The sequence below is a fragment of the Nicotiana tabacum genome, chromosome 15 (assembly GCF_000715075.1).
Source record: "Nicotiana tabacum cultivar K326 chromosome 15, ASM71507v2, whole genome shotgun sequence".
NCBI lineage: Eukaryota > Viridiplantae > Streptophyta > Magnoliopsida > Solanales > Solanaceae > Nicotiana > Nicotiana tabacum.
In genome coordinates this window covers 88,790,229-88,862,317 of record NC_134094.1, presented here as the reverse complement: position 1 = coordinate 88,862,317, position 72,089 = coordinate 88,790,229, and the positions used below count along the sequence as shown (strand labels likewise).

General features: G+C 37.6%; 2 protein-coding genes and 1 long non-coding RNA gene across 6 annotated transcripts; 2 read left to right on the top strand and 1 right to left on the bottom strand.

The window, feature by feature from the left end:
• Window positions 1–4,290: 4,290 nt before the first annotated feature.
• On the bottom strand, window positions 4,291–6,380 carry LOC142169469 (uncharacterized). The gene is made up of 2 exons (XR_012699348.1): window positions 6,039–6,380; window positions 4,291–4,620 (listed from the first exon to the last, which is right to left on the bottom strand). It is a non-coding gene; the product is annotated as an uncharacterized LOC142169469 (long non-coding RNA).
• A 27,675-nt stretch (window positions 6,381–34,055) lies between these two features.
• On the top strand, window positions 34,056–36,252 carry LOC107762160 (two-component response regulator ARR8-like). The gene is made up of 4 exons (XM_016580488.2): window positions 34,056–34,602; window positions 34,681–34,862; window positions 35,490–35,560; window positions 35,650–36,252. Exons 1-4 carry the CDS (start codon window positions 34,497–34,499, stop codon window positions 35,966–35,968), a joined length of 678 nt encoding a protein of 225 aa, XP_016435974.1. The 5' UTR covers window positions 34,056–34,496; the 3' UTR covers window positions 35,969–36,252.
• A 10,238-nt stretch (window positions 36,253–46,490) lies between these two features.
• On the top strand, window positions 46,491–58,787 carry LOC107762159 (uncharacterized). 4 transcript variants are annotated; one of them, XR_012699347.1, is made up of 8 exons: window positions 46,493–46,742; window positions 53,444–53,589; window positions 54,578–54,749; window positions 55,126–55,299; window positions 57,500–57,985; window positions 58,067–58,153; window positions 58,231–58,355; window positions 58,515–58,787. XR_012699347.1 is itself a non-coding variant. In XM_075230983.1 (7 exons), exons 2-7 carry the CDS (start codon window positions 53,542–53,544, stop codon window positions 58,290–58,292), a joined length of 1,029 nt encoding a protein of 342 aa, XP_075087084.1. In that variant the 5' UTR covers window positions 46,491–46,742; window positions 53,492–53,541; the 3' UTR covers window positions 58,293–58,477. The 4 variants fall into 4 exon arrangements, 3 of the variants coding, with proteins under 3 accessions (XP_075087084.1, XP_075087083.1, XP_016435972.1); XM_075230983.1 differs by lacking the exon at window positions 58,515–58,787 and having other exon boundaries at window positions 46,491–46,742; window positions 53,492–53,589; window positions 58,231–58,477; XM_075230982.1 differs by lacking the exon at window positions 58,515–58,787 and having other exon boundaries at window positions 46,494–46,742; window positions 58,231–58,477.
• The last annotated feature ends 13,302 nt before the right edge of the window (window positions 58,788–72,089 follow it).

The window sequence follows — 72,089 nt, the reverse complement described above, 5'->3', positions numbered from 1 at the left end:
AAGATATATGAAGAAACAACCTAGTCAAGGTGTTCTACTATCTAGTAACATTAGCAATACAGTCATGGGATTTTGCGATGCTGATTGGGCTTCCTGCCCACATACAAGAAAATCTGTTACAGGCTATATGATTAAACTTGGGGATTCTTTAGTTTCTTGAAAATCTAAGAAGCAAACAACTATTTCAAGAAGCTCAGCAGAAGCTGAATATAGAAGCATTGCTGTCACAGTTGCAGAGTTAATTTCGATGATTGGCTTACTAAAAGAATTTGATTTTCAGATCAAACTACATGTTGATATTTACAGTGATAGTAAAGCTGCTATGTAAATTGTAGCCAATCCAGCATATCATGAGAGAACCAAACACATCGAAATTGATTTTCACTTCATTCGAGAAAAGATATTACAAGGACAGATCACAACCAAGTACATTTCAACCAGAGAACAACCAGCAAACATCTTAACTAAAGGGCTCAACAAAGTTCAATATGAATATCTCAATTTCAAGCTAGGAGTTTATAATATTTTTTCACTACCTAACTTGAGGGGAAGTGTAGAAAAGGGTATTACATAACAAGGAAGAAAGGGTAGTTTAGTCATTAGCTATGTATTCGTTAGTATTAATGAATTAGTTAGAAGTTAGTTAGGATATTAAAATATTGTTAATTCTGTTTTTAGTTCATATAGATTTTATATGTATGGGCTTGTACTCTCACCTTTCTTTAACAAGATGAATAACAGATTATCATCTCCGACCTCCTCTCTTCTCTCTTCTATCTCTGCAAAGTCTGTTACATTTCTTTATAATTGCTTAAACAATTTCAAAAACTTTTCACCAACATTTTCCTATTTTGGTTAAATAAATAATTCAAAAAGCTCTCATAATTACATGAAAGAATCACTAACTTAAATCAAAGAATATAATGCCGGATATTCACCAAACTATTCCTCTTTCGATTAAAATAAAATAATGAATAGCATTGCAAATTTGCAATTCAATTCAAAGCTCCATCGACAAATTCAAATAATAAACGAGAGTTAAATCCATAAATAACGCTCAAAATACCATGTTGGTTAAAATCCTAAAGGAAAACTACTACTCAGATTAAAAAAATGCCCATCGTCTTAAAGGTATATAAGAGAAGTAAAAAATATTACAATCAACTTTTAGTCCAAACTCGAGTATGAATCAATTGTTGATTGAAAAAGTGATGGATCCGTATGTTCCCAAGCCTTAGCCGCTCTCCCAGTCTTCCGTAGATTAAAAGTTCTTTTAAAATTATATTTTTCATGTACTTATACCGTATATAAATAACCTAGAACCAAACTATCCTTAATGAAGCAAAGTAGAAAATCATGCCCCAAAATAAGCCTGCCGCGACCGTGGTGCGTTGTATCAAAAGGCTTTAATTAGAAGCCTTTGCAAAGTTCCTTCTGCCAACGAATTGCCTTGCTGCATGGTGCAGCACATCGCGGCAGGCTTAGTTCTAAGCTTCCAACTTTTTCCTAAACCTATCAGATTCGGTCTTTGAAACCCGAACTCGATCTTGGTTGAATTTTTTGGATTTCTACTCGGGTTTTGAAGCTCCAAATTATTCGTTTTAGTTCCAAAAATATTTTTTTGCTTAGAATCAAGTCCTATACAATAAAACTCACGTAATAAGCATAATACACTAATATTTTAGATCAAATTCGATTAAAATATAGTAATTAAAAGGCGAAATGTAGCCAAAAACTCACGGAGTATTGTTACTCAATATATGGCATAATAAACGTTTTTATTTTTTATGGTTTAAGAGAGCAAGAAAATGTTTCTCTGTGCGCATGGTAAAGCACTAATTAAGTCTTTTACCATTCTTGCTTGATATTGAGTGTCAAAAGCTAGTACTTTTTAACTCTTCGTTTATATATGTACCATATTTGGTTGCACTATTAGTAACAACGAGGAAATTATAAAAGAATTATAATTGAGAGTTTGTCTTTTGGATGTAGTTATAGTATGTAACTGCCATCAATTTTTACTCACACTCTCCCTTCTTGAGAATTTGAAAGGTACAACATGTCAAATCATGTAATTAACTCAGTTTTATTGTTTTAACATGATTTTTCGAACACACCCTTTGAAGTAATATAGTATGAAAAAGATAATATTTATTAACGAGCTTAATGAGGCTTGAACAGCTTAATTCACCTACACCTCTTATGATATTTTACTTAATAGAGAGTTTAGACATGAACGCAAGATAAACATTGAACTTTTCCCAAGCACGGATCCTCTTATTGTTTTAGAAGCTTGCACTTTGTATTCATTTATTGTATAGTTTAAAAAGAAGGATTAGTCAAGTTCTTTATTTGATGGAGAGTATAAGTGGAAGATTCATTTTCTTTTTTCTTTTTAGGTGGGGGTTGGGACTTGGGAGGGATCTAAAAAGAAAAGAAAAAAGTCAAAATAATCAAAGTCGTCTAATTTCAGTGCAGAAATTTCCTTGGCTCACCATTTCAACCCACGACAGATTGAAATAAATAAATAAATTAGGAACCCCCACGACTGATTGAATTTACTAAGTATATATTTTGAGAATTGACTTATCGACGCTACAAGGTTGATGTTGTTATAAGAAAATTAAATTATGATGGATGTCTACTCTTCTCCATTATCTCCATAACTCTCAATACTCTAATAATTATAGAGTTATGATTGTAAATCCATAACCTCCTCCGAAGCTTTATACTTAATCTTATAGATCCATTTGCATCCTATTGGATGTTTGCCTTCTGGTAGATTGACTATGTCCCATGTGTGATTGTCTTGCAATGCTTTAATTTCAGCTTTCATTGCTTCTATCCACCTAGGATCCTTGATAGCCTCTGAGTAGTTAGTAGGCTCTATAATTGAAGAGATAGATGTAGTGCAAGCTTGATATTTAGGTGATATATTTCCATATATAAGATATTTAGACAATCCATAGGGTGTGTCTTGATGATTAATCAGAGAGGCAAAGTCTCTGAGCCAAAGGGGTGGCCTTTTTCCCTTTGTGACTTTCTGAGCTCATCTTGATTTGTCGAGGCTATAGTGACAGGAGATGGTTGAACAGAGGATGACATAGTTGGTGGTTGAGGTTCAGTGATTTGATCCAGCTGATTTACCTTGCCTTGTTAATCCATGAGTTCTATTTCTAGATTAAACTCAGCTGGTTGAACAAAGAAGTCAGGAGAAGCAGCATCATGGTTCTCAGTTATTTCAGGAATTCTCTGATTTAGAGTTGTAGATTATTGACCACCTGTCTCATAGAAAAATTTATGGAAATTGTTGTCCTATGTGAATATAGTGGTAGATATGCTTTGATTTTGTTTGAATGGGAATATGTCTTCCCTAAAATTGACATCTCTACTTACGAGAAATGATCTATTTTCTAAATCATATACTCCCTCAGTTCCAATTTATGTGAACATGTTTGACTGGGCACGGAGTTTAAGAAAAAAATGAAGACTTTTGGAATTTGTGGTCCTAAACAAGTCAAAAAGGAGCCAAGAGTATTTTTGTGGTTATAAAAGCTTCTCATTAAGGGTAGAATTGTAAGTTTAAGCAAAATTATTTCCAAATTTAGAAATGGGTCATTCTTTTTGAAACGGACCAAAAAAGAAATAGATTCACATAAACTGGAACAAAGGGAGTAGTAAGTATCCCTTCTGTTCAGTTGAATATCCCATATGTACTGTCATTTTTTATCTAGGCATCATTTTGTCATGTTCCTGAACTATCTTTGCATAGGCTAGACATCCCAATACTCTCAGATGAGTTAGGGTAGGCTTGTTATCAAACAGCCTCTCATAAGGTGTTTGATTGCTTATGACTATGCTTGGCAGCCTGTTGATAAGGTAAACTGCAGCTAATACACAATGCCCCCAGAATTTGATTGGTATATTTGCTTGAAATCCGATTGCCCTTGTGACCTCCAGAATGTGTATGCATTTTCTCTCAGCAACTCCATTTTGCTGAGGCGTATAAGCACATGATTTTTGATGAATAACTCCTAGATTGTTGAACATGATCTCACATACTGAATTTACAAATTCAGTGCCATTATTTGTTCTTATTACTTTGATTAACTTATCAAACTGAGTTCTGACTAATGTAATAAACTTTTGTAGCACAATGCTCACATCAGACTTTAATTTCAACAAAAATATCCAAGTAAATCTAGTGTAGTCATCCACTACTATTAAGAAGTATTTGTTTCCATCGGTTGTAGATACTTTGTAAGGCCCCCATAGATCAACTTGTACTAATTCAAAACAAACAGTAGTTTTTGTATTACTGATTGGAAAAGAAAGTCTTGTTTGTTTTGCATATGGACATACAATACATTTATCTACTCTTTCTGCTATTATTTTAATCTTTTCAAGTAGTAATATTTTAAGTATTGAAGTTGATATATGTCCAAATCTTTTATGCCACAGATCTATGTCTTCATTGGTCTTGAGTTCAATGATCATTGGTGGTTCTTTTGCTGCAAATAGAACTTCATCACTGGATCCAATTGGTTGAAGATTTTCACTTATAATGTATAATCCACTGTCTTCTCTATCAATCGCTCTCACCTTCCCATTGAAGAGATCCTGAAAAATATAAAAATCAGAAAAAAAGGCTACTGAGAACTTTAGTTCTTTGGTGACCTTAGAAACAGATAGTAAGTTGTACTTGAACTGTAGAGTATGAAACACATTTGTTACTGTGATTCTATTAGTAATATTACTAGAACTAGTGTGAGCCACATGTGTTATATCTCCATTAGGTAAGAACACTCTCTTTGGATATTCTGGTTGCACAATGAAAACTTGGTTCAATAGACTTAAATCAGCTACCATGTGATTGGTAGCACCAATGTCAATTATCCACTCTTGTGGACTAGTGAAGGCTTAACACCTGAAGATTTACTCAATATTTGCAGGATTTTCTCATATTGTTCCTTTAAAAAAGTGTAGTTGGTTATTGGAGGCAACCCTTGTAAATTTAGCTGAGTAATAGGCCCTTGTCCCATAATGTAATTGAATTTTTCAGTGTCTGTATTCGTATACATTGGCACTTGATTAACTGAATTTTCTGATGCTTGGAATTGATTTGCCTGGGAGTTTATATCAGTTGAACCATTGTAACTTGTATTCCTGACATGTACATTGTTCTCAGTCATCATATTGTAGGCTGCATTTCCAACTCCCCCTTTCTTCCTATTCTTGAATTCGGGAGGATACCCCACAATTTTATAGCAATTTTCTTTACTATGTCCTTTTATTTTGCAGAAATCACATTGTATGTTATAATTTTTCTTGAACTTCTGATTTCCTCCATGTCTAGTTCCAGTATACATAGCCACATCATAATGATTTGCAGACACTGTTGGATTTTCCCCCAATAGTCCTGAGGCAGCAGCAACAGATTTTTGGCCTTCATCACTGACGGTTAATCCATAAACTTCGTTAACAGTTGGTGTGGGACTCATCATCAAGATTTGACTCCTAGCTTGACTGTATGAATCATTCCACCCCATCAAAAATTAAAACAACTTTAGTTTCTGTAATTGCACTACAAATTCTTTAGACTTTGCACAGTCACACCCAGAAGCTGGAACTAAAGTTTCAAATTCTTCCCACAAATCTTTGAGTTTTGAGAAGTACACAGAGACAAAAGTTATTCCTTGACTTAGTGTAGTAATTTCTTTATGCAAATTAAATGATCTAGACCCATCTCCGTTGTTAAACCTTTCATGTAAATCATTCCACACAGCCTGTGTACTAGGCGCATACATAATACCACCAAGAATATCACTGGCAATAGAATTCATAATCCAAGATAGCACAATAGCATTCACCATTTCCTAATGATTCTGAGTACACTCTGGAATCTTTCTTTAGAACATGACCCATCAACCAACCCCAATTTGTTCCTACCCAGCAATGCTACCCTCATAGAACGATATCAGATAGAGTAATTTTCGATACCTGTCAAATTAAAATGAAATAATATGAATTCCACTCACATCTGCCGGTGACAAGAACAATGGATGATTGTAGTCGATTCCTGGGGCTTGATTCATGAAACCTTGGGTTGTACCCGCTGCATGTGAAGTTTGACTCACATCTGGGGGTGCCAAATCTTCAATCGCCATTGATGACAAAGAATTTCAAGAATGCACTTGCAGAAGATAGCAGTGAAGAATTGATTTTGCGGAAGAACAAAGATCGAACACCGAGCTAAGAACTCTTGCTCGACACCTCTGATACCATGAAATTGTTTAAGCAATTACAAAGAAATGTAACAGACTTTGCAGAGATAGAAGAGAAAATTGGTGATAGAGGATGAAGGAGATGACAATATGTTATTCATCTTAACTTGTTAAAGAAAGGTGAGAGTATAAAACCATATATATAGAATCTATATGGACTAAAAATAGAATTAATAATATTTTAATATCCTAACTAACTTCTAACTAATTCATTAATACTAACGAATACAAACTTAATGACTAAACTATCCTTTCTTCCTTGTTATGTAATACCTTTTTCTAAAGTTTTACTTGAGACCATTCCTGTCAATCCGTTCTTGCATCTATTCATAGGATTTTCCATTAGGTTATTTTCTAGAGATTAAATTTCTTTTTAACTTTGAAAATAATTTAATCAAGCTAGGGTTTTCACAAAAATGATTCATAATATAAAAAAGTGAATACACATAGAGCTTACTTCCTCTATTTTAATTTAGATGATACATTTTTCTTATTGGTCCGTTCCAAAAAGAATAACACATTTCTACAATTGAAAATAATTCAACTTTAAACTCTTCATTTTACTCATTTTACCCTTAATGAGAAGCTTTTATAATCACAAGTTTAAGACCACAAGTTTTAAAAAAAAAAAAAATTCTTAATCTCCGTGACAAATCAAACTACATCTAAATTGAAACGAAGACCGAATGATTTTTTGGTAAAAAAGATTTGGATGAACTCCTAGCGCCCTTAGCTCCGCCCATGATAATACCCTAGGCTAAAAGAGACCATAAGTTGGTTTTTGTGGATCCACAAAACATGGGAATGTCCGTAAAACATTTGGTGGGGTCAAAAGGGATGATAAAAAATAGGAAGAGGAAACATGCAAGGTTCCTCAAGGGGTGGACACAATCTGCTGGAATCTATCTGTTGTAGTATTCATAATACTCTGCTTGTCTTAAAAATCAAAGGATAGTGGCCTAGAAAGGTCCAGCTCTAACCCACCACCCACCTTTATAACCCCACCCCATTCAGCGAAAGTGCTAGAAATTTAAAAATATTTGTACATATATATCCATTTCATCTTTAAGTTTCGGAAAAGGACTCCTTAATCTTCACCAGTATTGCCCTAGCTGTTTGGCTTGTTTGGTGACAAGTAATGTTATTTTCTTTTCTTTCTTTTTGGGATTTGAGATTGCTTTTACTTCAAAGCACAGTACATAATGCTTATTCATATACAGTGAAAGGGTGGTCTGTTGGATATTCTTCATCGATAAAGTATATTGTTATGTATAAAAATTAATATTGTATATATATATCAGAATTAATTTTTATATATGTATATTAAATTTTAAACACCATTAATAAAAAAATTATACTGTGTATATATTTGCTCGCTCTCCATTGTGAACATCAATGAGACAGCTTGTACCGGATATTATACTGAGTCCGGGAATCTTTTATTAGTAGCTACAAACTGCAATAACTGGTGTACGTTACATGTGGGCTTTCTGGCAGGACGTCTTTGTGATTCTAACGGGTAGCTCACAAATAATATTCCCTCTGATTTTAAATACTCCTATTAATAAGAAATAAAATTTACTTTAAAATAATATGCACTTATTGCTTTTTCCATATTTATCTTTACTATTTAATTAGCATAGTATTAACTTAGACATATATTTCTGTAATTAAATCTACGAAAAAGGGTCAGAAATGTCCTTAACATATTAGAAATGACTCAAAAATACCTCCATCCACCTATGGGTTCAAATTTGCCCTTAATGTTATTTTTAGGCTTAAAAATGCCTCTCTCTTAACGGAAAGATGACATGGCATTGATGGGTATTTTAACATTAAGGGCAAATTTGAACACATAGGTGGAAGGAGGACATTTTTAAGTCATTTCTAATACGTTAAGGGCATTTCTAACCCTTTTCCGTTTTAATTAAATATGTAGCATTTATTTAGTCCGGAAAAAAATAATTTTTTTTTACTAAAAACTGAAGGAAAAAAAATCCAGTTTTTACAAAAAAAAATGCTTTAAAAAGCTGAAAAATATTTTCTAAAACAATATTTTTGTAAAAACTAAAAAATAATTTTCTAAAGCAATATTTTTGTAAAAGCTGAAAAAAATATTTCCTCTTCTTCTTCCTTCCTCGTTTGTCCATATGCTTTTTGAGTTAATTTTTTTTATATATATATTTTAGATCTTCTGATACATTGGTGTAAAATGAGGGGTGAACTCTCGAAGCTACCTCTTCATTCCAGCGATTTCCGAACCTGCGCTCATGGGGCCGCATCTATGGTCACGCACTTGCGAAAAAATCATCGCAGGTGCGAAGGTCACTTATCTGGGCTGGGTCCGCACCTGCGGATGCGCTTCTGCGCTCAATCGTCCGCTTCTGCGGAACCTTGGGTACTTCTCGCCTCCGCATCTACGACTGCCCTTCCGCAGATGCGGCTCCGCTCCTGCAGCTCACTCGTCGCATCTGTGACCACTGACTCCCCGACCTAAAAGCGCACCTGCGATACCAGCCTCGCTTCTGCGGGGCCGCACCTGCGGACTCCCCACCGCAGGTGCGAAAATACCAGAACCAGCAACTCAAAAATTCCTCTAAGTCCAAACTTTCGCCTATTAAGCACCCGAAATACACCCGAGGCCCCCGGGACCTCAACCAAACCTACCAACCAATCTTATAACACCATACGAACTTAGTCGAGCCTTCAAACCACACCGAACAACACCAAATTCATGAATTAAGCACGGATTCAAGCCTAAGAATTTAGAATTTTCCAAATTCTACAAATGATGCCGAAACACGTCAAATTGACCTCAAATTTTACACACATGTCACAAATGATACTACGAACCTACAGCCACTTCCGAAAATCTATTCCGAGCTCGATATCAAAAATTTCACTATCGGCCGAAATCGCCGAAAATCTAACTTTCGCCAATTCAAGCCTAAATCTACTACACATCTCCGAAACACATTCGAGACATACTCCTAAGCTCAAAATCACTCAACGGAGCTAATGGAGTCGACGGAATTCCATTCCGGATCCGTCTTCACACAGTTTCGACTACGGTCTAATCTCTAAGGCTTAAACTCACAATTAGGGACTAAGTATCCCAAAACTCCCCGAATTCCATAACCAAACACTCTCGCAAATTCCAAAAGCAGAAACAAATATGGGGAAAGCAGATATTAGGAGATCGGGGCTCAAATTCTCAAAATGACCGGCCGGGTCGTTACACTCATTCACCCCCGAGCCCAGATATATAATTAGTTTTTGAATCCGACCTCAAATTGAGGTCTAAATCCTCAAATTTCCGAAATTCCAAGTTTCTACCCTAACCCCTAATTCTACCATAAAAACTCTAGATTTTAGGTTGATAATTCATGAAATGTAATGGGTAATTGAAAGAAAATGGTTTAGAATCACTTACCAACACTTTGGGAAAGAAAATGACTTTTGAAAATCGCCTCTCACCGTTTGATTTTTGAGAAAATGATTTTTTTTGGCTAAATCCCATGTTTGGATTCTGTTAAGTGTTGGGCGACAGTGTGCATCGCATTCGTGAGGCCACTGTCGCGTTCGCGAAGAGCATTGGCTGCCAATCCTTCGCGTTCGCAAGACAGTATTCGCGTTCGTGTAGGCTACCCCCTGGACTTCGCGTTCGCGAGACATTGCCCGTGTTCGCGATGAAGGAAAGGCTGACTCCCCCTCCCCCCAGTGCCTAACACTATGCGTTCGCGAAGGGTAAAATCCCCATCACTTTGCGTTCGCGATGAAGAAAATGCTGGCCTCATCAGTTTACTCTTCGCGTTCGCGAGAGGACCTTCGTGAACGTGAAGAAGGACATGCGAGAACACCAGAATCTGCAGAAAACCAGATTTTTCAAAGTCCAAAATATCCCGTGGCCTATCCGAAACTCATCCGAGCCCTCGGGGCTCTAAACCAAACATGCACACAAGTCTAAAATCATCATACGAACTTGCTCGCGCGATCAAATCGCCAAAATAACTCCTAGAACTACGAATTTAGCACCAAATCAAATAAAATTCTCAAGAACACTTTAAAATTTCTATCTTCACAACTGGACATTCGAATCACGTCAAACCAACTCCATTTCTCACCAAATTTCACAGATAAGTCATAAATATTATAATGAACATGTACCAAGCTTCGGAACTAAAATACGGACCTGGTATTAACAATGCCAAACATCAATCAATTCTTAAAAATAATTAATTTTTAGACTTTTAATTTTTATCAAAAATTCGTAACTCGAGCTAGGGACCTCCGAATTCGATTTCGGGCATACGCCTAGGTCCCATAATTCGATATGGACCCACTGGGACCGTCAAAATATGGATCCAGGTCCGTTTATCAAAAATATTGACCAAAGTCAACTAAAATTAACTTTTAAGGCATAATTTTTTATTTTCATCAGTTTTTAACATAAAAACTTTCCAGAAACATGCCCAGACTGCGCACACAAATCGAGGAGGGTAAAAATAAGATTTTAAAGGCTTAAAAGTGTAGATTCAAATTCTAAAACATAAGATGACCTTTTGGGTCATCATAGTGAGGTGACTGTGAGGTGACCTATAATGACCTCATGTTGCTCTTGCAAGACCCTGACTGCTTCGATGGCGTGCTCTTCTTCAGCATCATCAGGAGTTGCCTCCTAAACATGTCACGGATATCGGCTGCCGTGGACCGGCGTGGCCTTGTTTCCCTCGTTGCGGGTATCACTGATTGAATCCTCATGCTTAGGCTGATTTCCTTAGTCCTCAACATTGTGTGTGCTGTTAACACCATTATCTGTCATTTTAAATAATTTTTGCTAAGAACAAAGAATCACACAAGTTAGTAACAGATGCAGGGATCAATTCAATTACACGACTGTCTATGCCCCATGGTGGGCGCCAAACTGTTTACCCGTAAAACGGTATTGTTGAATTTATACGTGGTTAATAGACAAGTGTATTAATTTGATCCAAAAATAATAGATGAATTAAACAAAAATATAAGACTAAGCCTTAAAATTGAAATAGACGGTAGATATCTTGATTCCGGGCGCAGAGATATCAGGAGCAATAAGAACAATGCAAATAAGTAAGAGAGTAAAATATTATTGAGCTTTTGATAGAAAATAACGTATGCTTGTCAGAAAATTCGTGTCCCTTCCAATGATAGTAGAGCTCACTATTTATAGTTGCACCTAGGGAACAAGGTCCTAGGATTAAGCTCCTTTTTAATGACAATTATGAGGCCCATTGAAAGATGTGTAACGGTGAGCAATGAATGTCATATTCTCTGTAACAGATCATGCACTTAATGCTGTAAAATATTTTTCATTGAATGCTACCGGATAATGGCATTAATTTCGTCGTTATGAGTATCATTCTCTTTGGTGACAAGCGAAATCATTGCCTTCAGATTTAGGTATCTTCTGCCTTCGGTTTCACGTGTCGCTCTCTCATGCGATCATTAAATATGAACATGTTTTATCCCTATACAGTAATTACACTTTGGAACCAAACAGTATGCTTGTACTTACACTGTGATTACGTTATGACGAATAAATAAGTCATCGTAATTACTATATTATGTAATTACTATCCTAATAATTACACAAATTTCAATTAGTAGGTAACTTTTCAAACCGACCCTAAAAGATCTTAGTGCAATGTACATTCTTAATCTTAATTTTCGCATTCAATTGACTTCTCATTAAACAAAATAAATATTGTCAATGGTTTTCATCATTGTTACAAATTAAGTGGCTGCAATCTCGACAGTTATAGGACTTCATATTTTGAAGAATTTTATGTGGGTCCATATCTAATGTTATGTACATATTTTGCTATATTGATTTTTTATTTTTATTGTTTTGCATGAGCAAATCCTTTTTCTTCGTATGGTCAAAAGTTAGTATCTTTTACTTGGCCTTAGTGCACCCAATTAGGGGTGTTCAAAACTGAACCGAAACCGAAACTTAATAATTTATTGGTATCGGGTTAACGGTTTAACGGATGGGGAATAGATTGAAAATATTTTATTAATGACTTATCGGTTTGGGGGCGGATTATTCAATTTTCTTAATGGATAATCCGTTAACCCGTTAAGAATATATATAATTTTTATTTTTATTCATATATATATATATTAAATAATCAAAAACCCTTCTTCCACTTCCAGTACTCTATCTCTATTCTCTATTACTAATTTACTATTAGACATTTAGAAACCTTAATGCCTAAATTTCAACCAATAGCCACCAACACTCTATCTCGTCGACTTCCAGTACTCTATCTAACGCCAAAAATATATATAATAGTTTAGCCACACAAATTTATTTTTTTTAAAAATATTTGAATCCAAAGTGACTAATTTTACAATTGTTTCAAACCCATTCCTTTAAAAGCCCAATTTTCATGACCCGCCTGGCCCAACCGGATCTCCCCTCTCTTTAAAACACTCATTTTCCCAAACCTTAAGAAAAAGACAGACGGGTCCCCCTTTGAAAACCCTAGCCGTCTGGTCTCCTTCCTCACTCACCCATTCCCTTTCACGCAAAAGGAAGCCGAGAATTCGCCATCATGCACACACATCTCACCTATGAAAAAAGTTAAATCCCTGAATTTTCATTTTTCTACATCCGGATCTGAAGAAGAAAAACGAAAAAAAAGATTAAAAAGGTTTTCTGATTTCTGTTGTGTTACTTGGAGAATTTATGGGTTTCTCATTTGTTTTTGGATTGAAGTTGAGGTCGACATTGCTGTTCTTCTGCTGTTTGCTATCAAAATCGTAGCTGAACTTCCTTCATCTCCATTTCTGCCCATTATCAGCTGTTTCAAGCTCTATTTGTCAAGTATTTTAGGTACACATTCCTGACTCTGTACTATTTCTCCATAAAAATGGCTGAAATCATGAATGAATTTGTTTCTGATGTTCCATCTCCATTTATGTGACTGTTTTTCTTAATAAATTGCTCATTAGACTTATATATGATTTTGTTAACGAACCAAAGGGATGGCTGCCCATTTCAATTAAGTTTAGACCGTTGGAGTCTTGTTAAATATTAGTTAATTGAGATTAATTTTTTTTATTTTTCGGAGTTGTTAATGGGCTTTAGGTGTATGCATACTAGTTAACAGTAGTATTTATCACAGTCTCTACTTCGTTGCCTAATGCTGAAATTTAGTGTATGCATATTTTTTACAGGGATCTACTCACTTATGGATTAAGCTGTTGTTTGAAATTTGAAGCTGCAGAAATTCAAGCATTGTTAGGCATTAGCTGCATGACAAACATTTTTGTGTAGTCTGCTCACTTATAGATTAATCATTTTGAAGTATGTATTCTGGACTCACTTTGAATATAGACTGGAATTTTATCATTTCAGAATTAATCAGGGAGTATTGACTTTCCCTTTGCAGTTGTGGGCGGAGGAAAGACATATGTATTCTGCACCCATCTGTAATGTAGTTTGTTTTGGGATGTAATGGACTCATCTATTGTATTCTATAGACTGGAATGTAGTCTGCTGAGCATAAGAATTTTAGTTTGAGTCACAATGGTCAGCAAACAATTAATGCACGCAATATAGATTGAATTAGGCCGATAAGAGGTAAACCGATATCAATCCGCCCGATATCTTATCGGGTGACTAGCGGATTAATACATTTAAAAGCCGATAACCGATAAGCCAAACCGTTAAGAGTAAATAACCGCCCAATCCGCCCGATAAGCAGCCCTATACCCAATATCTATTTATCTATGTGTGTGCGCGTGTAATAAATATTTTGTAGTACTTAGACTTATGTCCACGGGTGAAGCTATGTACGTCTAAGGGTGGTCAATCGAACATCATTCGCCGAAAAATTCTACAATGTATAAGATAAAATATTACTTATTATTGGTCAAAAAATATACTTTGAATATTCTTGCATAGCCCACTAACAAAGAATATTCAAAATTTAAATATTCTTATTGAATTTTCTGGATTCGCCACTGCTCATGTCATTAAGAATTCTGAATAACCACGACTTATAGTGTGGATTGTGAAATACTTACGCATGTCGTGAGCAACTTGAATTATAAATCCAAATATTGATATGTGAATACAATTTAAATCTTACAAATATACAAATATGTATTTCTTGAGTTATAGTGTACCCATGTTAAGTTATAATATCGCCATCATATGCCAAAGGCATCCAAAATTGGATTTATAACGGTTTTTAGCTAGTTCACCCATTGCATTAACGTTTTTAGATCAAATTCTCTCACAATATTCACAGTTTTACAAAATTTCTCCAATATAGAAAGTCATTAGGAGGAAACAAAGGAGACATAATGAAAATTAACATAATATTTTTTTTCTATGATAAAAACGAAAAGTTGAATAAATTGTTTTTATTACAAAAAGATACAGTTTGAAGAATTCCTGTGATACTTATGCAGAATTGAGTGATTTTTTCGTTACGAAAAATAACTTGATGACTTTGCTATAACAAAATAAAAATTGAGAAATCAACCGTAAATTTAATTTTCTTCTATTATGAGAAATAACTTAATGACTTTAAGGTAATGAAATAAAATTGAGTAATTGCCAAGGAATTTATCCGACTTAAAAAGGAACTAGTATTAGTACTCACGCGATGCACGAACATAAGTCATGTCAAATTATGATTTGGGTTATTTTGATATGTGCAAATAACCTTAAAATTAAACCTTCTTTATAGAAATTATAAATAATTATTAAATATTAATTAAAAAGCATGACATGAAACTATTTTTCAAATCTCGAAGTGGATAACTTATTTTCTTTTTTCTATACCGTAATAACCCAACCTCTTGATTTTGGCACTTGAATTTTATTTTACGGTCAATATTAAATAATACTAAACATATAACGTTGTGATCTGTCTTGTTTGAGCATATTACATCATACTATTTTAGCAAAATTCTTACTACCACTTTATTTTTCTTCTCAAATTCAAATAAGTCTTATTCTTCTACACTTTTAGACAGAACTTTTGTTCTCTTTTTGTTCTTTGCTTATATTTATTGCATTATTTATTACTTAATATTGTTATATTGTAATGTGATATTTTATTAGCTTATAAATTGACGTAATGTCTTGCTTATTACCCTATTAATAATCATCAATAAATGTAAATATTTTTTATTCTTTAAATTTAATATATATTTACACTATTATCATCTTACTCGAAACTCTTTCATCATTAAAATCTATCAATAATATTTTTGAGTATTATTGAATAATTTAATTTATATATTTTAAATAAATATAAATATAAGTATCATAGCACTATCTCTATTTTCCTCTTTATACATTCTCTTCCCTGATAAGAAATTTTAATTAGCTTTTTACACAAATATTTTGACATGTACTTAAAACATCATTTCATTTTATTTTAAAATATAACTTTGAATTAGTCTAAAAAATCATACATAAGTTCTTTTATAATGTTTCAAATCTATTGAATTTTCCTATAATTATTTTTTTATTACATGAAATTAAATTTTCTTTCTCTTTTAATCTCAAGATACAAATTTAGCTTTTAATTTTCATTAGTAAAATTACCTACATGAGATATTTATTTAGAATATTTAAATTTGTAATTTGGTATCAAATTTTTATTTTTCTTTATCTAGCAAGACTTCAATTTTTTGGTCATATCCATATTTTGAGCGTTCTCATCATAACTTTAAGAACTTTCTAATCTCAAGTTTAAATAGTCTTTTCCTTTTATTTTTAATATATTTTTTTAAATGTTAATTATTTTTCTTATTTTTTCTATAACATTATCTAATACGTAATATCATCACATTTTCATGCGATTTTTTTATTAACTTATTGTAACGACCCGACCGGTCGTTTTGAGCCTTAGCGCGCCATTCAGCAGTTTGAGTCCATGAGTAGCTTCACTTCAGGTATTATGACTTGTACGTGTGGTCAGAATTGAATTTCGGAAAGTTCGGAGTTAATTTAAAAAGAAAATTCTCATTTCGGAAAATTTAAGTTGGAAAGATTGACTAAGGTGTGATTTTTGAGTAAACGACCTCGGATTCAGGATTTGACTATTCTAATAGATTCGTATGATAATTTTGGACTTGGGTGTATGTCCGAATCGGGTTTAGGATGACCCGGGAGCGTTTCGACGCCTATTGTGGAAAGTTGGCATTTTGGAAGGATTTCATAAATTTGGGTGAAAATGCATTTCAATATTATCGATATCCATTTGGGATTCCGAGCCTGAGAATAGCGCTGTATGGTAATTCTGGACTTAAGGGCACATCCGGAAGTGAATTTGGAGGTCCGTAGGTCGTTTCGGGGTCATTTGGCGAAAAATAGAAATTTGAAGTTTTTGAAAAGTTTGACTGAGAATGGACTTTTTGATATCGGGTTCGGATTCCGGTTCCAGAAGTTGTAGTAGGTCAGTAATATTATTTAAGACTTGCACGCAAAATTTGGCGTCATTCCGAATTGATTTGATAGGAATCGGACGCGCCGGAGTATTTTTAGAAGTTTTTCAGTTCATGAGTTAATCCATGCGTTTTGGCGTCCGATTCGTGAGTTTTGATGTTATTTCAGTGTTTCGATCGCTCGAACGAGTTCGTATGATATTGTTAGACTTGTGTGTGTGTTTGGAGTGGATCCCCGAGAGCTCGGGTGAGTTTCGGACGTTCGAGAGGATGTGAAAAACTTCAGTTTTTCTGGTGTTTCTTGGCAGCTGTTGCAGGTCTCGCAAATGCGATAATTTGTTCGCATTTGTGAGAAAGGCTTCGCAATTGCGAAGAAGCCTGATCTGGGCAGTGTTCGCATTTGCGACACTTTGGTCGCATTTGCGACCTTAGCAGTAGAAGCCCAGGTTCGCATTTGCGATGGATTTGTCGCATTTGCGACCTTCACATTTGCGAACCAGGTATCGAAAATGCGACATCTGAGACCTGTGCATAACTCTATTAAGACTTAGGCCATTTAGCTCATTTTCTTTCATCTCTTGGGCGATTTTTGAGCTCTTGGAAGGAGGAGTTTTCACCTAGCACTTTGAGGTAAATAATTTCTACACAACATGAGTTAAATACATAGATTGTGGGTAGATTAACATGTAAAAATTGGTGAAATCAAGGATTTAGATGAAAAACCTAGATTTTTGATAAAAATGGGATTAACCCACGAAAATGATTATGAAATTAAATAAAATTCATATATTTGACTTCATGAGGTTGTGGGTAACAATTTTCTTCAAAAAGTTCCAGAATCCGGGCACGTGGGCCCGGGGGTAAATTTTAGGAATTCCTCTAATTGGGTTGGAAAATCACTTTAATAGTTAGTAAATGAACTCTTAAACATGTATTGACTAATTTAAATGCCATTTGACTAGTTTCGGATCGTTTGGCACCGAGTTGAGGGTTTTAAGCACAATTGTGGATCGGAAAGTAAGCTTTGAAGCGAGGTAAGTCTCTTGTATAATTTTGTGAGGGGAAAACTACCCCTAGGTGATATATTTAATATGTGTAACTTGATACGGGGACTACGTACGTACGAGGTGACGAGAGTCCCTACGTAGCTAGATTCATGTTATTGTCCGAGTAGACTTAGGTTCACACCATGCTATACTTGCACTATAGAGATTATCTTTGCTCGTTTAATTCTTTTATTTCGCATTATGACTTAAGACTAGACATGCGTATAGTGATAGACTCGTTATTGTAGAGACTTCACGAGTTTCATGATTAGTCACGAAACAATTGTACTCCTTTTATGAAATTGTGTCTGTGATATATATATATATATATATATATATATATATATATATATATATATATATATATATATATATATATATATATATATATATATGTTTCATTGAAAAGTTTTTCGTTAAAGAAATTATAACTCACACGTTTATTCGTGAGTGGGGGTCAAAGACCCGTTAAATATTCTTACTCTAATAGGATCGGGTCGTTCGCCTCGGCAGGATTTATGTACCATACTCTCATGGGAGCATGTCGTTCGCCTCGGCTAGTTAATAGATGCATCTATGGTTCATGTCGTTCGACCATCGGCATTGCATAGATTATGATGGGATCGGTCCGTACGCCTCGACATTTCTATAAAATATCCTCATGGAATCATGTGTAATATTTGGCAAGAAGCCAGTGTATATGTGTGTTCTTCCTGATTTGAAGTATAACGACCCATTTTGGTAAGGTCTACTATATTTTTATATAAATGCTCCGGTTGAGGAGAAAATGTACTAATTGAGAGCTTGAGTCTATTGTAAATAGGAGAATTGTACCACGGATTTATACTTATTTATTTTATTTATTTATTCAGCCTCATATTTGTTCACCTTTTTACTGTAACTGATATTATTGGACCACTAGTGAGTGTCGATGTCGACCCCTCGTCACTACTCCTCCGGGGATAGGCTAGATACTTACTGGGTACACGTTGATTTACGTACTCATACTATACTTGCTGCACATTTTGTGCAGGTACTTTTATGTCTGGTGGTCCTTTGGGGAACGGAGGCACGAAGGATGCGTGGACTTACCGTGAGCTGCATTTCATGTTACGATCCGCAGCTAGCAGAGTCTCCTTCAGAGTTATTTATATTCTCCTGTCCAATTTGTATATCGGGCAGATGCTGTATTTTATTTTACTTCCTAGTAAATGCTCATGCACTTGTGACACCAGATTTTGGGGATGATTATGAGTTGTTCCGTATTGATGTTGTGAAGATATTATCATTTACTCTGTAAAATTTTTATCTCTTACTATTTAATTGAAGGAAATTTACGATTTCAAAAATACTAAAATGAGTAATTAAGTTAAACTTTTATTGTTGGCTTGCCTGACAATGGTATTAGGCGCCATCACGACCTTTAATGGATTTTGGGTCGTGACACTTATACACTTTATTAACTATTCTTATCTACTACTATTTTTAATATATTATAGATAGATATGCATTTTTTGTATTAAAATGAATATTTATTTTATTTTTAAAATATTGCTTGAAATTTTTAAATTTTTAAGTATTGTATACTTACTTTATTTTATTTTCTAAAGTAATTCTTAGTATAAATATCCTCACATTACCTCTAATTTATTTTTATTATTCAAAATTTTAAATTGTTTCTTTTATATATTAGACTTTAGTTATGTGGCCTTATCCACATGCATGCCATTTCCTATCATACTGAAATAAAATTTTCTCATCTCAAATTTAAATAAGTTTTATCCTTCTTCTTTTGTATTGTAATGACCCGACCGGTTATTTTGCTTTTTAGAACTCCGTTCCCTTAAATAAGACTCCACGTATGTGCTTTTACTGTTTTATGACTTGCGGGAGGTAGTTAGTTCGGGTTGAAATCGGAGCACTTAGTTCCATTATATTTGGCTTAAAAAGGATTAAGTTTGTCTCGGGTCAATAGTTTTAGTAAACGACCTCGGAACCGGGATCTGACGGTCCCAATAGATTTATATGATGATTTTTGGACTTGGGCGTATGTTCGGATCGGTTTTGGATGACCCCGGGACGTTTTAGTGCTTAATATTGAAGATTGGAACATTGATGATTTTTTAGGATTCTTTAAATTTGGTTGGAGTAGGTTTTAATATTATCGAGGTTTATTTGGGATTCCGAGCCCGAAAATAGTTCCGTATGATAATTTAAAACTTGCACGCAAAATTGGGTGTCATTATGAGTGAGTTGTAAGAACTTGAAGTTCATAAGTTGATTTGATTTGATTTGGAGGGTAATCCTTAGCTTTTATGTTATTTAACGTGTTTCGAGGGTTCGAGCGAGTCCGTTTTATGATTTTGAACTTGTTGGTATATTTGGACGAGGCCTCGGGGGTTTCGGATGCCATACGGGCGATGCGCGAAACTCGTTTGGACTTGGAAGAAATTGCTGAAGCAGCAGGGCTTTTGGTGCGTTCGCACATGCGAAGGATTGGCCGCAAGTGCGGCACCGCAGAAGCAGCTGGTTAGCCGCAGGTGCGAAATTGGGTTGTGTGGGCTGAGTCCGCAGGTGCGGACATGGAGGCGCAGAAGCGCGACCGCAAAAGCGGTCAGTGGTCCGCAGAATCAGCCTTGAGCTGGAGGGACAGGGGCGCAGGTGTGAAGGCTCGACCGCATTTACGAGCCCGCAGATGCAAAGAGGGCGCCGCAGAAGCGGAAGGAGGCTAGCTGGGGAGGGCCGCATCTGCGATGCATTTTCTGCAGATGCGGAGCCGCAGAAGCGGAACCACTGGGAGGCAGTGGGGTTAATTTAAGACGGGAGTTAGGCCATTTTGGTTCATTTATTTCACTTCTTGGGCGATTTTTGGAGCTTCTTAGAGAGGGGTTTCCACCTAGCTATTAAAGGTAAGTAATTCCTACCCAATGTAAGTTAAATACATAAATTATGGGTAGATTTTAATATGTAAAATTGTAAAAATTATGGGTTTAGTTAAAAAATCTAGGTTTTGATAAAAATGAGATTTGCCCACGAAAATGATTATGAAATTGGGTAAAAATTATATATTTGAGTTCGTGAGGTTATGGGTAACAATTATATTCAAATATTTCTGGAATCTGGGCATGTGGTCCCGGTAATAAATTTTAAGAATCTTCCAATTTGGATTGAGTAATTACTCTAATAGCTAAATTATTAACTTTTGAGCATATATTGATTATTTTATATAATATTTGGCTAGCTTCGGATTGTTCAGCACCAAGTTGGGTCTTTAGAGTGAATTTGTGGCCGGAAAGTGAGCTTTGATACGAGGTAAGTCTCTTGCCTAACCTTGTAAGAGGGAATTTACCCCATAGGTGATTTAAATTGCTATTTGATTCTAATTGTGGGGGCTACGTACGCACGAGATGACGAGAGTCCATGCGTAGCTACTAATTATATTTAAGTCCGGATAGTTTAAGACCCAAATTATTAAATACTTGTGATGTTTGCACCCTACTTGTTAATTAAAGTGCTTAAATTATATTGAAACTTGTTAAGGATTTGTAAAGACCGAATTTTACTTACTTAAATTTTGGCGGGCTACTTGCTCGTTAATAGAAATTGTGCTTCTTTAAGTATTAGCATTATAATAGATTTTAAATCGGATGTTCATAATGTATCCTCTCTTCTTGTGGAGCGGGCCGAACGCCTCGGTAGTATAATAGATGCATCTATGGTTCGTGTCGCTCGACCCTCGGCAGTGTACACATTATTCTGTATCGGGTCGTACGACCTCGATATAAATCGTGCGTGTTAAATGCTTGAAGCTCGGACACACTTGATATTATTTTTCATGAATTGAGAGATTATAATTTATTTATTTGTTTGGAATTTATTTGAAATTAGTATGTGCTAATGGAAGACTCTTGGAATTTACTATTAGTTAAAGAATTATTTAATCATTGTCGTCATCGTGTTAATATTATTATTCACATACTCTATGTCAGTTTAGCATTTCTGTATTTTATTGTTAGTCCACAGTAAGTGTCGATGTCGACCCCTCGTCACTACTTCTTCGAGGCTAGACTGGATATTTACTGGGTACATGTTGTTTATGTACTCACGCTACACTTCTGCACTAATTGTGCAGGATCTAAGGCAGGTGAATTTGGCAGTCATTCCGACGCGTACCCCCATTACCCCGAGGCCTAGTGATGAGCTGCTCTTCTGAGTTCATTCCGCAGCACCCCGAGTCTCTCTCTTTTGCATTTATTTTCTGTCTACCCCTATTTCAGACATTAGTGTAGAGTTTTGTATATTTTACTAGTTGCTCAAACACATGTGACACCAGGTATTGGAATTATTCTAGTAGACATTTGATGGCTTTTGAGTATTTATTTTACCACACTTGTTCTTATATTAATTTACACTTTATTTTATTATATCTTTTACCTCTTACTTAATTAATAAATAAAAATCAACTATTTCGAAATGGTTAAAAAGAATAAATACATAGCTAGTTCACCGTTGACTTACCTAGCAGTAACGTTGGGCGCTATCACGGCCTATAGGTGAAATTGGGTCGTGACATGTATGATAAAATTTTAAATTTTTTTTTTCTCTAGTTGTTTCTTAGTTTTACTATTATATTATTCAATACTTAATATTATTACATTGTCATGTAGATTTTCATTAGCTTGTCTGTAATTGATATTCATTTTTACCATACTCATTCTAATACGATACAAATAAATATAATAATTATTTCAATAGTAACTTTTACTATGTTTCTCATATTCTAAAGTGTGATTTTTCTTATCATACTTTTTTATAATCTCATCTCAAATTTTTACAACAATGGTTTCATTATCACTTTTTTCTACATAATATTTCTAAAAATTAAAAACAAAATTATGAAATGAAAGAAAAGGATCATATTGTTAGTAAATAATTATTAAAATAGTAATTCTTATTTTTGAAAAGTTTTGGAATCTATTTACAATGAAAATAGAAGTCAATCTTAGTTGATTTATACATTTAAATTAAATTTTCTCAAATTTAATTTGCCTTAATTTAGATGTTATTTAAATATTTTTAGATTTTATCCTAAAAGTACCAAGTGACTTTTTTTCGGTATGCTACTTAACTTAATAATAAGTTTGACTACACTCTTTTTAATATAATATAAATATAGATGTAGATACCTATTTTACAAATGTTTAACTTTAAATTTAAATTAATGATTTGAAATATATATATATATATATATATATATATATATATATATATATATATATATATATATATATATAGAGAGAGAGAGAGAGAGAGAGAGAGAGAGAGAGAGAGAGAGAGAGAGAGAGAGAGAGAGAGAGAGAGAGAGAGAATGCGAGTGGATAAGATTTGTTTTCATTAAGTTTAAATTTTGTTATTAAATAAGAAATATTTATTTACGTATAGAATATTCGCTTACCCGATTTGTTAATATTAATTGACTTTACTATTCTTGTTATTAAAATAAATTTTACTGGTTATTTAACTTTTTTGCTTACCTTATAAATAATTTGTATATTTTATGTAAGATCTTATTTTGTTGCTTGAAAATTTTTAATTTTTAAAGTCATTAAATCTTTAATATCTCAAGTAAATTTTAGTTTTATTTTATATTTTAACTTACTCCAAAGTATAAATAGTCATAGGTTATCTCAATTTATGTCTTTCTATATTTTTTATTTTTTTATTCTAGTTTTTTAATTAATATTTTACCTCCATATTTCTAGCTAATATAGAAGAAAATTTATGAATGAATCAATATATAGATATAGATATGGATATATATGAAGATATAGATATAAACATAGATATAAATATAGATAAAGATATCAATATAAATATAGATATATAAATTAGATTTGTGATTAATTTAGATTATGTATAAGATCTATTTCATTCAACTACTTCCATTAATTATGTTTTCGTTTTTAATTTTTAATTATTAATGTTGTATTAAAATTGTCAAGTGGCTTCATTTTAGCTTGTCACTTGGCTTAATCACAATGCATACTACCCTCCTTTTAATATAATATAGATATACTATAAACCCTACTTGGTCTTCTAGTCTACCTCAACATGGATCTCTCACAATTATAGGCCAATAAATTGGAGTTATGTAAGTTACCAAATCTCCATGTTCAAAACAACAAATTTGTACTTGCACATGTTATCTCTCCTCAATAAAATTGCAATAGTACTATATCAGCTAACTAATGAATCATTAAATAGAGAACAATGGAAGTAAACGAAATCAACTGCGACTCAGCTTTATGAGATTATCAAATAGTTGCGTAAGTGCAAAATGAAAAAAATAGCATCGTACACGGGTGAACTCGGGGTCAGCACACACCCCGAGTTTTCGGTGAGTCAGACAATGTACGAATGTATAAGATAGAAATCGAATTTGAGAACTCATTGGTTCGAGGTCGGAACGGGGTGCTCGCCACCGGCCCCTATGAGTCAACACCCCCGAACTCGGAACGAGTTCCAAGACCTCGAAAACAATTACAAACGGTTGCACACGATTAATAGAGGGTCGTGATATCCGCACCCAGCCGAATATCACGGCGCGGATCTCGCTCGATACCGGTAGCGTATCAGTGATTGATGTACAAGAGGATTTTTACCTTTTTTAGAGTTGTACTAGGGGTAAAATTCCCCTACTATATAAAAGGGAGGTTTCATATTCAATACACAGATTGTAACACGCATATCAAGGCAATACCAAATTATTTCTCTGCTTTCTAGCTATTGAAAGGTTCTTATTTTAGTCATAGTTCTTCATACATATTTGGCTTCGAATCGAGGGTCCGGTCGAGGGCAAAACTATTGTTAAGCTAAAATCCGAGCCTGAATTCAAAGTCACAACTGATTTGGTTATTCATCTCATCTTTAATTAGTTTATCTAACATTCTTGATTACTTGTGTTGAATCTATCCACATATCCTTAAAACCGCGTACAAATTTAATTGTTATCTATTTTAAGGGTAAACGGTTTGGAGCCCACCGTTAGGCTAAGGATAATAGTGGTGGTTTGATACAAATCTCCATAACACACTATATTTTACATTTGTTCTTTAAGGTCCCAATTTTAGGCCAGTTTAAAAAAAGTCAAATTCTCAGTCTGCTCACTTGAACGTCGAGGTTGAGTCTAGCATCTTGGCGAAAACAACAATCCGGTGCTTAGCAATGAGGTACCTCCTGCTGATATCAACGGATTCCCAACAGCAGATCCAGTCGATGCCAACTCGCATGTGGCCATCAACGCCAACCTGCCTATCGACCCCGAGAACAACATTCGCGAAGAGCCCGGACAATGGCTTAATCAGCGCCCGAAGGCGACGGATTCAGCCTACGAGTGATTTTTGAAATGTTGCAGGCTCAACATGCGTCAATAGTGCCGCTGCAAAATCAAATATGCATCCCTAGCAGAGTTGAGCCCGAACCATCACGAGAAATCAAATGAAGAAATGAGCAGATCACCGAAAGGCCAGGTGGAGCTGTGCCCGGTGTCAGTCCCGAAGTAATGAAAATGCTTGAAGCATTAACGAAACGGGTGAAGTCAGGTGAAAAGGAAATTGAGGCTAACGACAAGAAGGTAGAGACATATAATTTCTGGGTCGACCAAATCCCAGGAGCGCCCCCCATATTGAAAGGCCCGGACTCCAAACAATATTTCCAAAAGCCTTTTCCTCCAAGTGCGGCACCAAAGCCAATCCCGAAGAGGTTTCATATGCCCGATATTCCAAAATATAATGGAACCACGGATCTGAATGACCATGTGACCTCCTATACGTACGCCATCAAAGGTGACGACTTGGAAGACGACGAGATTGAGTCAGTGTTATTAAAGAAGTTCGGGGAAACTCTGTCAAATGGAGAAATGATATGGTACCACAACTTACCCCCAAATTCCATTGATTCATTCGCTATGCTCGCAGATGCCTTTGTAAAGGCTCATGCCGGGGCCATCAAGGTCCAGACTAGAAAATCAGTTCTTTTCAAGGTGAAGTAAAGGGACAACGAGATGCTCATTAAGTTCGCGTCATGATTTCAAATGGAACAGATGGATTTACCTCCGGTTGCGAACGATTGGGTCGTTCAAGCATTCACCCAGGGACTTAACCCCCAAAGCTCCTTGGCTTCACAACAGCTGAAGCAAAACTTGGTAGAGTACCCGGCTGTAACTTGGGATGACGTCCACAACAGGTACAAATGGAGAAGGATTCGAAAGACTTCGTATGAAAATGCGACGGCTGCCAGAGACACGCACCGATGATCCATCAACCGGTGGAGCTACTACACTCGGTCCTGTCCCAAAGGCCATTTACGAAATGGGAGACGGATATCATTGGTCCCCTGCCATGGGCACCCGGTAAGATGGCTCGCCTGCTTGCTTGGTTATAGGGCTATAAGTGAGCAGGGCTTTTGAAAATTGAGAGGTAGAGCAGCTAGGAGCTAAATATTAGAAGAGCGCCCTATCATTTCTTCGGGAAATCTAGTTCGTTGGGCTGGTTCCATGTCCCCGATATGTAACGAAAAGATTGATTGGTTTACCGCATTCATGAAAACACTTGCCTCTCTCGTGTTTGTATTGGTAGTTTGGTACTGAATGAACATATCAAACAAAGGCGAGCAATATAAGCTCTTCTCCGGCCTGGGAAAAACAGTGAACTCTAGAAGCTAGGCCCTGTCTCTTTCCCTATCAAAAAACCAACCCTACTTATTTTGTTCTACAAATGCTAACCAAGTGACACATTGGGGATCTTCATCTTGCCCTATGAGTTTATGCAGTGAGTGCTGATGTTAAGGATCCTTTAGTTCTGAGCAAGGGCTTGACCCGTTGAGGAGGACATCTTCTTCTGCATCTCTCTTCTCAGATCGCCTATGATGGGACCCCATGTCTACGTCGTCGAAGAGATGGCCTTGGGACCCCATCTCTCACAGTAGACATAACAATTTGATTACTTCTATTAGATATGAGATAGCTTTTTATAGCCGCTATGAGGCTCAATTCATACTATTCAGGACTGACTATTTTTCCAAATGGGTCGAGGCCTAAGCATTCTAAAAGGTCCGGGAGAAAGAAGTCATTGACTACATCTGAGACCACATAATATGTCGATTTCGAATATTGGCCGAATTCGTGTGTGATAATGGGAAGCAATCAATTCATCGGCAGCAAGGTATATAAATTTTTCGAAGATCACAAGATTAAAAAGATACTATCAACACCTTACTACCCTAGTGGAGGTGGACAGGAGGAGTCAGCAAACAAGACCATACCTTAAAACCTAAAAAAGAGGTTGACCGATGCCAAAGGGAAATGGCAAAAAATCTTGCCCAAAGTCCTATAGGTATATCCTACAACTTTGAAATCTAGTACCGGGGCTACTCTATTTTCGTTGGTCTACGGGGCCGAAGCCTTGATACTAATCGAGATGGGAGAACCGAGCCTCAGATTCCAATATGCAACCGAAGAGTCAAATGTCAAGGCCATGGTCGCGAGCTTAGAACTATTGGATGAAAGGTGTGAAACAGCTTTAGTCTGGTTGGCCTCCCAGAAACAGCGGATAGAAAGATACTACAACCGAAGATCCAACCTCCAACACTTCAAGATCGGGGACTTGGTGTTGAGGAAAGTGACATTACACACCCAGAACCCGAATGAGGGAAATCTGGGATTGAACTAGGAAGGACCGTATCGAGTCATCGGAATTACTGGCAAAGGCTCATACAAACTCAAAGTGGGAAACGGTGTGCAACTACTGAACAATTAGAACGTGACGTGCTTAAAATGGTACTACTGCTAAAGTACGATCTCAACTAATATTTAATCATGTTATGAATTAGACTAATGCTTGCAGGTAACGCCTAAGGATGGATGTGGATATTAGGCCTGAAAGCACACATTGCACTCTTTTTTCCTTGAACCAGTTTTGACCCAAAATGGGATTTTCGGCAAGGTTTTTAACAAGGCAACGGTAAAACGTGCTAACTTAGATTCGAAGGTCGGTCTCAAACTGGAGTCAATGGGCGTTCATTTCGCATCAATAATATCCGAGCCCTCTCAATCTCGACCTCGAATACTGGGGGTCATTACCCTCATATTAAGGTTTTCATCAAGGAAAAATTTAGCAAAGGAAAACCTTATATGCTAGAAGCTAAGGCTCGGTGGTTAGGATTCGTTGTAAGGGCCAAATGGTCGTGTGAATCGTGCCCACATAGTCCACTTTAGCCACGACACAAGCTTTTACGCGATTTTGATCAAGTACTTTACACACATAAATGAAAGAAAGTTCCGCTTTGCTATTACCATTTTCTTGCCTCTTAAATTCTAGATCCTAAGAGCCCACGGGCTACCCCTATTCGAGGACTATCGAGCCCAAGGGCTACCCCACTCGGGGACTGTCATCTGAAAAAAGTTCGGACAAGTAGGGCTACTAAATCATGGAGGCACCAAACTTATTAGGCGGTGCCTAAATACAAAAGGCTACGTCAGCCCAAAAGAAAAATGGCTCGGAGACGTCTGAAGCTCGTAATCAGAAAGTAAGGCCTTTCATAAAACTTCTAAACCCGCTAAAAGGTTACCCTCGGCAAAAGTATCGTCTAAAATCACCTAAGCATCTTGAAAAAACTTTCGGTCACATCGAGCTTTCAAAGCCTCGAGCAAACAAAGTTGTATCGAAGTCAGGCTCTATTCGGGACTCTGAAAATTGAATGCACTATAACTACATTTGATTCTACGCTAAGGCATTAGAAACATTGCATGAATAGAAATTATGAAAAGATGTTGAAAAGGTAATGACTCAAAATTGCCAAAAAGGAAAAACTTTATATATATTCCGGAATATACTTCTAAAGGCCCAATAAAAACGACCTCAAAATAAAAAAAAATGTACATAAGACAAAAACTAAAAAACGTACTAAGGCATCTACGCCTAATCTTCACTAGGGCCCAACTCGTCGCCGGAGCCGTTAGAGCCTTCAGATCCCTCTGAGCCCTCCGAGCCTTCGGCACCCTTAGGCTTGTAAAGCTTCTTCGCCTCGGCCTCGGATTTCTTGGCTACCTCAATCTCAGCTACCTCCACATCGAGGGATCTCCTCGAGGGTCTCTCTTCGGGATAACCTTTTCATATATCCGGCCTTTGCCTTCAGGTGGACTTCGGCTGCCTCAACATCGGCCTTGTATTGGGCCACCATTTCGTCGGCATCAGCGGAGGTTGTATCCAACTTGGACTTCACTGCCTCGTATTATATACCGAGGGCGTCCCGCTCTGCGATTGCCGATCTCAGTTGTGCTCAGAGATTGTCATTCAGCTGAGACCACTTGTCAGCTTTCTCCTTTGCCACCCAGAGTTGGACCTCTACCGACGCCAGCTTTGCCTTGGCGGTTTCCTTCTCTGAAGCCAGCAGATCCATTTTTCTTTTCCACCCATCAGCTATGGCCTGGACCTCGTTAATCTCGGCTCGGAGTTGGTCGATCAGGTCAATCTTCTGTTGGACCTCCGAGGTTGTGTTATTAGTCACCACGACTAACTCCTCGTTTTTAGCTTTGAAGACCTTTTACTTTTCAACCAGGTTGGCATGTTCCCGCCTCAGGGTCGAAGTTTCCTTCTGAGTCCTGTCCAGCTCGTCATGAAGGTCCTTGAGGGCCCCGTCCTATTGCTCACTGAGGAGCTTGAACATGTCCTTTTTACGGGCCTGCTCATTAAGCTCGAACTCGAACTGGCTGATTTTGAAGCGGTAACGGAGGAAGCTCTCATGGTGAAGTACTGAGACCTACAAGACAACGAAAATAATAAGAGGTATAAGAACCTAAGTAGAATTCAAGAGGGATTATTGATGCCTTACCTGGTTCAGCGCCTGCTGCGCTTTGTTGAAGAGATACGACGCCCCCACCTCATTCATCTTTTCCTGGTCGTCCTCGGTCACCAGGTATCAAAGGTAGCTAGCTATGCCCACAGGAGCAGACAAAACTCGATCATCCTCCGGGACTATAAGAATGATTGTTCTCTTGCAGCGGGTGTCCACAATCGGAGTAGGAAACTACTTCACCAATTTTGGACTCGACCTCGACCCACCAGCTTCCGAAGACACGTCCTTCCTCGGGACCTCCAGGTCACCCAGACTGGAAAGGTCTTCCAAAGTGGAAGAGTCCATGCCATCAAAGAAGGAGTGAAGAGGGTCGTTCGCGCCATGAACTCCTTCACTTGACTTCTCTTTTCCCACTTGGGCCTCCTCAAGCATGGACTCGGTGTAGGAAGGCGTCTTTATGATGTCTATTACACCGGTCGCCTCCTTCGGAGCAGAAGCGACTTCTCGGGAGGTCTCAGCCCCCGTCTCCATCTCGACCTCTCGAGTTGGAGGGAGGTCGACCTCATGGCTCTTCCCCTCGGCTGAAGCCTGCTCCCGGGCAAGGGTCGATCCATAAGCAACAAAAATGTCATCTTCTTCAGACTCATCCCTGAGCCGGAGAAGAGAGTCAGAATCCGACATTCGGGAGTTGGTGCTTTTCTTGGGCTTACAAGGCCGGGAAGCCGCCCTCTTCTTTGGCTTTACCTCGGGACCTGGGGATCCCGAAGATTTTATTTTACTCTTCTTCTTCTCCCCCACGGCAGCCCCGGGCTGTCCTGTAACGGAGGAATCAACGGATAGGGACACATCCTCATCCCCTTTCAGCGGCCTAAATTCGGTGGTCTTAGGCAAACCTGCGAATGAAAGAGAAAGGGTTAGCGTTTTGTAAGTTTGGGGAGTAATAATAATTATTCCAAGAAGTGCCTTTCCATGTGAACGGGCTTCCCATTGGTCCTTCGAAAGCTTGAGCCACGAGCGCTCAAAATACGATATCTGCTTGTAGATGCCTTCGATCCACTCCTTGAGCCGAGGGACCGTATTGGTAACCCGAGCAATAGCTGCGCGATCACAAATATTGATGATGAGAAAGGGAAGACTTGACACTTAGGGAAAGATTACACTTACGAGATACATTCCACTTCTCGGGGAATGGAAGAAACTAACAGGGATCAAATCTTCAGTCTTCACCCGAACAAAGCGCCCTTGTGAGCATCGGTCTCGATTCTCATCGATGCTCGAAAAAGAGACATTGCTGGTCCGGCGAGTGAGCTTAATTAGTCCCGTTCAGAAAATTCGGGGACTGTATAGACACAACATGTGGTCGAGGGTGAACTGAGGAGACTCGGTGTTATTCAAATAATAACGAAGGAGGATCACGATCCTCCAAAGAGATGAGTGGATTTGCCCAAGGCATACCTTGTATCTCTTGCAGAAGGCCAAAACAACTGGGTTTACTGGGCCCAGCATAAAGGGATAAGTGGAAACACTTCAATACCCCTCCACATGAGTGGTGATATCGTCCTTAGGCTCGGGGACTACCACGTCCTTACTTCCCCAGTTACAGTCCTTTATGGACAATGGGAAGGGTATCTTCTGTGACAGAGCATATATATCTCGATGCCCATTCACCTCGGTCTTGTTTAGATGAGGCCTTCTCGACTTTGAAGTCATCTAGGATTGAGCAGCCCCCCAGGAATAAAGCTTTTCAAGGGGGCTCTAGGGTCGCTTCGGTGGTAGCCATTTCTGGAGCAACCACCTCGGGAGCAGCTATTTCGAGAACAACCACTTCGGGAACGGCCACCTCGGTACCTGTGGTCATATGGAAAGATGAAGAGGTAGCATGCTGCGAAACTGATTTGGAAGTCTTGGCCATCACGATTTGAGAATAAGAAGATTTGAAGGCAAATATGAAGATTTTAAGGAAATATATGAAGGTTTGAAGGAAAGGATATGAAGGTTTGATGGTAGGATGAAGATCTGGGTAGAAACTTAAGAACAATTATGAAGATTTGAATATCAAAGGTAAAGAGATTAAGATTTAAGAGTTAGTAGCTGCTAGGGAATTCAAAGATAAAAGCTAAGATCAGAAAGTGGAAGAAGTACAAAAGGTCGAAGCTTTTATAGGGAAAAATATAATTATTATGCGACGTTTCACATTCTGAGGCGACCAACCGATGGTTGACACGTGTCCGAAATCAGAACGACGCGACTGGTGGGACGTTTCGGCTTCTCCGTCGTCTTGTTGTAACATACGAAGGAAGGAACCGGGGTACATCTATCGTTTCAGCAAACCACTCTCTAAGAAACGAGAGAACTATCTGTATATGGGTAAACTCGAGGTCAGCACACACCCCGAGTTATCGGTGAGTCAGACGAAGTATGAATGTATAAGATAGAGACTGAATCCGAGAACTCATTGGTTCGAGGCCGGAACGGGGTTCTCGCCACCGGGCCTGACAAGTCAATACCCCCGAACCCGGAACGAGTTCCAAGACCTCAGAAAGCATTACAAACGGTTGCACACGACTAAGAGAGGGCCGTGATATCCGCACCCAACCAGATATTACGGCGCGGATCTCGCTCGATACCTGTAGCATATTAGTAATTGATGTACAAGGAGGATTTTTACCTTTTTTAGAGTTGTACTAGGCGTAAAACTCCCCTACTATATAAAGGGGAGATTTTTTATTCAATACATAGATTGTAACACACATATTAAGGCAATACAAAATTATTCTCTGCTTTCTAGCTATTGAAAGGTTCTTATTTTAATCATAATTTTTCATACGTATTTGGCTTCGAATCGAGGGTCCGGTCGAGGGCAAAATTATTGTTAAGCTAAAATCCGAGCCCGGATTCAAAGTCACAACTGGTTTGGTTATTCATTTCATCTTTAATTCGTTTATCTAACATTCTTGATTATTTGTGTTGAATCTATCCACATATCCTTAAACCGCGTATAAATTTAATTGTTATCCATTTTAAGGATAAACTAACATCAATTTCCGGTAGTATTTATTTAGCGTTAGATGGTGAATAGGTTGATAATAAAAACACTAACACATGAATAACAACGGATCAGAAGAACTATATATTAATGGGGATATATCGAATTGAAAAGTTTAGCCACAAGATGTGTTCCGTACTAAAGTTTTAGTTGATTTAATTTTACTTTTTTATTGGTCATGAACCACATATTTATTTATAGTTACCTCAAAAGTAAAATTATTGTATAAATATTTTAACTATACCACTACTTAGAATTAAACTCTATATTCTAACATTTAGAAGTTGTTAATTTGTTCCCCACTATATATTTAGTTTTCATATAAGAAAGCGCTTCATTTGGGATTATTTATGGGGTTCAAACCTAAAATTTCTAATTAATATTTGAGGGATATTAGACTATGTTACTTCCTCTGTATCAATTTGTTTGATTTCATCCAAATAACAATTCGTTTGATTCTCGAATTCCAAACACCCACATATAAATTGAGTCAGAGAGGTATTACAATAAAGTAAGGGTGTTCGTCGGTCGGTACTGTACGGTATTTAGATATTTCGGTTCGGTATTTTCAGTATTCAGTTTCTTAAAATGCTATACCAATACCATACCTAATTAAATTCAGTATGGTTCGTCTTTTCTTCTTTCAGTTTCGGTTTATTCGGTCTGATAAATTCGATTTGTTCGGCTCGAATATTAACAAGTGCATAAAGCATAGATTGTAATATTCTTAAGTAAGGTACTCACAAATACAAAAATAATATAATGAAAAAAAAGATGGAAATCAAAAATGCTAAACCTAGACGGGAGAAATGTTAGAATTGTAAGTGACAAACAAAAAAAAGGGGGAAAGACAAATATAGTTGGAAGAAAACGTGGTAAAGGTTAAAGAAAAATATAAAAATGAATAAAAGTAAAATTTAGAACTTTAATATTTATGTTATAATCAATAATATTTGTATTGTATAACTTAGTATATATTTCAGTACGATATCAATATTTTTGATATTTTATTTTTAAATACCGAATACTATATATAATATATTTTTTTTTAAAACTGAAACCAAATAATAAAATATCGAATATCAAAATTTTCTGTTTATAATTCATTATTTAACGAATTATGCACGATCCAACAATAAAGACTGAAAAAAATGCATTTTTGCACCACCTTCCACCTGCCCAAGATACGGTAATCGCACAAGATTTCACACCAGGAAAAAGGTGTCTCAGCTGACATCACCTGTATCTTTTGGGTGGATTTTCTGGGTCCAACAACGTACACACCCACCCACCCTGCTCCCTCCTCCTTCCAAAATAGACGACCCCCACTTCCCTTTTTTCCTTTATAATCCTCGACTCAAAACTTTTCTTCTCTATAATATTTATAGTAAGTGTAGCTATATGTATTTTTCTTCAACCTCCAAGAATCATTATCTTCATCAGCCAATACAATATTAAGTAGCCAACCCCCATGTTCTAGATTGGTAAAAAGATTACAAATCTGATTTCTTTTATATTATTTTTCCTTTTTTTTTTTATAGGATTTGCCCATTGCTTGCCTTATAAGTTATAATTCAAAATCAGTTTAGAAATTTGGAAAGATCTGGTCAGATCTTGCTTTGTGAGTTGTGAAGATTTTGTTGCGTTTTTTACTTCTTTACAAAGCCAAAAACTTTCCTCTTCTTCCCAACTCATCATCATTTTAAAGTAAGGCAAAAAAACAAGAACCCCATCAAAAAAAGAAGCCAACTTTTTTTCTTCTCATATTTCAAAGATCTGTTCTTTTTTCCTCTATAATTTGGAAAAATTGGAGCAATGGGAATGGCAGCTGCAGAGTCTCAGTTTCATGTTTTAGCTGTTGATGATAGCATAATAGACAGGAAACTCATTGAAAGGCTATTAAAAACTTCATCTTGTCAAGGTACTTTCTTCATTTCAAGGGTATTTAATTTGTGGGTTATTTTGTTTTGGTACTGATTTTTGTGTTTTGTTTATGCAGTTACAACTGTTGATTCTGGAAGTAAAGCTTTAGAATTTTTGGGTTTACAAGAAGATGACAAAAATCACTCAACTCAGCCTTGTGTCTCTCTTGACAATCATCAGGAAGCTGAAATCAATCTTATTATCACAGATTACTGTATGCCTGGGATGACAGGCTATGATTTGCTCAAAAAAATTAAGGTATTTTTTTCTTGCAAATTACTCATTTTTACTTATCCATTTTTTTACTTTGGGCACTCTTTTTAAGAAAAAATAGATAAAGTATTTATTTTACAGTTTTACCCATAATAAATAAAGTATTTTAAAAAATTTTGGGAAATGATTTGACGAATTAATAGTTAATAATAAGTGTAAAAACGAAAAATATAAATTCTTTCTCTTAATTTGCTAAAATAGAAGTAAAAGTGATAATATATTTTTGAACTTAGAATAGTTTAGAACATAATTTTCCATATCTAAGTTGTATGTAGCATTGTAAAAATTTAATCTTTTTTGTTTCCAAGGGGCTCTCTCCCACATATATAGGGTCTTTATTAGAACACAATTTTCTCCATCAAGTTGTTTGTGACATTGTGAAAATTTAATCCTTTTGTCTCTAAGGTGCTCTTTTCTCACATGGGATTTTTATGTTACCTTTCAAACTTTTGGATGAGTTGGAATTTTGACCAACTACTATACATTAGATGTGGAAAGAGCATGTGGCTTGGTTTCTGAATTAGCTACCCTTTTTAGGACCCTATTTTAACTTTGTATTTAGATCTTGTATTTAATTTTGGTAATTTACAGTTTACCTTTTTTCTATGACAGGAATCTTCATCTCTAAGAAACATACCTGTGGTCATTATGTCATCTGAAAATGTTCCTTCAAGAATCAATAGGTAAGAAATGAGTAGATTTTAATTTGGAGTATAAAATGAATCATCTTTATGTTATGGAAAGTAATTTTTATTTTTGTATTAATTTACAGATGTTTAGAAGAAGGGGCAGAAGAATTTTTCTTGAAACCAGTGAGATTATCAGATGTTAATAAACTTAAACCTCATATGATGAAAACCAGAAGTAAAAGCCAGCAACAAGAAGCTGAGAAAATTGTGACAGAAGAAAAACAAGAATTAATAGAAATTGCATCAGAAGAAGTACCACAGCCACAAACAGAATCAAATACAGAACACAATCAACAGCAGAAATCACAAGCCAATAATAATAACAAGAGAAAGGCCATAGAAGAAAATCTATCACTAGACAGAACAAGACCAAGATACAGTGGTGGCCTTACCGCTGTCTGATCTTATGATGCATATATAATTTTACTTTTCCTCCACAAATATACCAAGTAATTCTGATATCAATTTTTAGGTTACTTCTTTTTTTTGGCTTTGTTATAACGTTCTTTAATTACAAACTTACATAGCTTGAATACGAGATTAAGCGAAATGTTTCACATTTCACATGGAAAAATATTTTAGCCAATTTTGTTTTGCTAATCTAAGAGGGGCTAGAACATATTGTCTCTTAGCTTGCTTCTTGTAAATAGACAAATATATAACATACAAGTGTTTTTTCATTGAACATATTAATTTTCAGTTGGCGAAATTGGTTTTGTCAAGTATTTGTTTGTTTGTTTTTCAATTCCAAGTATATACACGAGTCATATCAAAAACAACTTTCAAATATCAATTGCTAACTAACAAGAGTTCGTACTAACTTTGACGAATGGAACATTAATTGAGTACTAAAGTTTCAGGCCCATCCTTGGTTTACTTTGTTCAGAGTGCTTAACTTCCTCAAAGCTTCTTCTTTAAAGGAAAGATATGGGTAACTTTTCAAAGATGTAATTGATATGTTGAATAAGTTTTGCTTTGTATGGTTGAAAGCATTTTTTGCCTTTTCTTATAATGTGTTATAACTTTGATGTCCGAGTGAAATGGAAATGAGAATTTTCTTATAAGCATTCTTCAAAGTGTTGTCGGTTTAATTATAAAATAAGCCATTTTTTCCCTTTTCTGAAATTGGAAATAGAGGAGAGGATTATAAGGAGGAATAATCGAACATTCACCATCAAGATGAAAGTTTAGACAACTTAAAAAACCGAGCTATTAAGATTGTTTACCCTCAAAATCGAATAATAATTAGATTTGTACATGGTTTTAAGAATACGTGATCTAACTTGATACAAAATGATAAATCAGATTAAAATTGAAATAAACAATGGGAAAGTAAATGCAAACCACACAGGTTGAATAGTCTTAGCCTTAAAAGGTTAGCCGCCCTCGAGCCAAAAGTACTTTTATCGATATCATAACAGCATGACAAGAGAATAATAAGAACAAAAAATAATAATATATTGCTTGAAATGCGAGTTACAGTGTGTTTCACAAGTAATCAGACCCCTTTTATATAGTAGGGGAGTCTTACTTTAGGTACAATTCTATAAAAGGTAAAAATCTCCTGGTTTGCTGATTTGTCGGTTCCTTATTGATACGTGCCGAGATTCCTGCTGTGATATCCAATCGGTTACGGATATTCGACATTCCGTTATTTCAGTCTTCTATTGGTTATCCCAACAATGTCTCTCCAAGATCGTTCGAGGATAAGGTCGACATCGGACTCACCGCTAGTCAAAGACAGGCATATCGACCTCGGGTCCTAGATGGGTGGGACTCGAGGTCGATCTTCATTCCTTAGTTGCCACGTTCCAAACCTAACCTATCAAGTCATAGGCGAACTCGATTTCGATCGTATACAAAGATTTTTCACTATAATAAAAGACAATTGTGTGAGAATGATAACTATCTAAATTAAAAGACACATGAATGAAAAGACCATAGACCCTGTTATTAGTGAGCAATTTTCTCTACGCGTCATAGTGTTTTCCACTATCTTTGACCATTCAAACCTCAAAGTATTGGAATGCACCTACTTTTTTAAGATTTTATCTCTTGCACAACAAAGACAAACTTAGCTCTACATTGTTGGTTTGTTAAGTATTGTTTGTTTGTTCTTTTAGATTTCTTCCGAGTTTTTACTCGATCGGAGAATATCAAAGTCCTCACTGTTTTGATATCGAGGTACGTGTTGCAAAGTCCTAAGTTATACGTTTTGAACTGATGTAACGTCACATGCAACTTGTCCAAGTATTTTTGCATTTGTTCTTCTCTGTCCTCGAATGTTCCATTAACTTGGTTTATCACAAGGAGGGATTCGCACTTGGTTTCGATCACTTCTGCCCCAAGCTTTTGGCTAGTTCAAGGTCTGCAATAATGGCCTCATATTCGGCCTCGTTGTTAGTCAATTTCACAGTCTTAATAGATTGTCTAACTACGTTGCATGTCGGTGGCTTCAATACGATGCTAAGTCTGAACCCTTTTACGTTTGAGGCGTCGTCCGTAAAGAAGGTCCAGATTCCCCAAGAGGTCTCTGAGTTAATTAATAACTCTCTTTCAACCTCGGGTATTAGGGCCGGCGTAAAGTCGACTACAAAGTCTGTCAAGATTTGAGACTTAATGGCAGTTTGGGGTCGGTATTCAATATCGTACCCATTTATTTTCACGGCCCATTTAGCTAACCGGCCCGAGAGCTCAGGCTTATGCATAACGTTCTTCAACTGGTAAGTAGTTACGACACATATGGGGTGACACTGGAAGTACGGTTTTAGCTTCCTAGAGGCGCTTAGCAAAGCGAGCGCCAGTTTTTCTAGGTGAGGGTACCTAGTTTCGGCCTTACCTAGGGTCCTGCTAATATAGTAAATTGGAATTGCGTACCTTGCTCTTCCAGGACCAGAACTCCAATTACCGCTATCTCCGAAAGTGCCAAGTACAAATATAGTTGTTCGTCTGCCTTCTGTGTATGAAGCAGCGGTGGGCTCGATAAGTACCGTTTGAGTTCCTCCAAAACTCGTTGACATTCCGGGGACAATGAAAAGTTCTTCTTCTTCTTTAATAGTGCGAAGAATCGGTGGCTCTTATCGGACGACCTCGAAATGAATCATCCCAGGGCGGTTATGCATCCGGTTAGTTTTTACACGGCCTTCACGTTGTCCTCGACCATGATATCTTCGATGGCTTTGATTTTGTCGGGGTTAATCTCGATTTTCTGATTGGATACCATGAATTCGAGGAATTTACCCGACCCAACTCCAAACACATATTTTTCCGGGTTTATCTTCATATTTTATTGCTTCAATATGCTAACGGTTTCCTGCAAATGTTTTAAATGGTCCTCTGCTCGCAGGAACTTAACCAACATGTCGTCAATGTAAACTTCCATTGATTTTCCTATTTGTTCCTCGAACATCCGTTTTACTAGGCATTGATAAGTGGCACTAGCATTTTTTAATCCGAATGGCATCACATTATAGAAATATGTGCCATACTTTGTGATGAAGGAGGTTTTTTCCTGATCACCCGGGCCCATCCGTATTTGGTTGTACCCTGAATAGGTTTCAAGAAAATTGAGGATCTCCTGGCTGGTTGTGGCATCGATCATGTGAACGATGTTGGGCAGAGGAAAAAGAGTCCTTGGGATACTCCTTGTTCAAATCCTTATAGTCTACACACATTCTTAATTTGTTCCCTTTTTAGGGACTACCACTATATTTTCTAACCAATCCAGGTATTTAACTTCCCGAATGGACCCTATTTTAAGGAGTTTAGATACCTCGTTCTTGAAGAAAGCATGTTTGACCTCGGACTGGGGCCTCTTCTTCTGTTTGACCGGATGGAATTTCGGGTCCAGGCTTAGCTTGTGAGTGGTTATCTACGGTGGGATCCCTGTCATATCAAGATGGGACCAAGCGAAACAATCTTCATTAGTTATAAGAAATTGAATGCATTTTTTACTGAGCTCGGAGCTTAACCCCGTGCCCAGGTATACCTTTTGATCGGGGAAGTGTTCTCTCAATATGACTTGTTCCAGCTCCTCGACCATCGATTTAGTGGCATCGGAATCATCGGGGGCTATAAAAGATCTGGGAACCCCGTAATCATCATCCTCGCATTCCCTTCATTTGTCCGAATCTGCCGAGACTGGTGTCAGTGATTGCTATTTGGCCCCGTTTTTGACCATATGGTTCGGATCCTTCGATGTTGAGATTGTAGATGCTGGTATCACCTCCTTGACCGCGAACATTTCCTTGACAACCGGTTGTTTACCATAGACTGTTTTGACTCCGCTAGGTGTTGGGAATTTCAGTGCCTGGTGTAGTGTTAAGGACACTACCCTCATGTTGTGGATCCATGGCCTTCCGAATAAAGCGTTGTACCTCATGTCTCCTCCTATCAAATAAAAATTAGTTTCCTAGATGGTCCCGACAGTTTTTACTAGTAACGTTATCTCGCCCTTAGTGGTTTCACACTCCATGTTGAACCCGTTTAGAACTCGGACTGCAAGCAAGATTTGGTCTTGTAGACCGAGTTGCTCTACGACCCTCGATCAGATGATATTAGCGGAGCTATCTGTGTCAATTAACATACGTTTAACTCGGGATTTATTTATGAGTACAGATATTACCAGTGCATCATTGTGGGGCTGCACGATTCCTTCAACGTCCTCTTCGTTGAAAGATAAGGTTCCTTCCGGTATGTAATCTCGAGTCTGTTTCTCCCTTGTGATGGATACTTTGGTGCATTTCAACATCAGCCCATGAGGAATATCGACCCCACCGATAATCATGTTAATGACGTGTTGAGGTTCTTCTTGCTCGTCCCGCTTGTTAGAATCCCCATTCATGAAATGATATTTTGGTCGGTCGCTCAGGAATTATCGAAGATGCCCGTTGTTGAATAATCGGGCTACTTCCTCTCTCAATTGTCGGCAATCCTCCGTTCTGTGGCAGTAAGCGTCGTGATATTTACACATCTGGTTAGGATTCCTCTGGGATGGATCAGATTGTAACGGTCGAGGCCATTTGGTGTCCTTGATGCATCCCATAGCTGATACAATGGCGGAAATATCGATATTAAAGTTGTATTCTGATAACCTCGATGCTTTAGTTTTTCTCATGAGTCCCCAATTGCTATGACCTCTGTCACTTCTCCTTTCATTTCTCATAGAGTTCCGCCCGGACCTGTTGCTTCTTCGGTCTCTATTATACGGCTGGTACCGATCTCTATTTGGTCTCGGTTCACGATTAATGTCTCTATTGACTCTATCGATGTTTCTGACGGGATAAACAGACCCCGAAGAGATCTCGAGTTGATCATCTTCCACTCTGCTCTTCGATTGATACCGGTTATGCACGTCGACCCAAGTAACGATCGAATATTCTACCACATTTTGTTTCAACTGCTGTGAAGCCACCGAGCTTCGGATATTGAGTCCCTGAGTGAAAGCTTGAATAGCCCAATCATCACCAACTGGCGATAGGTCCATACTTTCCATCTGAAATGGGGATACGAACTCTCTGAGCATCTCGTTATCTTTCTATTTTACTTTGAAAAGGTCCGACTTTCTGGTCTCAACCTTGATGGCACTAGTGTATGCTTTCATGAAAGAATCTGCAAGCATAGCAAATGAGTCAATAGAATTATGAGGTAAGTTGTGATACCATATCATAGCTCCCTTTGACAGGGTCTCTCCAAATCTTTTCAGCAGAACAGACTCGATTTCATCCTCATCCAAGTTGTTTTCTCTTTGATGGCACATGTATAAGAGGTTACGCGCTCATTTGGTTCGGTCATTCCGTTATACTTAGGTATCTCGGGCATACAAAATTTCTTAGGGATCGACTTCGGAGCCGCGCTCGGAGGAAAAGGCTTTTGCACGAACTTCTTGGAATCCAGGCCTTTCAATATCGATGGTGCTCCTGAGATCTGGTCTACCCTGGAATTGTAGGTTTCTACCTTTTTGTTATTAGCTTCGATTTTCTTCTCCCCTAATTCTATCCGTTTTGTCAATTCTTCGAGCATCTTTATGATCTCGGGGTTAGCCCCCGATTCATGTTCATTCGGCCTTTCTGCGACCGGTTCATCCCTGCGGGTGACTTCCCGAGGTAGATCGGGTTCAACTCTATTCGGTGCACGGCTTTGGTTCTGTAATTGAGCTATCACCGCTTGTTGAGCTTGCAGCATTTCGTAGATCACCCACAAACTGATCCCGTCCCTCCAATGTTTTGTGTATTTTGAGTTGCCGATCTGGCTCCACCACAGACGCTATTCTCGGGGCCAGTTGGCAAGTTTGCGTCGATAGCCACATGTGAATTAGCGTCAATTGGGTCTGCGACTGGAATTTCGATGGGATCAGCGGGCGGTACCTCGTTACCGGGTGTTACGTTATTATTTTCACCGTGGTAACCAGACTCGTTGTCAACATGTAGGGGTGCTGATTAAGAGTTCGACATTTTGTGTTTTAACCTGAAATCAGAGACACTTCAAAGAGCAAGCATAAAGTAGTGTTTGTTATGGAGATTTGTATCAAATAACCACTATTATCCTTAGCCCCACGGTGGGCGCCAAACTGTTTACCCTCAAAATTGGATAACAATTAGATTTGTATGTGGTTTTAAGGATACATGATCTAGCTTGATACAAAATGATAAATCAGATTGAAATTGAAATTGAAATAAACAATGGAAAAGTAAATGCAAACCACACAGGTTGAACAGTCTTAACCTTAGAAAGTTAGACGCCCTCGAGCCAAAAGTGCTTTTATCGATATCAGAACAGAATGACAAGAGAATAATAAGAACTAAAAATAATAATATATTGCTTTGGAATGTGAGTTACAGTGTGTTTCACAAGTAATCAGACCCTTTTTATACAGTAGGGGAGTCCTACTTTAGGTACAATACTATAAAAGGTAAAAATCTCCTGGTTTGTTGATTTGCTGGTTCCCTATTGATACGTGCCGATATTCCCGCCGTAATATCCGACCAGTTATGAATATTCGGCCTTCCGCTATTTTGGTCTTATGTTGGTTATCCCAACAATGTCTCTCCAAGCTCGTTCGAGGCTAAGGTCGACATCGGACTCACCGCTAGTCGAAGGCAGGCGTACCGACCTCGGGTCCTAGATCGGTGGGATATTCCTTAGTTGTCACGTTCCAAACCTAACTTACCAAGTCGTAGGCGAGCTCGATTTCGACCGTATATACAGATTTTTCGCTCTAATAAAAGACATTTGTGTGAGCATGATAACTATCTAAATTAAAAGACACATGAAAAGACGATAGATCTTATTATTAGTGAGCAATTTTCTCTACGCATCATAGAGCCCGTTTGGATTAACTGATTGTAAATTGCTGATAAGTTTGAAGTGCTGAAAAGCATTTTTAAGTGCTGAATGTGATTTTTTAAATAAGCATTTACGTGTTTGGATAGACGTGCTGGAACTGATAATAAGCAGTTGATGTGTTTGATAGAAACGTGCTGATAAGTTGTTCTTTTATTAAAATGACTAAAATATCCTTAAAAACTTTACAAAAGGTTATATATTAAAAAGTTTCTTTGTAAAAAAAAAAAAGATGAACAATGAATATGGAATGTAAAGAAAGTTAGAAAATTTATTTTGGGAAAAATATTTTGTGAATTAGAAAATATTATTAAGGATAAACTAGTAAAAGCCTTGGTCAAACTAAAAGTGCTTATAAGCTAAAATGCCATAAGTTGGGAGTGACCAACTTATGACTGATTTTAGCTTATAAGTATTTTGGATATTTACCAAACGTGTAGATAAGTCAAAAAGTGCTTATAAGCCAATTTAACCAGCTTATAAATTTAGCCAAACATAGTATTTTCCACTGTCTTTGACCATTCAAACCTCAAAGTATTGGAATGCACATACATTTTTAAGATTTTATCTCTTGTTGTTGGTTTGTTAAGTATTGTTTGTTTGTTCTTTTAGATTTCTTCCGAGCTTTTACGCGATCGGAGAATATCAAAAACTTTCAAATATCAATTGCTCCCCAGAATTTGAACTAACTTTGACGAATGCAGCATTGACTATTAAAGTTTCACGCCCATCCTTGTTCACTTTGTTTAAAAGTACTTAGCTTCCTCAAAATCTTCTTCCCTAAAGAAGAAAGATTTGGGTAACTTTACAGGATGCAATAAGTGGTTTGGATAAGTTTTGCTTTGGAGAGTTGAATATAGTGACCTTTCTTGTCTTTTCTTCTAGATGATTTGACGTTAGAGTCGAATGGAATTTAAATTATTTTCTTCTTATAAACAAGTTAACATTTTGAAAGTGTTATTTCAGTAACACGGACCGCCTATTTCAGTAAAAGGACGATATCTTATAAGGTGAGCAATCTCCTATAAAGTTCCCTCTTTCAAAATGAGATGATTATTAGAAACTTCAAATTATTCGAATTCACGTGCTTTATTGAAATTCTACATCTCATTCTATGTGTTCTCAATTTGTTTACTTTGATATGAGAGGAACATGGTTTGATGGCAGTGTAGTTTTGGTCGATGCAACGAATACTACAATCTCAAAGTATATTAATAAGAACTAACACTCTATTACAATTACTAGTAGCTGAATCAGCACTCAAATTGCAGCCTAACAATAGAAATACCGAAATTAAGATAGTTGTGGATATAGGAGAAAATACAGAAATAAAAGAAGGGAGATGAGAAGCTTAGACTCAGAGCAAGGAGATGAGAGGTACGGACATTTACAATAGGCATAATCCATTCTCTCTCCTAGTCCTTTTTAACTGTTTGCTAAATGGTCATGAATCCCAAATTTTACTTAACTGTCATAGTTTAAAAAAAATATAACAAATTCTTATCATGAAATCCAATATTACAGTTGTAGTAGGAAAATATTTATATTTGTAGTACATAGTTCCATTAAAATAGGAATATTAATTATTAATCCCCAAACATAAGCAATTTGAATAGAAAGTCAATAATTCTTTGTACAAAAATCATGCCATTTTTTTCTCTCTTTATCTATTAGATTTTCTTCTTTTTCTTCATCTTCATAATTTTGTTTTCTGCCGAAGTCAATATATTTTCTAAATTTGTTCCATTTATTTTCTTTTTAATTATCTTTCTTAAGTTTTTCTCTTCCTTTCTTAACATAAAGATCTTACTTCGATAATAATATACGTTAATATATACAAAACGTATATATAAAAAATATACAAAAAATACATAAAAAATACATCTTCAATTAAGATGACACTTAGACATGTGAAATATACATTAAAAAATATATCTTAAATTTAATTAAGATAGCATATAAATATATAAAAAATATATATATAAAAAATACATCCTGAATTAAAATGGCACTTGACATATAAAATATATTTGAAATATACATTAAAAATACATCTTAAAATAAGATGGCACTTCACAAATAAATATACAAAAATTATATACATAAAAATATATTTTGAATTAAAGTGATACTTGATATACAAAGTATAAAAGACGTATAAATCAATACATCTTGAATTTAGGTGGCATTCACATATGTATTAGATTTTCAAAAATGGAGTGAAGAAAATGAATGTTGGAATGGGAGAATGGAGATGGACAAATAAAGTACTTCCTGTGATTAGTGAGTCAGTTAACTTATTAAATGTTGAGCTTAATTTTTATAATATGCTAATAATAAAAATAAAAGTGCTCTTTATGGAATAAATAATAAATGATGCTATTTTTTTAAAATAATAATTAAAAAAAAACGTGTAAAAAACTCAATAAAATTCTCGAATATTTACTCAGCCCAACTATCCCAACTGACTCAGTCTCATCCACCACATTTAGCCCATAGGCCCTTATGGAATGAGCTTGGTTCACAACAGTCGACCTTATTGCAGAATGCTACTATGGTTGGCTATGGGCCTGAGTGACTCTGGCTATATATAGTAATCTTTTGGGCTTGCCCTTTTCAAGTCACTGTCCTCAACTAAGTCCAGTATATGCATTTTGAGTTACAAAGTTAGGGGAAAAAAAGGGGGAAAACAATGGAGAAAATGCTTCGTTTTTTAAAATTCAATCACGACATCATGCAATAGGGTTGCTAAACAATATTCATTTGTTTTGTATAAATATTGGTTTATTTGGAAAATGATTAAGAAGTTCACAATAGAAAACATTATATGAATGTCCATATATCACTTCCTAAACCTCCTTGTGGAAAAGAAGAAGAAGAAAAAAAAAACACCTATAGTCCTTGCGCTATTTTATAAATAATAGTGTTTGATATGTTTTTCTGAGAAATGGTCATGAGAAGTCACAGTAGAAAAATATATATGAATGTTTATATATCACATCCTAACCTCCTTGAGGGGGGAAAAAAGCTCTTGTAATACTCTTATCGTTATGTTAAACTGATAAAATAATTAGTGACACAGTGGTTAACTGTTTGATGTGATGTAAAATGTTTTGCATGAAAATATCCTCTGTGAAGAATAATTTAGAAAAGAGAATTGATTTCAAATTAATTTTTTGGTATTTGGTTATGAATAAAGTTTAGTAACATAGTATAGTTATGGAAGTGGGGCAAACAAAGAAAATAAGTGTGCTCCTGTAATGATTATTAAATAAGGCAAATACAGATAAATGTCTAGAAAAAAATATAATTGGTAATATTTCATATAAAACTGTAATACACTATAAAAGTCGTTTAACTTGATAAAAATGACAAGATTCTTTCATATATGTAGTTTCAACCAATATTTACTACAAAAATTTATCAATAATTACCCTTTTAATGTATCAAATATTTTTACGCTATCATTGCATAGAATAATCCCGAGTATCAAACATAAATAGGGATAATGGAAAAATCCCTATAATTATAAAACACTATTGAAAAGGAGAGGTAACTGTCTTAACTGTTTCTATTTTGGATCCGGGGTCAATTCATAGTTTTACAAAACTAGTGGGGTCTCAGTGACTACGATATCAGAAAATAGAACTTAAAAAGTGACCGTATAAGGATCTCGTCATCGGTGATCTCTTCGAACAACTTTGCAGAAAAAGAGAAAAAACGAGGAAGCGGTGAACAGAATCAGAGTGCCGGCACCGGCGGCTTTTCCGATTTGGCTTCGCCGGCGATTTTCTTCTAGCTTTGGTAATTCCGCAAACTAATTAGTGTAACAGAGGTAAAGTTTCGTTATGACTTTTTCTTTCCAATGATTGCCCTTTATATCTTGAACTCAACACATTTGAAAACTCAAAGAACTTCTAATGCTAGAAAAAAGTTATTTACATTTATATTGAACTGACACGGGTGTAAATTGAGCAACATGCACAGTGAACAATTCATATAGCAGAATAAGCTGATTCCAACTTGCTTAGGATTAAGTAGTAGTTGTACATGTTTGAAAACGGTAAGAAATATTTGATTGTTGTTTATTTTCCATTTTATGAAGTAAAGTTTTCCTTATAGATCATATAGAGTTATGGTGGTTCTGTTCAGTGGCGGAACCAAGAATTTTAACAAGGGGATTCAAAAATTTCAAACTTGCGATCTAATTTAAGTCGAGAGAATTCAAAAGTTTATATATATACGAAAAAATTATTTATTTAATTGTATCTGCGTAGTATAGTTATTGAGCGAAGGAGATCCAATTGAACCCCTTTCATTGGTTGTGGCTCCGCCACTCGTTATGTTTAAGTGTCTCATCTCGGTATCCCTGAAGTAGTTATTGCTTTTTTAAAAAGATTTTTACATTCGATTCCCTTTGTGTTATGCTATACATAACACAAAGCAAGTACCTTATGAAGTTATGATACTATAAAGGAATACCTAACATTCTACAAGGAGATACCAGTCTAAATGATGCTATAATTATTTTTGGCTGAAAGAATATTGTGAAGATGTAGTGTTTACGAGAGATGTCTAGAAGCTATTCTTGTATTATTAGTCTATGGTTTGTAATTGAGTTAAGTACAAATTACTGCAATGAGGTGTACTTTATCTGCTGGGTTACGGGCGGGCATTTACAAGAGGTTTCTAATCTACCCTTTTGTGATTCCTATTGAAGCATGCCTACCAATAGAGATCACTTCTAGATGAAGCTAAACATTGTATTTTAATTTTAACATATTATACGAACTTCACCTATCATATCTCTGTTGACATGGACAAGTTCTTGCTTATCTCAAAAAATGTGTTAAAAGTTCTCTTCATGCCCCTCAACCCCTATTCGCAAAATTAAGAAATCCTAGCTCTTCCATAACTTATGGTTTTAAGTTTTTATGGTGGAGGAGTGATTTTATGAGGTGAATAATGAGTGTTTGTTCCAATCTGATCTTCCAGGGTAGGGGGGTAAGGCTGCGTACATCCTACCCTCCCTAGACCCCACTTGTGGGAATACTCTGGGTTGTTATTGTTGTTGTTGTTGAATAATGAGTGTTTGTTGTTGCCTGGGGTCTGCTGAAGCTTCATACCACTTGGCAGCTTAGCATATTTTAAAGGGAATGATTTAGGCTCATGGAATTTCTCTTTCTTCTGTTACTTTGCCTGTTCTCTCCTTGCGTAGCTCCTAAGTGTTACTCGCATCTTGCTGCAAACGTTAATATCAACAAAATGGGCTTTGACTTATTGCCAATACATATCTGTCTTTCAATGCCTTCACATGTTCCTCTATTCGTTTTTCTGCAATTCATCAACATACTGGAGTTTCCTTCCGTGCATCTCTTTTCCTGGCATCCATCTTTCTCATTTTTCAACTTGCCGTAGCTCTTTCCACTGCTTTATATAGAACTCATACTATATTCAACAAGATATACAGAAAGGTCCATATGCTACTGTGAGAAGGCACGGGTGAAAATATGTTATTGATGTTGGATAATAAATACAATACAAAAGGTCCCTATTTATAGCTATACACTACAAGGAGATATTACTCCCTTTCCAATGTGGGACAAGACTACACTATACATATCTGTAAACTAACACTCCCCTCAAGCCGGTGCATACACATCATATGTACCGAGCTTGTTACACATGTAGCTAATACGAGAACCAGTAAGAGACTTAGTGAAAATATCTGCTAGTTGATCATTCGACTTTACAAACTTTGTAACAATATCTCCTGAAAGTATTTTTTCTCTGACAAAGTGACAGTCGATCTCAATGTGTTTAGTCCTCACAATGGAACACCGGATTTGACGCAATATGAAGAGCAGCTTGGTTATCACACACTAGCTCCATCTTGCTGATTTCTCCGAACTTTAACTCCTTGAGCAACTGCTTGACCTAAACTAACACATATGTCGCCATAGCCATGGCCCGATATTCGGCTTTGGCACTAGATCGAGCAACTACATTCTGTTTCTTGCTCTTCCACGAGACCAAGTTACTTCCTACGAGAACACAATATCCAAACGTAGAACGTCTATCAAAAGGTGATCCTGCCCAATCAGCATCTGTGTACCCAACAATCTGCTCGTGGCCTCGATCCTCGAATAGTAATCTTTTGCCTGGAGCTGACTTTATATACTGAAAAATGCGAACAACTGCATCCTAGTGACTATCACAGGGAGAATCCATAAACTGACTTACAACACTCACCGGAAAAGAAATATCAGGTTTAGTCACTGTGAGGTAATTCAATTTGCCAACCAACCTCCTATATCTCGTAGGGTCTCTAAGAGGCTCCCCCTGTCCAGGCTGGAGCTTAGCATTCGGATCCATAGGAGAGTCAATAGGTCTGCAACCCATCATTCCAGTCCCCTCAAGAATGTCTAAGGCATACTTCCACTGTGAAATAACAATATCTGAGCTAGAATAAGCGACCTCAATACCTAGAAAATACTTCAATCTGCCCAGATCCTTAGTCTGGAAGTGATGAAAGAGATGTTGCTTCAGATTAGTAAATACCATCCTGATCATTGCCAGTAATAACAATATCATCAACATAAACCACTAGATAAATACACAGATTAGGAGCAGAATGCCGATAAAACACAGAGTGATCAGCCTCACTACGAGTCATGCCGAAATCCTGAATAATTGTGCTGAACTTACCAAACCAAGCTCGAGGGGACTGTTTCAAACCATATAGTGACCTACGCAATCTGCACACACAACCATTAAACTCCCCCTGAGCAACAAAACCAGGTGGTTGCTCTATATAAACTTCTTCCTCAAGATCACCGTGGAAAAAAACATTCTTAATGTCTAACTGATAAAGAGGCCAATGACGTACAACAGCCATGGACAAAAAGAGACGAACAAATGCTACTTTAGCCACGGGAGAGAAAGTATTACTATAATCAAGCCCATAAATCTGAGTATATCCTTTTGCAACAAGACGAGCCTTAAGCCGATCAACCTGGCCATCCGGGCCGACTTTGACTGCATAAACCCAACGACAACCAACAGTAGACTTACTTGCAGGAAGAGGAACAAGCTCCCAAGTGCCACTCGCATGTAAAGCAGACATCTCGTCAATCATAGCATGTCGCCATCCTGGATGATATAGTGCCTCACCTGTAGACTTAGGGATAGAAACAATGGACAAAGAAGATATAAAAGCATAATGAGGTGATGACAAGCGATGATAACTTAAACCGACATAGTGGGGATTAGGATTAAGTGTGGATCGTATACCTTTGCGGAGTGCAATTGGTTGACTAAGAGGAGACAAGTCCGCAGTAGGTGCAGAATCTGATGCGGGGCGTGAATCACTTGGGCTTGATGCTGGATGTGGATGACGATGATAAGTCAAGAGTGGTGGAGCTGCAGAAGGTTGGACTAGTTTATGTGGAGGAACTGGAGCTATAGGTGGTGGAGCTACAACTGGAGTTGTAGGTGGTGGAGCTGGAGTGACTGAATCTCCAAAAGATGAAACTGGTAGTACCTCAGAAATATTTAAGTGATGACCTGAACCTGTGAAGTATGATTGGGTTTCAAAGAAGGTAACATCAACAGACATAAGGTATCTCTGGAGGTCAGGAAAGTAGCATCGATACCCCTTTTGTGTTCTCGAGAAACCCAGAAATACGCATTTAAGAGCACGAGGAGCTAACTTATGTGTTCCTGGAGTAAGGTTATGGACAAAACAAGTGCTTCCAAAGATACGGGGTGGAAGAGAGAACAAAGGTAAGTGGGGAAACATGACAGAGAATGGAACTTGGTTCTGGATAGCTGAAGATGGCATACGATTAATAAGATAGCAAGATGTAAGAACGGCATCCCCCAAAAACGCAACGGAGCATGAGATTGTATGAGTAGGGTACGAGCAGTTTCAATAAGATGTCTATTCTTTCTTTCAGCTACCCCATTTTGTTGAGATGTGTACGGACAAGATGTTTGATGAATAATCCCATGAGATTTCATAAACTGCTGAAATGGGGAAGACAAATACTCTCGGGCATTATCACTACGAAATGTGCGAATAGAAACCCCAAATTGATTTTGAATTTCAGCGTGGAAGGTTTGGAAAATAGAAAACAGCTCAGATCGATTTTTTATCAAAAATATCCAAGTGCACCTGAAATAATCATCAATGAAACTAACAAAGTGGCGGAATCCCAAGGTGGAACTGACCCGACTAGGACCCCAAACATCTGAATAGACTAAAGTAAAATGTGACTCTACTCGATTATCAAGACGCCGAGGGAAATGGGAGCGAGTATGCTTACCGAGCTGACATGACTCACACTCTAGAGCTAACAAATGAGATAAACTAGATACCATTTTCTGAAGTTTTGACAAACTGGGATGTCCCAACCGTTTAAGTAATAAATCTGGTGAATCAGTAACATGACAAGTTGTAGAAGGAAGACAAGATACGATTCCATGTGATTTAGCAAGGATAAGGTAATAAAGTCCGTTTGATTCACGCCCGGTACCAATGATCCGTCCCGTACTGCGTTCCTGTATAAAAACATGGTCATCAAGAAATAAAACAACGCATTTAAGTGATTTGGCTAAGCGACTAACAACTATGAGATTAAAAGGACTATTAGGAACATAAAGGACTGAATCTAAAGGTAAGGAAGGAAGTGGACTTGCTTGACCTATTGCAGTTGCCATGGCTTGAGACCCATTAGCAATTATGACTTTTGGAAGAGATTGAGAATACGAAATAGTAGTGAAAAGAGATTTGTTACCAGAAATATGATCTGATGCACCTGAATCAATGGCCCAAGACTCAGAGGATGAAGATTGGGAGAAACAAGTCACGCTATTACCTGTTTGAATAACAGAAGCTATCTCAGAAGATGTCTGCTTACATGCTTTGTACTGAAGGAACTCAATATAATCTGCTAAAGAAACCATCCGACTATTCAAAGCATCGGTTCCCATGTCGCTACAATTTGTAGTAGTAGGGTTAACTTGAAATAGTGGAAATAAGTAACTCCTGTGAAAAAACTGAAGAGATAGTTGAAAACACTATTTACAGTAGGAAAACAGAACATTGTTCTGCGCCGGAAACACTGTAGCTCGCCGGAATCTACTGTAGCTGGCGGAAACACTCAAAGTGGTCGGAATGAAACAAAACCAGTGAGGGTAGGATCGGAATTACCAGGCGATCCTACTGTTCAACTGGAACTTTTTCAAAATCTGGCCGGAACAGTGCTCACGCGCCGGCGCGTGGGTCAGATCTCGCCGGAAATATTTTTCTTTTCCAAGCGCGTGAGGGCGCGTGGACATGTGTTTTCAGGTGGGGTTGACTGGGGTTTGGTCGCCGGAGCCTGAGGAGTCTTGTGGTGGTGTTGGTTTTTGCACAACACCAACAAAAAATGATTTGCTTACGGACGGCCTTCTAAGTCGCCGGAAAATTGCACGGCGAAGAGGTCTTTCTTCCCGGAAGTCGCTGGAATGATGCACAACGACGGGTTTCTCACTAATGCTCTAATACCATGTGAGAAGGCACGGGAGAAAATATGTTATTGATATTGGATAATAAATACAATATAAGAGGTCCCTATTTATAGCTATACACTACAAGGAGATATTACTCCTCTTCCAATGTGGGACAAGACTACACTTTACATATATGTACACTAACAGCTACCACATAACTATGCTGAATATAATCCGTATTCAAGTTCTCCTTATCAAAAAATTAATCTGCATGCAAAGCTTTAGACATAGTCCATATCTTACAACTGGTTTTTCATGAATGCAATTGATTTGTGCTTGGGGATCAAGAAAATGGCATAGCAAACTGCACAGTCTTGCATCTACTTTAATCCATGTGGTTGATCAGGTGGTGGTCATATCCTTGACTTGTGAACCATAAATGTGCTTGAACTTCTGAAGAGACATGATTACTTCTGCCGTGCAATTTAACAGCGGTAATTGTAGGAGACGAGATTGACTAGAAAAGTATTTCTCACGATTTGATTTTGCAATCATCTCTCTCTCTCGTTTTCTTTCCTTTGCAGTAGAACATAGGAAAAATTGAAGTTACAAATATGGGATTAAAATCCTGTCTGGTACCATGCAGAGAAAAGAGAGAGATGTTTTGGCAATATTTCAGCTTGATTGTGCCATTAAGCTAGTAGGAGTTTAAACAGTGCTGTACAAATATCCTAAAATAGAAGGAATTCACAGAGTACATAATTACAAGCAAAGCATCTTCTTTATTGATCCTTACTGTTAATGAATCTCCCTAATTGATATTGCGGTATAACTACAATATTCTTAACATCTATGTTCACGTGCATTTAGATATTTCTCCTCAACCCTATTACCTGCATTTTGCTGTGGTTTTGCTTGATGTCATAGTGTTGTGTCTTTCGTATGTGTATTACTAGCTTCTCTGTGTAATCTTTTAAATTTTCTTTTTAGCGTTTTTTGGTGACTACATCCTAATTATCTAGAAGTTACGTATCTTATCAGGTGATATCAATTGTAGTGGATTTTTTCTTTACCGGGGCTTGTCAACAGGAATTGTGTCGAGTTTCTGCTGAGCGTATTTGGCATTGGAAGATTGAAAAATGTCTAGTGGGGAGGTTAAGAAAGTCTCACGTGAAGATATACAACTGGTAAGCATCGAGCTACTATCATAAAATTGACTTTCCCATTTTTTCTGTATGAATCATTTATGATCCTGAATCAAATGGAAAGACATAGAGCAGACTTTTTTCTTTGAGCATATAGAGCAAGTACTTGATTGAGTTGTGTGAATAATTTCATAATCGTTATATATAATTTTTGATACTTACCACTCTTTAAGTTACTTCAAGGCAAAAGATACTTCACCCCCACAAGAATTTTTGCCTAACCCTGTAAAACAAGAATGTATATTTCAATTAAAGCAAATACCAGAATATGCAAGCAAGGCTGTTATTTGAAACAAGCAAGGCTGTTGTTGAAAATAGTCTTCCTTTAATTTAGCCTGATTCACAATTTTTGTCCATTTATTTTGTGTTAACTTTACTTGTGGTCATAGGTTATTTATTGGTCTCCAGTAGATATATGAGTCAGAGATCATTAGGGAGGAAAAAGGAACTATGGAGTTCTCTTTCCTATTTGAAGGGTTAAATTAGATTATCATAGAGGAGAATACTGCAATATTCTTATGGATCTATCTGCTATTTCACATGTTGTCCAAGTTCTATGGGGAATTATCATAAAGAACAGCATTACAATCTTCTGATGGACCTTCTTAAGGAGATGGGCTTCTTGGGGCTGATATGGAAGTATTTTGTATCCTAGGTGTTGATGTAGTTGATTACGTGCGAATCTGTCATAGGTTTATAGTTCCGTGTTTTCTCTTTCTCAGTTCAGATAATGTTGCTGCCATTCTTGTTCTATTGGGTTTCTCTGGTGGTTTATTCCCCCTCCCCCCCAAAAAAGAAAGGTTTTCATGGCAATAATTAGAACCTTTAATTTTTGTTGGTGAGATAACTTTTCGCATCTTTTACTTCATTCTTACTAATAATGATTTGGAGTTCAAATTTAGTTCTTTCGTATTTTAAAATTGCATTGCACAAGCTTTGCTCTCCTAACACTGACGTCCTTTGATTTCAGGTGCAAAATCTCATAGAAAGATGTTTACAGCTTTACATGAACCAGAAGGAAGTTGTTAACACCCTCTTACATCAGGCAAAGATTGAGCCCGATTTCACCGAACTTGGTGCATACTCTCTCTTACCATTCTGTTCCTCATATTTTGCCAATATTATGCTTTTGACTTTTGCAGGTAACATATTTATCTGTACTCTCAAATTTCATAAAAATTACTGAATTTGGAAGACAATATGACCATGAGGAAATAAAATAGAAAAATTGACGTGTTATGAGCATTATTATGATGAACAGGCAGAAAATTGTTAGAAGATCGTTTCCCTTTTAATGGAAGGCGTTTTCCCCCTACTTATATTTCGGAGAAGTATTAGTTACCTGTCGAAAATTAAATATTTAAGCTTAATTCTGATAGAGATGAAAATATCTGAAATTATTTATAGAATTTCTTTCAGACTCTGCTTGGCCTTCTTATCTCAAGTAGCTGGTTGTGATCTATGTGCTCCATGTGTGTCTACTGGAAGATAAATTTGACATCTTGATCTCTTTTCCAGTTTGGCAAAAGCTTGAAGAAGAAAACCAGGAGTTTTTCAGGGCTTATTATTTGAGGTTGATAGTGAAGGATCAAATTCAGAAATTCAATGACTTACTTCAGAGACAGGTCGAGGCAATGCAGATGTATGCAACTGGATCCGTCCCCATTTCTAATGGATCTCAGATTCAACCAGGTAAGACATGAATATCATAGATCCCTATTGGTCGTCTTGGAAATAATTTTCTGCTATCATTCTTCTTTTGTGAACTTCGTCATAGATCCCCACCCTTTTCCAGTTTTCAGCTTCCTTGCTTTAATTTTTCATACTATTGCCCTATTACGATTTTGGGTTGGATAGTCAAAAGGAAAGGTCTGAGGCTTTTGAAGTGGAAGATGAAATGTAAATCATATGGATAGTTGTGGGAAGGATTTTATCAGAAAAAGTGTCCGAGAGGGATCTGTCTTTGGGCGCTGTGGTTGTGTTTTCAGTATGAGACTGTGGGCACTTGTCAGAGTTGGTGGATATGATAAAATTCGTTTCTTGATCTTCATATTGTGAAACTGAGTAGAAGTTTGATAGAAATAGAGGGAGCAATAAATGAAATTTTGGCTTTCTCCACAGTATCATGTTAGCAGTCTCAAAATCTTTCTTTGCAAAAACTTTGGATATGTATCCAAAGTTTTCCATCTGGAAGTTAATGAAGTTGATAGATCCTTCAATCACCTGAATACATTATTGACATCCCATCTTATTAGGACAACATTACTGTTCTTTGGACTTATGGTTAACTGATAATGTACATTTCTAGGCTTTTACAGTTTTTGTTCTTATATTCATAAGTACTTTAATTTGATGCCCTTGGTTTTGTTTCCAAAATTAAAAACTGTTGAATGATAAAGGAATGAGACATTTTTAGGAATGTTCAGCTTGATTATTCCCTTAAGATATTGGGTTTTAAGTAACATTTACTTAGACCAAAATGCGAAAAGATGTTACGGGCATAAATATTCTTAATTGATACATACTATTTTCATATCTTGTCCAGATGGTTTTGGTTCGGTAGTTAGGACACAACAGGGTATGTATGGATAGGGTCTCCACGAGTTCGAACTCTACCATCGACAAAAAGCCTAGTATGTAAGAGGTACCATGGTAGAGGGATGGGCCCATACTCCCCAAGTTTCAACCTGTGAGCCAACTGAGATTGCGCGAACTAACTCATAAGAGATTACTTGGTTATAAAAAAAAAGAAAAGAAACTAATCAAAACTTTTAACTGATATATACTTTCAAATATTGCAAACGAGCCCCTCAAGATGCAGTTTATATATCATTCAGTCTTTGTCGCTGGTGTGATTAATTTTGGAGCCTCGAAGTGATTTATTAGGATATACAGTAGTTGGTCATTTGAAGCGATGAAGGTGTGGCAATACATCCTGGCTTGATCATAAAATGGCAATCTACTGCTATCTGCTTCTTTTGTGAAACATGAAATGTGAAGCAATACTTTGTGCGGCTTGTTTGTTAAAAGTCAGTTTTATTAGTTCACCACTTTGACATTCCAAATGTAGAAAAAACTGGTTTAACCATTTAAGCTCACATGTGGCTAAAGTCATGAGTAAATATTCTGTTTCCGTGCTTTATCTGCTACCGCATCTTGCTCCCCCTCCAATGGAGAAAAAATGGAAAGAAAAAAAATAAGAAAAGAGAACCCCATCACCTGTAATGGTATATTTGGTATTAATCATGTATATTGGGCAAGTTTCTGCATTTGATTGACTAGCATTATACTAAATCGAAAGACAGGTTTTTTGATGAACATTATAAAGCAGGTTGTGTTGTTAGTTACAATAAATTCACTTGTGATAACTCTTGTTGGACATATGGCTAAGTGCAAAGGTAGGGAATTGCCTATCATCAAGCTCCACACTTTTATTATGGATTGTAAAGAAAGCTGTCTACCTGATTAGGAAGTGTATATGGAATTTTTTCTTTATCTTATTGTTTTATGAAGAATAGTTCTATCAGGGATTGTTAATCTCTTCTGAAGTTTGAAGGACATCTAATGAGAGTTCAAATGGTGCTTGGTTGAAAACATCATGTTTGCTGTTCTTGTTTCGGGAAGACAAACTCCAGTCCCGGATAAACGAACTATCCACTCCTGTTTTCCTTTTGGATTGTTTGCTTTAGTTTCACGTCAAACGTGAGATAAGTATGGTATTTTAGCTTTCCCTTTTTATGTTTGTCCGGATTCAGCATGGAGTGTACATCGCTCGGAATTAAACACGTCTTATACATTTGTAAACCTGTTTTATTGTTTAACGTTGCACAATTTCATCCAATAAAATACTTTACTGTAAGAAAAAAAATTATGTGCTATCACGTATTGACAGTGCCACAGAACTCAACATGGCAAGCAACAGAGCATGCTGGGCAAAATGTAAAGCTTGAGAACATGCACCAGACAATTAATGGCAATTCACCTCATATTTACACAAATGGTGAATCCCCAGTCCAATCATATGTGCAAGCTGCTATCGATGTTTCTGATCATGCAAGAAGAATTGATGTATCACCAAGCATGCTATTGTCTCAAAGCTCAAACCTGGGAATGATGCAAGGACCGAATGATGGGATGATCAAATCAGCTGGTTATTCAGGCGACTCGCGCTTCCTATATGGTAGTGAGAGCAATGTCCTGGAGGCTCGTCCTGGAATTGGGCATCCATCTGTTCCACCTTTCAGCAATGTAGGATCAAATTCACAAGCTCTGAACGGAAACGGCTTGGGCGCTGATACTTCTTCCTTTGGTTTCTTGGGACAGATTCCTCGAAACTTCAGTTTGTCGGACTTAACAGCTGATTTTACTAACAGTTCTGGTTTGCGCCTGTCTTCTCTTCTGGATTTATATCTTGCTCGCTTTTACATTGTTATATGTTTTGACTTTCTGTTCTATACAGATATTCTAGAGGGCTACTCTGGGTCAGCGTTCCTTGCAACAGATACTAACAATTTTTTGGACCCTCAGGGTAGGGCAGAACATCAAGGTAGTTGTGTGGCATGTAACATTGAATTCTTCAGCTTAGTGTACCAGTACTTATATCTGTTCCTTATTTTTTGGCAGACATTAACGGGTTGGATAATATATCAGAAGATTTGAGTTATGAAGATTTTTCTAGTGATTGAATGACCATTCAGATTACCATCTTGCACATTTGCCCCGACTATGTAACCTCATCAAGTTTAGGGGTATAATTTGTTCGAATATTCTAACTTAATGTCCTTAGCAAAACAAGTTGTGGTTTTGACTGTTTTCTATTTTCTCTATGTTAAATTGGTTTAGCACCTATGACTATGTTTTTTTTTTTTTTTTTTTTTTTTTTTTTTGGGTATGGCTTCATTCTGTAGGTCCAATTGCTTGTAGATAAAATTTTGAAGTGCTTCGACGTCTTTTGGAGTATTGATTCCTGTGGTTCTTGGACAAGTAAGAAATGATATAAGCAAATATGTTCTTGAAAGCTTTATGCCCTACAATTTGTCTTCCAGTAAAAGGAAGTTTGGTTTATCTTAGGAATAAAGCGTTATATGGTGGCAATTTCTAATTCATTCATCTAGGATATGAGATTGTATGATTTTTGTTGGTCGCGACGAGTATGAGATTCTTCAGCAAGAAATTTTTTGTAAATTGAGATTTTTGTTTTGAAAAATTGACCATCCAACTGATATGCTCTTTCTTCAACGTTAGGCTCTCTGCGTCAATCAGAATGTTGTTGAAATACCGTAGTCTGTGAGCAATTGTAAGCAGCATGCTCTCTATCACTAATTTCAACTGATCAAGACTCACTTTTGGTTGAGAGATATAAACCAATGCTGTTTTAATGATTCAACTAATCTTATTTGTTTGTCACTTGGAGTTGGCAATTACTTTATTGTCAGTTAAGCTCTCGTTGTAGAGTTTAAAGTTATAGATCTATGATTAAACCCGACGGCATTAGGAGAAGGAACGAGAGTTGCACAGTTGACATTCATTTGATACAAAGGGCTTTGGTTCAACAAACACAGGAAGTAGAGGCGGAATTTGTGGTAAGGACACATCACAAATTCGAACTTTGCTGTTAACTTAAGTTTTGCATCAAATTTTGCCGGTGACTAAAGTTTGCATTCAAGTGAGGGTCGTAAAAAGGCATGTTCATACTCCAAATTTCAAACTTGTGCGCCAACTGGGATGCGCCAGCTAACACCTCAAGGGATTTTTGGGTTATGAAACAGAAAGTCATAAGCAGGTTTATAAAACTTAAAAATCTCTAACTCTCGTGTTCACAAAATTGCAACCGATGATAAAAAGTTACATATCTATGATACTACAATCAAAAAGCTTATTGATTTGATTCATCCCATTTCATTTATTTGAGCGAGAGGGAGGTTGTGAGTCACCTGGGCTACGGATTTTTCCGTTGGTTGATTCTCGAAATCACCTCTTGAAAATAAAGGCTCTTGGGTCCAGACCCACAAATGAATAGGAAGTGAGGCGAGGGTAATGCTTTCCCCAACCATTAAAGGTTAGGCTCGATGTTGGGAAGAAACAAGCAATACCAAATTGTACGACTAGGCAAATAGCGGAAACAACCTAAGTCTAAATCTTTCCAATCTACTTGAACTAAGAGAAGACAATAAAATTGGCACAAATGGTGATACGGGCACTAGCTATACCACACACAACCGAAAAATAACAAGGCAAAAGTAATCAAGATACGAGACACCAAATTTATGTGGAAAACCCTTTCAATGTGAAGAGGTAAAAAACCACGGGACCTTAGTGTTTACCCGTAAGACAGTATAGTTGAATTTGTTACGTGGTTTATAGACAAGCGAACTGATTTGATCCAAAAATGATAAATAAATAAGATTAAAGATAAGACTTAGCGTTAAAATAAAAGGAAATGGCAGGCTTGGCTCCGAGAGCAATGTCTCCGAGGACAGAAATAAGAACAATATGCAAGAAAAAAGTAAAGTGATCTTATTTAGCTTAAGAATAGAATGCATCATAAATTTTGCTAAAGATTTTCGTGTCTCTACAATGGTTGTTGAAACTACTATTTATAGCTATACCTAGGAAATAAGATCCTAGGATCAAGCCCCTCTTAAATGTCAATAAATGGGGCAATTGATGAATATGTAACGATAGGCCATGAATGCCAAAATTCTCTGCAACAACTGCCTATTTAATATTAGAGAATATTCTTCATTAAATGCCATATGGTGACAAACATTTGACCTACTCACGCTGATTATGCTCCCTTCGAAAAATCTCTGAACAATCTCTGACGCTTGGCAAGGCGCACGTCTTCTCGCATTTAATACCACGAACAAGTGTTGCCCCACGATTTAGCAATATTTTTATCAGTTCTCGAGGTAATCATGACCACAATTTTAGCCGTCTATATCTTTACTTATACTCATCATTTTACCTCTTTCACTTCTAAAATTTTCATAAGTTCTTTTATCCTCTTTGCACTTAACTTCCTTCTGCTTTCATCTCACTCCGATTTTCTTCAAAACACTCTATCATCTTCTTGCTATTATGGCTTCTTTTACTAAATCTTTTAAGAACTCTGGTCTTCTCTTCGGTGGAGTCCCTAAGAGAAACAAAGATAAAGCAGTTGATGTTGATGTCGATCCCCCTACGGTAAGCACCATCATACCCAAACACTTGTGCATTGTTTATGACTTCTAAGAGAAGTTCCCTTCTACAAATATCAAAACTGGTTTGCTAGCAGGTATCCTTCTTCTATTCACCCTTCCAGTATTCCTATTGTGAAGGAGGATTGTAATTTCCCATACCTAAACATCATTGCTCCTGACCTGGTGGAGCGGGTTACCTTCACCAAGAAAGGTTTTACGTATGTCTATACATACCCCTTCACTTTAGGACTATTTTCTTTGAGTGGGGGCTTGACCCCGTGATCTTGGAGTTATGCCACCGGTACCAGGTCTGCTTGGCACAAGTAGGTCCTTATGTGTGGCAAATAGTGGCTTGCCCACGCCGGCTGTGCACAGAAACGGGAAAAACCCTACTGGCACACATAATGAATCTTTACTCCCCCAAAATCTTCTGCGGGAGAGTAATAAATTTCAGTAAATGTGGTCACCACGCCTTACTTACCAGCATGGATGATGATAATGACTGTGGATGGATGGAGTTGTTTATCATCATTGCTACCAGGGACACTATCCCGGCTACAACTCCATCTTTTTCCGAATCATGGAGTCGTTCACGTAAGTTTGTAATCTACTTATCTCTTTCTCTATAAAAAGATTGTTCCTTGTCATTGCTAACCCTTTTTGTCCCATTATTTCAGCTACTCGGTGGACACCACCAAGGGTTGAAGGCCTGGACCAATGGGTTCAGAAGATTCTGGATATTACTACGCCAGAAACCCGTCGGTGGAAGAAGATGGTCCCCAAAATACGGGTAGAAGGTCAATAACCATGGTAAACTGATTCTTTCTACTTTCTACCTCTGTATGTACATAAGTAAACTTGCTAACCATACCTTTTTGTTTGATTCAGTACTCTTGCAGGGTTCTGCTACCTGCCCCGAAGTCGAGGTTTTGGCCAATCCTGCTGAGGCTGAGAGGTTGTGGCAAGATGCTCTTACTCGGAGCAGTGCCCTCGAATCTGCCTTTGGTGCGGGTGCTTCCTCTCGGAGTCCTCATCTAGAGAACAAGTAACCAAAAAAGCGGCATTTGTCATCGACTGGGGATAAAAAATAAGAAAATAAAGAAGGTCATGCCTGAGCCGGCCGCGATCATTGTGGTCATTGATGATGACGGGGAAGATAGTGATGAAGAGGCTTCCCTTCAGAGGAGACAACGATCTTCACCAGCTCAACAGAATGCTCAATCTGGAGAACTTAGAATCCCAACCGAAGGCGAGGTCCGGGCATTTTGGGGAGAAATGGAGATAGTAGAGAATGTTGATTCTTGCTTTCCGACCTCTGTTGCTATTTCTGGATATGTGAGATCGAAAACTGGACCTCTTCTGCCTTTCATTGGTGAGCAACCAATAATCAGTACTGCCCCTGTCACAGCTACTTCTTAATCTACAACACCATCAACTTCATCCCCTCACACTAGTTGTGCCTTCATCACCAACAACTGCTACATCTCCTCCATCGGCCACAAATATCCGAGAGGAGGCTGCTTCTCCTCCCCAGTATCCCGATCATGAGAATTTAGGGCACAATTATTGACCCCCTTCTCTAGATCCCTGAGGAAGGAAGAGTGTCACTCTCTCGATTTCGAAGGGATGTCATCTGCTGTCCAGGCCAGTGAAGCTTGCCAATTACCTGAAGTCGCTGGTGTTAGAGAAAGATAAGAAGAAGATACAAAGGGAGTGCATGATGAACAATGACATGCACAATGCGACAGCGGTACCCTACTTGTTCTCTTACTGCTTATTCTTTGTTTATCTGTTATAATGGGTTTTCTGACTTTGATATACATTTTGCAGGCCAACTTCCTTGCATCCGAGGGCCTTCAGATATTGATCCTTGATAAAGAAGGACTTATGTCCGTGCGGGATCAGTTGTTGGCTGAGAGGGACCAACTTGCTGCTCGTCTCTCGGTGCTAGAGGCAAAGGCTGCTGAGGCAAGTGAGCTTGAAGCTCGATTGTAGCAAAGTGAACAGGAAGTGATAGCCCTTAGCCAAGAAGCCACTCAGATAAATGTATAGTTTCAAGAGGCTAAGGCTAAATAGGCTGAGGTCCAAGATGTTGTGCTTGCTGCTGTCGAGCGCGAGTCTGACTCTATTGAACAAGTGAATAATTTGGAGGTAGACTTGAACTCCAAAGCCGAAGAGGCTGCTGCTGCCGACGATAAGCGGGCTCGAATAGAAGAGAGGTTTAAGAATATCATGGAGCAAAATCGGGTTCACATATCTACAATCCGTGATCTTGATCTTAGCCTCAGCGCCACAAGATCCGAGAGGAATGTTCTTCAGGCCGAGGTTGACAAGCTTAAGTCAAAACTCTAGTTCCAAGAAGACTCCCTTGTATTTTAAACGGCATACGCTATGTATCATATGAGGAGAAAAACCTTAGATGAGGCCAAAATGAGCATCGTTGATATTGAAAATGAAATCGCCAAGGCCCGAGCACTGGAGTTAATTGCTCGAGAACGTCTCCCGGCTAAACCTGACGCAACTGACTCTTCGAGTGCCAATTTCGAGTATTCGGGAACCGAGGAGGAACTTAAAGGGAATGATGATAATAAAGGCTAAGATCCTGCACCGGCGGCATATCCGCCCACTTCTTCCGGGGGAGGGGGCGTAGATGCCTCTCTCTCCCCGAGTTTCGGTGGCGATGAAGTTTAGATATTTGCTTTTTTCTTTGTTATTTTTCTTTGTTCTTTTGTACTTATGTTTTTTGGTATATTGATAAATAAAGAAGACTTTTGTTTAAGTATTGTGCAAAGTTTGTTCTTTTTGCGTTGAATTAGATAAGGCTTCGGGTGTATTTTCGTTCGATAGCTTTTGGGTTTCGGGAAAAACACTTCTGGAACCAGCCCTTTACTATGAGGGTTTCATAAGAGATGGCCCTCTTATGTTTACGGTTCTCTTGAAGATGACGTCTCATGTTCATTCCGGCACAAGCATTTGAAGTTTTTAGTTAACTTTCAAATGAAAAAATCAATTCATCATTTGGACAAGAAACAAGATAAAAAAAATAGAATTTTATTTATTCCTTCTATCTTCAAAAGTACATAAGCATTTGTTTGTTGAAAAAAGAAATTGCCAATACATGTGGCTAACTTGTACAACTTATTTCTACGGGGCTGGCCGTGCAGTCCCCGGTCCCGATAACACATTATTGTTCCCGGGTCTCATAGTCCCGGTTCTCGTGGCAATCATCTTGTCGTATTCTCATACTATTTCCCCTAGTGTTCGAATGCGAAATATGCGAATTGAAACACTGGAAGTCTTGCTCCGATGGGTAAAGCACTTGTGAATGGTTGAATAGCCTTTGATTCGATGGCAAGCTTTACTTCCTATTAGGAATTTGCCATCGAGCCAAAGACTATTTAACCATCCCCTAGTGGTCTATTATCTCATTGACTTGTCATTTTAAGGTCTTAACTTTGTTGATGACGTTTCCTTTGTAGTATGTTTTCCGTTGATGTCTCGTTAAAAACCTTGCCAGAAAAACCCTATCGGGAAAATAATTGGTCGAAGGAAAAAAGAGTACAACATATACTTTCAGTATAGGCAGGATTCATCAGCAATAATACCTTTTGAGGTGAGTCACGTTCCAATTGCTTGGTAATTTGACTCCATCTTGATTGTCGAGCTCGTATGATCCTTTACCGGCGACATCTGAAACCTTTGTAGGGGCCTTTCCACATTGGACTCAGCTTCCCGACGATGATTTCTCGAGTGTTCTGAGTCACTTTCTTCAAAACCAAGTCTCCTACTTTAAAGTAGCGGAGATTGGCCCTCTGGTTTTTGTATCTTTCCATCCGTTGCTTTTGAGCCACCATCCTCACATGTGCCAAGTCCCCTACGTTCATCGAGCAGTTCTAGCTTTACCAGTAATGCCTCATTATTTAATTCCTCGCATGTTCGGAAGAACCGTAAGGTTGGTTCTCCTACTTCCACCGGGATCAGAGCTTCTGCACTGTATACGAGAGAGAAATGTGTCTCTCCGTGCTTGATTTTGTCATCGTCTGGTATGCCCATAGCACACACAGTAACTATTCGGGCCACTTTCCTTTAGCCGTTTCTAACCTCTTTTTGAGGTTTTGAATGATCATCTTATTAGTCGATTCCACCTGCCCATTAACGCTCGGATGGTATGGTGAGGATGTAATCTTTTTGATTTTCATGTCTTCAAGAAAGTTTTTGACTTTGGAGCCTATGAACTGTGGTTTGTTGTCACATGCAATCTTCTTTAGTATTCTGAACCGGTAAATTATGTTTTCCCACAGAAAGTCGACCACTTCGCGCCCACCTATCCTTTGGTAAGGACGTGCTTCAACCCATTTAGTGAAGTAATCGGTTAAATTAAAAGGAATCTTACCTTTCCAAGACTCGGCGACATCGACTCAACTATATCCATTCCCAATTTCATGAACGGCCATGGGGATAGTACCGAATGCAAGAGTTCCGCCGGTTTATGCACCAATTGTGCATGACGCTCACACTTGTCGCATTTACGAATGAATGCCTTTGCGTCTTGTTCTATTCGGGTCCAATAGTATCCCGCCCTAACCAGTTTTAGTAATCGATAAGTGGAGATTTTGACTACTTATTAGCGCCTTTTAGCTTTTGTTTTAGTCCAAAAGCGTTTAATTATGTTCTCGAAAACTAATGAAATGTGCTTAATTGCAGGAATATTGGAAAATAAACGCCCGAGATGAAATCTAACTCAAAAAGGAGTAATCTGAACTTAAGGACATAAAAGACACAGAAGCTTAGAAGTGCGGACCGCAGAATATCATCTACGACCGCAGGTTATGAAGGAAAAGCCATCGGAGTTTGGTGCAAAGTGCGGTCCGCACATGAATTGTGCGGCCGCAAAAGCTAAGATAGAGCAAAGTTCAGAGAAGGTGCATTCCAAGTCCCCCAGAAGTGCGGTCGTAGAAGAAGATCTATGTGGATGCAGATGTAAAGTGCGGACCGCAGAAGAGCAAGGTGCGGCCTCACATGTGAAAGTGCGGACCACATAAGAGCAAGGTGCGGCCGCACATGTGAAAGTGAGGACCACAGAAGAGCAAGGTACGTCCGCACATGTAAAAGTGCGAACCGCAAAAAGAGTGCATTGTGGTTGCAGATCAGAATTATGCAGCCGCAGACTTCCAATCCTGACAAATTGAAGAAAGGTGCGGTATTGAGTGGGTATTGAGTGGGTAATTGAGTGTTGATAGCTATAATACACCCCGATCAATAAAACAAGCATTAAGATTTATATCCCATTAGGAAAATGCCTAGGTGAAGGTCATAGCCCTAGGCTTTTACAACATTTGAAAAATAACAAAAACAATCTCTTAGTTTTATTTCCCAACTTGCAATTGTAGTTTTAAATTAGACTTTACCACAACCCCATTTTGTGGAAGAGTAAACTTAGATATTCAAACTCTCACGCTACAATATATACTACTAACTCCCATATATAGCTTCCTGTGAAATTCGACCCCGACTCTTGTTGGGTATTATTATTGCATCGACCGTTTTCATAACCTTGCATTGAGGTGTGAAATTGGACGAGATAAATTTTTGGCGCCATTGTCGGGGAGCTAAAAATGGTGTTAGCTATATATTTAGGTGTGCTTTGGGGAATATCTTCTTTTCCTTCCATGTTACTTACGTGTTGAGAAATTGTAGGTGCAATCATGGCAAACAATGAGCTCGGAAACTTAACTTTGGGGGATGTGGATGTTGAGGATGATCAAATGGATGAGGTACCTCTTGAACCTCAAGCCAATAGACGAGGCCGACCGCCTCATGACAATATGCCCGTTCCACCCCCACATCCACCACGGGCGGCTCCACACCGGGTGTTGCCTAATAAAGGGTATGCAAGTGCTAGTCCCTCCCTGTATTAGGGCAGACAACTTCCCAATAACCAACATGATGCTCACTTTGCTCGAGCAACGAGGATTCTTCACCGGTGCACCAAGTCAAAATGCATATAAACACTTGAAGAGGTTCGTAGATACGTGTTGGGAGAGTAAACAAACAAATGTCTCCGAGGATGCTTTGAGGCTAAGGCTTTTTCCCTTCTCTCTACGGGGGAAAGCTTTAGATTGGTTGGAATGTTTGCCAAATCATTACATTCATACGTGGGATGAATTAGCAGAGAAATTTATTTTTAAGTACTTCTCTCCCGGGCACATGGCTATTCTTCGGGTTGAAATTCTAGCATTCAAGCAAGAGCCCAATGAACCACTACACGAGATATGGAAAAGGTATAGAACAATGGTGAAAGAATGCCTTAACAATGATATGACGGAGAACATGATTCAACAAACTTTCTATCGGGGGATCAGTATAACCAACCAATGTGTAGTGAATCAACTTGCCGGTGGGAACTTCATGAATATGCCTTATGCGGAGGAGTGTGATATCTTGGATGAGATGGCAGATACTTCATCGGTGTGGCAATCTCGGGCTAATATTCCACAAGGTGACCCCAATGTGATTCACCTTTACAAAGAATTGCATGACCATGGGCAAGCCATAGCCGAGTTGACTACCACCATGAACAAATTGGCAAAGGCTCAATTTCAAAAAATGCAAAACCCGAGGCAAGTCAATGCAATGGAGGGAGTAGGTATGATGGTGAACAAGCGAAGAAGAATAAGTCCACAAGTGCAACAAAGAGTGGATAATTTTGTGCAAGATGATAGTGGATTTAATCAAGATAAATTTTACAATGACCAAGAAGAGGAGGTCCAATATGTGAACAACTTTCAAGGGTAAATAAACAACTACCAAGGCCCTAGCCAACAACAATGGAGACCTCAAAATAATCAAAGTAATTGGAATTCTCACAACCAAGGTAATTGGAGTGGTGAAAACAATCAAATCAATTGGAATAACAACAGTCAAGGCAATTGGAGTGGAAGATATAATCAAGAAAATTGGCATATCAACAATAACCAAGGCAATGAGGGAGGCAACAATCAAGGCGGGTGGAATAACAATCAAGGAAATTGGGGGTCGGGTTTTCAAAGGCCCCCGATGTATCAACAACCGAGCAACCCACCTCCTTATCCTTCCCTTGGTCCTAGTTCTTCCAATAATGAAATGGGCCATATTGAGAACATGTTCAAGCAAATGATGGAGAAGAACGTCGATTCTGATGCTCAACTTGCTTCATACAACACCTTGATCCATAACTTGGAAGTGCAAATGTGATAAATCTCTCAAGCTTTAAATTCTCATCCTAAGGGGACACTACCAAGTGACACGGTGGTGAACCCAAAGGGTAGGAATAACACGGGGCATGCCATGGACATTATTACAAAAAGTGGAAGAAGTGAGAATGCACCAAACTCAAGTCAAAGGCAACTTGTGGATGATGAGCAAGTGGTAGAAGAAGAGGAAATCTCGAACAATGTGGTGCAAGAAAATGATGAAGTGCGGATTGCTATTGATGACACTGTGAAAGAGACTCGAGAGGAAGTGAACCCGTCTAGGGATCATGTTATTGATATACCTGAACCGATAGTGCAAAAGGCTAATGCACCATTGCCTAAGCCACCTCCTCCATATCCTCAAAGGCCCGCCAAGCAAAATGGCAAAAATTAATTCAAAGGGTTCATTGATACGATGAAGAGTCTCTCGATAAATGTACCATTAGTTGAAACCTTGGAGCAAATGCCCGGTTATGCAATATTTATAAAGGACTTGGTGAGAAAGAAGCGATCGATGAATTTCAAAACTATCAAAGTCATTCATCAAGTGAGTGTAGTTGTGCATTCGATGGCTCCTAAATTGGAAGATCCCGGTGTTTTCACAATCCCTTGTACCATTGGAAATGCTGAGTTTGCTAAAGCTCTTTGTGATCTTGGGGCAAGTATCAATTTGATGCCCTATTCGGTTTACAAGACCTTGGGAATTAGGCAACCAAGACCCATATTATGAGATTGTAAATGGCCGATCATACAATGAAGAGACCGTTGGGGGTGATTGAAGATGTATTGGTTTGTGTTGATAAGTTCATTATCCCGGCGGATTTGTTATTCTTGATTGTGAAATGGACTATGAGGTGTTGATTATTCTTGGTAGACATTTCCTTGCTACAGGGAAGGCTCTTGTTGATGTGGGAAGCCGGAGAACTCACTTTCTGGGTGGGTGATAAAAAAGTAGTGTTCCATGTGTGCAAATCTATTGCAATGAAGTGTGTTCTTTCATGGACTTGGTGACGGATGTGATTATTGATGATACAAGTATCATGGTTAATGTGGGCGATATATTGGAGGCCGTCTTGCTCAACTTTGACGATGATGAGATGGATGGATTCAATAAATGTATGAATTCTTTGCAAGGCATGGGGTCGTACAACTATGCACCCCGGAAACTTTCCTTGAATCATGAGAATAGGAAAACTCCTCCCAAAATCCTTCAATTGAAGAGACTCCTACCTTGAGTTGAAGCCATTGCCTCCACATCTTAGGTATGAATTTCTTGGCCCTTGTTCTACTTTACCGATTATTCTTTCCTCTTGTTTGACTAACATGAAGGTTAACTCTACATTGGCGGTGCTCCACAAGAGGAAGAAGGATATTTGGTGGACTTTGGCAGATATTTGGGGAATAAGCCCCGCATTTTGCATGCACAAGATTAACTTAAAGGAAGATGCCAAATCATCCATTGAACATCAAAGGAGACTAAATGAAGCCATGCAAGATGTGGTTAAAAAGGAGATCATCAAGTGGTTAGATGTCGGGGTTGTCTACCCCATTTCCGATAGTTTGTGGATTTCTCCGGTGCAATGTGTTCCGAAGAAGGGGCATAACAGTGGTCACCAATGACAATAACAAGTTGATTCCCACAAGAATGGTGACCGGGTGGAGAGTGTGTATGGACTATAGGGAGCTAAACAAAGTCACGAGGAAAGACCATTTTCCACTTCCCTTCCTTGACCAAATACTTGATAGGTTGACCGGTCATGCTTTCTATTGCTTTCTAGATGGATATTCGGGCTACAACTAAATCCTTATTACCCCAAAAGATAAAGAGAAAATAACTTTCACGTGTCCCTATGGCACTTTCGCTTTCAAGCGGATGCTATTTGGCTTATGCAATGCACCGGTGACTTTTCAACGATGTATGATGGCGAATTTTATGGATATGGTAGAAGACTACCTTGAAGTCTTCATGGATGACTTCTTGGTAGTCGGGGATTCCTTTGATGCTTGCTTGGAAAATTTGGATAGAGTATTGGCAAGGTGTGAAGAAATGAACTTGGTGTTGAATTGGGAGAAATGCCATTTCATGGTCGAGGAAGGCATTGTCCTTGGCCACAAGATTTCAAAGAATGGCATAGATGTCAACAAGGCGAAGATAGAGGTGATTTCTAAGCTTCCACCTCCAACCTCAGTGAAAGGCGTGAGAAGGTTCTTGGGTCACACGGTGTTCTACCGGTGCTTTATAAAGGATTTTTCTAAAGTGGTGAACCCATTGTGCAAGCTCTTAGAGAAATATGCTAAATTTCAATTCAATGATGATTGCATGGGAGCCTTTGATTTGCTAAAGTTCAAGTTGTCAACCACTCCCATTATCACCGCTCCTAATTGGAGTTTTCCTTTTAAGCTCATGTGTGATGCTAGTGATATAGGAGTTGGGGCAGTTTTGGGGCAACGTATCAACAAGATCTTTCATCAGGTCTACTATGCTAGTAAGGCCATGAATGATGCCTAGTCAATTACACCATTACAGAGAAATAGCTCCTTGCCATTGTGTTTGCAATTGAAAATTTCCGTCCATACTTGATGGGTTCAAAAGTCATTGTTCATATGGATCATGCAGCACTTCGCTATCTTATGAGCAAGAAAGATTCAAAAGTTAGGTTGATGCGATGGGTGCTATTGTTGCAAGCGTTTGATATTGACATCCAAGATCGAAAAAGGGAGTGAAAATCAAGTGGCGGACCACTTGTCTCATTTGGAGGAGGAGGGGAGGCCGCATGATGGCCTTGAAATCAATGACTCCTTCCTCGACGAGCAACTCTTGGCTATTTCAATGAATGAGGTGCCATTAGGGCTGTGCTTGGATCGGATCGGATCGGATTTAGCAAATTTCAGATTCGGATTTCGGATTCTACAAATGCAATCCGAATTAATATCGGATCGGATTGGATTTTCGAATTTCAGATCGGATTATTATGCCTCAAAGTTGCAAACTCATATGTATATTTTCTTTGTAAAAGAGGCAATACAGTAAGAAAAATTCATGTTTATGCAATTATGAGAGTACTATGGTGCCAATATAGCTAAATCCAACAATTTTAAAGGTAATAACTCGGAGGAAGATGTAAAGGAAGTACTGACTATCCAAAATTAAAGTTTAATATTTATACATGCCCTAATAATTTTGAATTTCGGATCGGATTAGATTATAATTATACCAATCCGAATCCGATCCAAATATCCAAAATCCAAAATTGAGCGGATCGGTTCGGATATTGGATATCCGATCCAAATGAATAGCCCTAGGTGCCATGGTTCGCAGATCTAGCAATCTTTCTTGTGTATGGAATCATCCCGAATGAGTTCTCTTCAAATCAAAGGAAGAAGTTCAAACGAGATTGTCAAGATTATTATTGGGACGATCCATACCTTTTTCGAATTTGCACGGATAGGGTAATTAGAATATGTGTACTGGACGAAGAGCAAAATATTATTCTCGAGGCTTGCCATTCTTCGCCTTATGGTGGTCACCATGGCAGAGCAAGAACGGCGGCCAAAGTGCTAAGTTGCGGTTTTTATTGGCCCACTCTTTACAAAGATGCAAGTGATATGGTGAAATGATGTGATGAATGCCAAAGGGCCGGTGGAATCTTGAAGAAGAATGAAATGCCTCTCACTACCATTTTAGAGATTGATATCTTTGATGTGTGGGGTATTGACTTCATAGGTCCTTTGTGAGTTCTTATGGAAATACCTACATATTGGTTGCGGTTAATTATATGTCTAAATGGGTTGAGTCCATTGCTCTACCTAACAATGAACCGAGAAGTGTGGTGGCATTCTTGAAGTCTCCAACCGTGAGATAAATAGTATCTTGTCCAAAACAATTAATGCTAATCGGACAGATTGGTCAAAGAAGCTTGATGATGCACTATGGGCTTATCAGACTGCGTTCAAAACTCCTCTCAGGATGTATCCATACCGGTTGGTGTTTGGCAAAGTTTGTCATATTCTTGTGGAACTTGAGCACAAAGCCATGTGGGCTTTAAAGAAATTGAATCTTGATTGGGAT

Bases quoted from the DNA above. Each gene is read 5' to 3' on its own strand.
- LOC107762160 (XM_016580488.2), top strand. From the start codon at position 34,497: ATGGGAATGGCAGCTGCAGAGTCTCAGTTTCATGTTTTAGCTGTTGAT. The intron at 34,603-34,680 runs GTACTTTCTTCA...TTGTTTATGCAG, and splicing joins AAAAACTTCATCTTGTCAAG to TTACAACTGTTGATTCTGGA. The intron at 34,863-35,489 runs GTATTTTTTTCT...TTTCTATGACAG, and splicing joins ATTTGCTCAAAAAAATTAAG to GAATCTTCATCTCTAAGAAA.
- LOC107762159 (XM_075230983.1), top strand. From the start codon at position 53,542: ATGTCTAGTGGGGAGGTTAAGAAAGTCTCACGTGAAGATATACAACTG. The intron at 57,986-58,066 runs GTTTGCGCCTGT...TGTTCTATACAG, and splicing joins TGATTTTACTAACAGTTCTG to ATATTCTAGAGGGCTACTCT. The intron at 58,154-58,230 runs GTAGTTGTGTGG...ATTTTTTGGCAG, and splicing joins GGGTAGGGCAGAACATCAAG to ACATTAACGGGTTGGATAAT.